The sequence below is a fragment of the Aquarana catesbeiana genome, linkage group LG07 (genome assembly GCF_042186555.1).
Source record: "Aquarana catesbeiana isolate 2022-GZ linkage group LG07, ASM4218655v1, whole genome shotgun sequence".
NCBI lineage: Eukaryota > Metazoa > Chordata > Amphibia > Anura > Ranidae > Aquarana > Aquarana catesbeiana.
In genome coordinates, this window is record NC_133330.1 from 71416539 (window position 1) to 71488627 (window position 72089).

General features: G+C 45.0%; 1 protein-coding gene and 1 long non-coding RNA gene across 2 annotated transcripts in view; one reads left to right on the forward strand and one right to left on the reverse strand.

Moving 5' to 3' along the window:
- Positions 1 to 4192: 4192 nt before the first annotated feature.
- Positions 4193 to 40909, reverse strand: LOC141103095 (uncharacterized). The gene is made up of 3 exons (XR_012235247.1): positions 40774 to 40909; positions 30566 to 30655; positions 4193 to 4714 (listed from the first exon to the last, which is right to left on the reverse strand). It is a non-coding gene; the product is annotated as an uncharacterized lncRNA (long non-coding RNA).
- Positions 40910 to 71809: 30900 nt separating this feature from the next.
- Positions 71810 to 72089, forward strand: part of CARD19 (caspase recruitment domain family member 19) — a 64436-nt gene continuing 64156 nt past the window's right edge. Inside the window, exon 1 of the mRNA XM_073592320.1 lies at positions 71810 to 71957. Within this exon, the coding sequence (XP_073448421.1) occupies positions 71936 to 71957 (22 nt within the window). The 5' untranslated portion in view covers positions 71810 to 71935. The remainder of the gene's footprint in view (positions 71958 to 72089) is intronic.

The window sequence follows — 72089 nt, forward strand, 5'->3', positions numbered from 1 at the left end:
GGAGCCTAGCCACATACAGGACCCCAAAAACCAAGCACAGCCTTCAGGCTTTCTAAAGGCGTAAAATTGGGATTTTACTCCTCACTACCTATCACAGTTACAGAGGCCCTGAAATGTCCAAATAGCACCCCCCCCCCCCCCAATTGACCCCATTTATGGCCTTTGAAACTGGGATAGGTAGTGAGGAGCAAAATCAAAAATTTACACCTTTAGAAATCCTGAAGGCAGTGATTGGATTTCGGGGTCCTGTACGGAAAAGTCTCACACATGTGGTATCCCCATACTCAGGAGAAGCAGCAGAATGTATTTTGGGGTGTAATTCCACATATAACCATGCCATGTGTGAGCAACATATCATTTAGTGACAACTTTGTGCAATTTTTTTTTGTCGTTTTTCAATCACTTGTGACAAAAAAACAAAATATTCAATGGGCTCAACATGCCTCTTAGCAATTTCCTTGGGGTGTCTACTTTCCAAAATGGGGTAATTTGGAGGGGGGTTTGTACTGTCCTGTCATTTTAGCACCTCAAGAAATGACATAGGAAGTCATAAACTAAAAGCTGCATAAATTCCAGAAAATGTACCCTAGTTTGTAGACGCAATAACTTTTGGGCAAACCAATAAATATACGTTTATTGACATTTTTTTTTACCAAAGACATGTGGCTGAATACATTTTGGCCTAAATGTATGACTAAAATTGAGTTTATTGAGTTTTTTTTTATAACAAAAAGTAGAAAATATAATTTTTTTTTTCAAAATTTTTGGTCTTTTCCCCTTTATATCACAAAAAATAAAAATCGCAGAGGCAAATACCATCAAAAGAAAGCTCTATTTGTGGGAAAAAAAGGATGCAAATTTTGTTTGGGTATAACATTGCATGACCGCGCAATTACCAGTTAAAGCAGCGCAGTGCCAAATTGTAAAAAGTGCTCTGGTCATTAACCACTTGACCACTGGGCACTTAAATCCCCTTAATAACCAGACCAATTTTCAGCTTTTGGTGCTCTCACATTTTGAATGACAATTACTCAGTCATGCAACATTGTATCTATATGAAATTTTTGTCCTTTTTTTTCACACAAATAGAGCTTTCTTTTGGTGGTTTTTAATCACCGCTGGGTTCTTTATTTTTTACGCTATAAAAGAAAAAAGACAGAAAAATCTGTAAAAAAAATGCATTTTCTTTGTTTCTGTTATAAAATTTGGCAAATTAGTAATTTTTTTCATATATTTTGGGCAAAATTTATACTGCTACATATCTTTGGTAAAAATAACCCAAATCGGTGGATATTATTTGGTCTTTGTGAAAGTTATAGAGTCCAAAAGCTATGGTGCCAATCTCTGAAAATTGATCACACCTGAAGTACTGACGGCCTATCTAATTTCTTGAGACCCTAACATGCCAGAAAAGTACAAATACCCCCCAAATTACCCTTTTTGGAAAGAAGACATTCCAAGAAATTTAGAAAGATGTATGGTGAGTTTTTTGAAGTTGTCATTTTTTCCCACAATTCTTTGCAAAATCAAGTTTTTTTTTTTTCGTTTTTTTTTCACAAAATTGTCATATTAGCAGGTTATTTCTCACACACAGCATATGCATACCACAAATTACACCCCAAAACACATTCTGCTATTACTCCCAAGTATGGCGATACCACATGTGTGAGACTTTTACACAGCGTGGCCACATACAGAGACCCAACATGCAGGGGAGCACCTTCAGGCGTTCTGGAGCACCCAGGCCAATTCTGACATTTCTCTCCTACATGTAAAAATCATCATTTATTTGCTAGAAAATTACATAGAACCCCAAAACATTATATATGTTTTTTTAGCAAAGACCCTAGAGAATACAATAGCGGTAATTGCAACTTTTTATCTTGCACGGTATTTGCGCAGCAATTTTTTTAACGCTTTTTTTTGGAAAAAAAAACTGTTTTGTGCTTAAAAAAAAAAACAAAACAGTAAAGTTAGCCCAATGTTTTTGCATAATGTGAAAGATCAAGTTACACCGAGTAAATAGATACCCAACATGTCACCTTTCAAAATTGCACACGCTTGTGGAATGGCGCCAAACTTCGCTACTTAAAAATCCCCATAGGCGACGCTTTAAAATTTTTTACTAGTTACATGTTTTGAGTTATAGAGGAGGTCTATTTCTCTTGCTCTACCGATCACAGTGCTATCTCACGTGTGGTTTGAACACCGTTTTCATATGTAGGCGGGACTTACGTATGCGTTCGCTTCTGCATGCGACCTCACGGGGACAGGGGCGCTTTAAAATTATTTTTTTTTATTGTTCATTTTACTTTATTTATTTTAGTTTGATGCTTTTTTCCAAAAAAAAAAATTTTTTTGACCACTTTTATTCCTATTACAAGGAATGTAAACATCCTTGTAATAGGAATGTGGCATGACAGGTCCTCTTTACAGTGAGATATGGGGTCAATAAGACCCACATCTCACCTCTAGGCTGGGAAGCCTGAAATAAAAAAAAAGATCCTAGCTTCGATCATAGCGGTGAGTCGGTAGAAGCACCAGAGGGCGGCAGGAGGGGGGGACGTCCCCTCTCGCCTCCCGTAAGAATGATCAAGCAGTGGAACAGCCGCTATAATCATTCTTATGGTGTAGGGAATCACCGGCTGAAAAAGCTGATATCTGAATGATGCCTGTAGCTGAACCCATCATTTTGATATCCCCGCACAAAGTCAAGGACGTCGTATGACAGCCGGCGGGCAGGAAGTGTTTTTTTTTAATACAAAGTTGTCCATTTATACAATATTTTTAACACATAGCATGTACACATACCAAAAATGATACCCCAAAATAGATTCTCCTACTCCTGAGTATGGCGATACCACATGTGTGAGACTTCCACATCCTGGCCACATACAGAGACCGAGTATGGCTGAGCATGGCAGAGTATGGCCGAGCATGGCTGGGTATGGCTGAGTATGGCAGAGTATGGCTGGGTATCACCGAGTATTGCAGAGTATGGCTGGGTATGGCAGGGTATGGCGGGGTATTGCAGAGCATGGCGGGGTGTTGCAGAGTATGGCAGGGTATCGCCGAGTATGGCTGAGCATGGCTGGGTATGGCTGAGTATTGCAGAGTATGGCTGGGTATGGCAGAGTATTGCAGAGTATTGCAGGGTATTGCAGAGTATTGTGGGGTATTGCAGAGTATTGCACAGTATTGTGGCGTATTGCAGAGTATTGCACAGTGTTGTGGGGTATTGCAGAGTATTGCACAGTGTTGTGGGGTATTGCAGAGTATTTCATGGTATTGCAGAGTAGTGCACAGTATTGGGGGGCATTGCAGAGTATTGCAGGGCATTGCAGAGGATTAGGGATGGCTGAGCATGGATGGCTGGATGTCACTGAGCAGCGCTGTGGGCACTACACATCCAGCCCACAGCGCTGCTGCCATCCATCCCTCCCCCTCTCTGCTCACAGTGTACCAATTGGTACACAGAGGGGAGGAGAGGAATCGGCGTCATGAGATGACGCCGGTTTGTTTACATGTGATCGCTCCGTCATTTGACGGAGCGATCACATGGTAACTGACTGTGATCGGCGGCCATTTACCGGGGTCCGTGATGCGCCGGGTCATTTGGACCCGGCGGTCACGGATGTGTTCAGTTGCGCGCCCCAGGGGGTGCGCGAGAGGGGAATTCTGGGAGGGCGTCGTAGTACGCCCTCCCAGAGTTAAGAAACCGCCCTGTAGCCGTCATTCGGCTATGGGCCGGTTGTTAAGTGGTTAAGCTGCCAAATCCTCCAGGGCTGAAGTGGTTAATGCTCTTCTTGCCTGGCCTGTTAGTTTAGGTGGACGGCCATTTCTTGGTAGATTTGCAGTTGTGCCATACTCATTCTATTTTCAGAGGATAGATTGAACAGTGCTCTGTGAGATGTTCAAAGTTTGGGAAATTTTTTTATAACCTAACCCTGCTTTAAACATCTCCACAACTTTATCCCTGACCTGTCTGGTGTGTTCCTTGGCCTTCATGATGCTGTTTGTTCACTAAGGTTCTCTAACAAACCTCTGAGGGCCTCATAGAACAGTTGTATTTATACTGAGATTAAATTACACACAGGTGGACTCTATTTACTAATTAGGTGAATTCTGAAGGCAATTGGTTCCACTAGATTTTAGTTAGGGGTATCACAGTAAAGGGGGCTGAATACAAATGCACGCCACACTTTTCACATATTTATTTGTAAAAATATTTTGAAAACCATTTATCATTTTTCTTTCACTTTACAATTATGTGCTACTTTGTGTTGGTTTATCACACAAAATTCCAACAAAATACATATATGTTTTTGGTTGTACTATGACAAAATGTGGAAAATGTCAAGGGGTATAAATACATTTTCAAGACACTGTATGTAATGAACAAATATGATTGCTACTGGGTACTGAATTAAAACTAGCCTATATTTAAGCCTGATGTGCATCCAGATTAACCATTGCAAAATATTTTTCAAAAAATACTTGCATTGACATTTTCACTCCTATCAGGCATTCATGTACAGTATGTCTGAGCACTGAGGCGAAACCCTAATGCCAGCTTATCTTCTGATTATTTTTGGGCAAAAAAATCATGAAAACAGAATTCGACAATCAATTTTTCCCCCAAGCACCAGTTGTTGGAGCATCTTTTCTAGATTGAGAGTGGTCACAGACTTGGCAGTCATCATAAGGACTATATCTGGGAAGAGAACCAAACAGTGAATTTAATACAGAGCTATATCGTACAATAAATAATATACTGTATAATGTAATTGTAACTTATTGTACGTTAACAGCTATACTAAACACATATAAATCAATATAAACAATAATTAAATAAATATATACAAATTGTGCATAGTGATAATAAAGTGCAAAATCAGTGTTATCCAATAATGTAATAATGATCTTACAAACACCACAATTTGCACTCCACGATCAGGTAAAATCCAAATTAACCGAATCAGATCAGACCTCTATTGCTGGATAGTCAAAGTGCACTTTATGTCTCCCTCTACATATGATGTTTGTAGCCAGCTTGAGAAAACTTCCCTCCATTTCTACATACAGAAGATGAAAAGTATCCTTGATAAAAACAAAAGCTATACAAAGTGTCACAGTGTCAATAGTTAATTGTTAAAACTTCTAAAAACACTACCAGCAGGAAACTCACATAGATCGGTGCTTATAGTCAGCGTGATGACGTGACTTGATCTGTTTTAACTACCAAGGACTCTCTCTGTCAAGAGCTCTTGACGAACTTCTTGGTAGTATGGTATAAATGTATTATATACTATAAGATAGAACACTATTATTTTGCAAGGTATTTTGATTTTTTCATTTGTCATTAAAGCTGCTGGAGGGAAATAGGCAGTTTAGCACATGGAAGATGTTACTATTACATGAGAAGAGAACCAGATGAGAATAATAGAAGTATGTATAGAAATAAAATTCTGCACCAGCCCATAACACAACAAAGCTGCATGTACCAATAAACGGTGCCCCTGATGTTGACATTCATGATGAAACGCATTACAGTGATCCTGGAAAAAACACATGCCGGTGAGCTGGAGGGACCTGAGCTATACTACTGCAGCTTCTGGCTTTCTGCTCCTGGACAGCATTATTTACAAATGCAGACTTTTATTGAGTGGAGCGCTTTTGTTTGCCATATTCATGTGAGTGCCATTTAGCTTTTCAAATAAAAAAGTTTTTATCACAGTGAGCACTATGGTCAGCTTCTCTCTACTTCAAGTCTGAAAGGTACACCCTTCACCTTGACATGTTATGATCTGATACAAGAAAGTGGCTGGGCTTTGTGCTTCCACAAGGTTTCCACTCTGAGCTATATACAGACTGATTTGGTGAAGACTCCTACTATCGCTGTTCTTTTGGTCATAGTTCCTCCTGGTGGAGATCAATATGTGGGTTTGAGCTTTGCAGTAGGGGGTCAAACAGTGGAGGTAAGTGCTTACCCTTTGAGGGTCGGTGGAGGCTTTTCTTCTGGCAAAGCACTTCACATCACAGAAAAAAAAATCTGCACAATTAAGTGTTCACTTATTGCAGGGGTCAGCAGCCTTTTTCCACTTAAAGGGGAAGTATGTTTTTTTTTCTTTTTTTTAAAAGTTTCATACTTACCTAGGTGGATGCAGCATCAGACCGATGCTGCATCTGTCCCCTGGCATCTCTGCACTGAGAACCAAGCCACAGAAAACGCCCAATGGCGCGGTTCTCACAGATCCCCGAGCAGAGGGATGCTGCCTGTCAGTCAGCATCTCTCCTGCTCTGCTCCTTCACTCTCATTGTAGCGCTGAGCTGTGGAGGGGTGGGGAGCGGCCGTCTCAGCGAGCTGAGACTGCCATCAATCAAGGCAGCTGGCGGATCCAGACTTGGGAAGTCGGGAATGACGCGCTGCCTCGACTGATGGCATTGATGTCAGCGGAGAGCAGACTTCAGGCCGCTCTCCGCTGAAAACGGGTCACAGGAGTGCAAAACAAATTGCACTCCTGTGACCCTTAGGAGAAGCCCAGCCTAAAAAGCTCAGGCTGGACTTCTCCTTTATGGGCCGGATTCAATGTATGTGAATGCATGGAGGGCCACATTCACCTGCTAATAAATGAAGATAATAATCCTAACATAGTAATAACTGTAGAGATTTACCTGACTTTAAAGCGGGGTTCCACCCAAATTTTGAACAATATCTGTATGTATTCTCTTCCTTGCCTAGATGCTGACATGCCGTTTAAAAAAATGTAAATTGCAGTAATTACCTTTTATTTTTCTATTCTTTGCACTTCCTGGTTCTCCTCCCGTGGGAGTAGGTGTGTTTCTAGCCTCTCCCAGACTCCGCACAGTCTCCTGGGAGCTAGTCTCAGGCTTCCCAGGATGCCACTGAGCATGTGCGGGAACGAGCGGTGAATGCTGGGAGCACAGCATTCACTGCATCCAGGAAATAAATGCTTGTGGGCTTCAAATGCCCACATTGAAGATGGAAACCGCCTGCAGTGAATAATATAAGTTATTCTTTCCGACGAAATCTGACACAGGCGGACATATTACACACAATATGTGAGTATGTAATGCTGAGAAGAAAAGTTTGTGAATGAACTCAAAAAAAAAAAAACGATAGATAGGTGGACCCCCGCTTTAAGGTGCTTCACTAATACAAAGCCAGTTCAGACTGAGGGAACATGCAGGCTTATTCCCGCTGGCATCGCTGTAGGGTCCCCCCCCCCACCCCGCAGCGTTTAGTTTGTTCAACTTACTGTATACTCACCCTCTCCATTGCTCTCATGTTATGATCTGATACAAGAAAGTGGCTGGGCTTTGTGCTTCCACAAGGTTTCCACTCTGAGCTATATACAGACTGATTTGGTGAAGACTCCTACTATCGCTGTTCTTTTGGTCATAGTTCCTCCTGGTGGAGATCAATATGTGGGTTTGAGCTTTGCAGTAGGGGGTCAAACAGTGGAGGTAAGTGCTTACCCTTTGAGGGTCGGTGGAGGCTTTTCTTCTGGCAAAGCACTTCACATCACAGAAAAAAAAATCTGCACAATTAAGTGTTCACTTATTGCAGGGGTCAGCAGCCTTTTTCCACTTAAAGGGGAAGTATGTTTTTTTTTCTTTTTTTTAAAGTTTCATACTTACCTAGGTGGATGCAGCATCAGACCGATGCTGCATCTGTCCCCTGGCATCTCTGCACTGAGAACCAAGCCACAGAAAACGCCCAATGGCGCGGTTCTCACAGATCCCCGAGTAGAGGGATGCTGCCTGTCAGTCAGCATCTCTCCTGCTCTGCTCCTTCACTCTCATTGTAGCGCTGAGCTGTGGAGGGGTGGGGAGCGGCCGTCTCAGCGAGCTGAGACTGCCATCAATCAAGGCAGCTGGCGGATCCAGACTTGGGAAGTCGGGAATGACGCGCTGCCTCGACTGATGGCATTGATGTCAGCGGAGAGCAGACTTCTGGCCGCTCTCCGCTGAAAACGGGTCACAGGAGTGCAAAACAAATTGCACTCCTGTGACCCTTAGGAGAAGCCCAGCCTAAAAAGCTCAGGCTGGACTTCTCCTTTATGGGCCGGATTCAATGTATGCGAATGCATGGAGGGCCACATTCACCTGCTAATAAATGAAGATAATAATCCTAACATAGTAATAACTGTAGAGATTTACCTGACTTTAAAGTGGGGTTCCACCCAAATTTTGAACAATATCTGTATGTATTCTCTTCCTTGCCTAGATGCTGACATGCCGTTTAAAAAAATGTAAATTGCAGTAATTACCTTTTATTTTTCTATTCTTTGCACTTCCTGGTTCTCCTCCCGTGGGAGTAGGTGTGTTTCTAGCCTCTCCCAGACTCCGCACAGTCTCCTGGGAGCTAGTCTCAGGCTTCCCAGGATGCCACTGAGCATGTGCGGGAACGAGCGGTGAATGCTGGGAGCACAGCATTCACTGTATCCAGGAAATAAATGCTTGTGGGCTTCAAATGCCCACATTGAAGATGGAAACTGCCTGCAGTGAATAATATAAGTTATTCTTTCCGACGAAATCTGACACAGGCGGACATATTACACACAATATGTGAGTATGTAATGCTGAGAAGAAAAGTTTGTGAATGAACTCAAAAAAAAAAAAACGATAGATAGGTGGACCCCCGCTTTAAGGTGCTTCACTAATACAAAGCCAGTTCAGCCTGAGGGAACATGCAGGCTTATTCCCGCTGGCATCGCTGTAGGGTCCCCCCCCCCCACCCCGCAGCGTTTAGTTTGTTCAACTTACTGTATACTCACCCTCTCCATTGCTCTCATGCAGCTCCAGCATGTCTCCGGACCCTTGTGACACCCGGCCACTGATGCTGGCATTATAAAGTGAAAAGTGCCTTGCTGCACATTAAGATGGTTTTCACTTTATAGCAGTGCCCTGATCCCTATCCCACTGTATGATAATAATAATCAAGAAAATACAAGAAACTTTGATTAACATTTACTTTTAAACTTTAATAACAGAACAGTAATTATAACAGTAATAATGAAAAAAAACCCACAGGCAACTTTGAAAACACGGTGACGCTGATGGCACTTAAGACACAGTGACATTGATGGCACTGTGGACACTAATGGCACTGTGGGCACTGATGACACTAAGGAAACTAATGAAACTGTGGGCACTAATGACACTGTGGGCACTAATTGCACTGATGACACTGAGGAAACTAATGACACTGTGGGCACTAATGACACTGTGGGCACTGTGGACACGGATGGTACTGTGGGCACTGTTTGGGAACTGTATTGGCACTTGAACTGGTTGTAGAATACTCACATATCGCTCTCCTTCCTCACAGCGGTCTCTGTGTGAGGAAGGAGAGCAGTCAATGAGAGATGATGTCATATGTTTACATTTGAGATCATCTCTCATTGGACACGCCGATCATGGAGCAAATGGCTGCTGTGATTGGCCACTTACCACCATCTTTGACTGTGTCCAGGGGACATGCCATCACAGATTTTCCCTGATGCGCGCCCGCACGTTTCCAGGAGGACGTACATGGCAATTAAAGCCCACTTCTTTCAGCTATAGTGCGGGTGCGAGGTGGTTAAAATGTATGCGGGCCAGGTGCACATGAATTCATTGCGTGCACTGACAGGCCGGACATTTAGTGGTTGTGGGCCAGGTGCGGCCCGCAGGTTGCTGACCCCTGACTTATTGGGACTTTTTCACAATTTATTATCACATGATATTGCTTGCACATCTGATGGCTTTGTTTTGAATGCAATATGTTTGATTATACCTTCGTTTTATTGACTTTATTCCCATTTTTGACACAATTTTATATTATATTGTTTTTATTTTAAAGTTTTAGTTACTGCAGCATGTTTTCTATATACAATAATAGGCTGGATTCACATTTATGAGCATGTGTTGCGTTTTTTTCTAATGAGCTTTATAATGCAATGACATGCATTGCCATTTCTATCCAAAGCCTTTATAACATGGATCAACAGGCGATAACACGGAGATGACGTTTACTTAACCAAAGCATGTAAACATCCTGCATAAATAATCATTACTAAAAATAATGGCAAACCTCTGCACATGCGTGTTAAGCGCATGCATTAAAATGCATAGATATAAATGACCCCTCAAGGTCTAATTAAAAACACAATTCTGCCTGAACTGATATTTTTATTAAAATGTGGCCATCATGGGTTGAACCACATCCTAGAAGTTGAATCAACACATTAGTGTAATGTTGTGTCTTGTGCCACAGGGATACATCATTATTTAATATAATCATTGATAGGTTGCCTTTCCGTAAATTTTTGTTGAGCTGTCAAGTGGTTTGCCGATAGCTCCAGTAGATGACTATTATACTTGGAAGTTCTACTGTAAGAGCAGTCATTGGAATACTTAACGCTTATTTAGTTCAATCCACATAGCCAATGAAAGAATAAGGATGGAAAGTATAGGTTATGGAACTTTGCACATTGCTCACAGATTCAGTCTAATGAAGCAATGTTGTTAATATCCTTTACTATTAGTTTTGAAACAGCTCTAATTGCAGACAGTTTTAAGTAGTTGTGCAGCATTAGAACTGGATGTTCTGTTCTGCCACCCAAACATCTAATTTGTTTCTAGGGAATGTGTCCTAAATTCAATGATAATAAAGCATGATTGCGGACCAGTGATACATGCCCAATTATCTCTTTTCTTGAGTGTTCATGGAGCATTGTATTTATAAAAAAATCATTAACATAATTATTTGGGTAATTATGTTAATACAGAACAGATAGAACGGCACCTGTTGTTATGTCATATGATGAAATGACCATAATTAGGAAGATGTGTGATCAGCTTGTAAATAGAATTTCGCAAAACGAAGCATATGTTGTATATAGAAGAATGATGCAAAAATTAGATTTAAAAAAAATAAATAAATAAAAATGACAATAAATGTTCCATAGACCATGGGTGCCATCTAGTGTTGGAAATGATATAAAGCATTTTTAGCAATTATTGCAGTCTGGACTACATTGGGCTGTATCTGTGTTATAAACCAGCTGTTCTGGGTCTACATTTGGCCACAAGGGTATCCTAAAATGAGGAATAAACCCCTTTATTTATGGATCTGTTATGGAAGCGAGACATGGAAATATCTTCTGTTTTAAGAAGGTGCCACTGTGTTTCTAATCAAGTAGAGGGGCTTTTTGGTTCTTTTTAGCCTACCTTACTATAACAAGTCTGGTTGTGCCTTGTCGGTTATCTCAAATTCTATGTTCCTCTCTTTCAGTATGGAAGATTACATTGTGTTTTTAATTGTATAGCTAGAAAGATTTTTTTAAGACTCTAACCATTTTAATACTGGACACTTTCACCTCCTTCCTGCCCAGGCCAATTTTCAGCTTTCAGTGATCTCACACTTTGAATGACAATTGCTCAGTCATGCAATACTGTACCCAAATGAAATTATTATTTTTTAGACAAATAGAGGTTTCTTTTGGTGGTATTTATTAGGGTTGTCCCGGCACCGATACCAAGCATTTGCCCAAGTACTTGTACTCGGGCAAATGTTCCCAATACTTCCGCCGATACCTGTACAGTCAGCGGTGATCGCGCGTGGGGAGTTACAAGGTTCTCCCCCAGCGGCTTTCAGCTGCTTAGTGACATACAGCAGTGATCGGTGCTTGTAACTCTTCGTTCCGCTGTCCCCCTCCGTTCCTCTGTCCCTCTTCGTTCCGCTGTCCCCCTCCGTTCCTCTTCGTTCCGCTGTCCCCCTCCGTTCCTCTGTCCCTCTTCGTTCCGCTGTCCCTCTTCGTTCCGCTGTCCCCCTTCATTCCGCTGTCCCTCTTCGTTCCGCTGTCCCCCTCCGTTCTGCTGTCCCTCTCTCTTCCTCTGTCCCTCTCCAATGTGCTGTCCTCCTTTGTGAATGGACAGAGTCAGCTGACTCTGTCCATTCACATAACTGAAACATTGTAATCTCCTGTGATTACGGTGATTACGATGTGTCAGTTTATGAATGGAGAGGAGCCGCTGTCTTCTCTCCATTTATTCTCAGTGCAGCTGAGGCTGCAGAGAAAGGGACTGGGGAATCTCTATCCTCGGTCTCTTTCTCTGTCTCAAGGAGGAGATATCAGGGGTCTGTTAAGACCTCTGATATCTCACCAAAGCCCCCCAACAGGGCTGATTAAAAAAAAAACACATATTGCAATAAATAATAAAAAAAAAATATTATTTGAAAAAATAATAAAAATGTAAATAAAAAAAACACACAGACACCGTTCAACCCCCCCCCCCCCCCCCCCAAAAAAAGAAAGCATTGTTAAAAAAAAAACAAAAAAAAAAAACACTGTCACGTGACATTAAAGCAAAAGTATCGGTAATCAGTATCGGCAAGTACTTGAAAAAAGTATCGGTACTTGTACTCGGTCCTAAAAAAGTGGCATCGGGACAACCCTAGTATTTATTTACCACTGGGTTTTTTTTTTTATTTTTTGCTAACTAAAAAAAAACCCAGAACACTATGATTTAAAAAATGCGTGTTTTTCTAGTTTCTGTTATAAAATTTTGCAAAAAAATAATCCTTCATACATTTAGGTTAAAATTTAATCTGCTACATCTCTTTAATAAAAGTAACCCAAATCATTGTATTTTATTGTGCTATAGCTGTGTGAGAGTTATCTGGAATGGTAAGTAACAAGGTCTGGATGCCGCCATGGGCGGCAGATAGCATGCCTTACATCCACAACTTGTTACTTAACATTACAGATATCGGTCCACGATCTTTGTTATATGAAATTTCTGACAAGACGTAAGCCATCCACATATATTACCAAAAGTATTGGGACACCTGCCTTTACAAGCACGTCAACTTTAAAGTGATTGTAAGGCTTTGTTTTTTTTTTTAATAATAAACATGTCATACTCCACTGTGCAGTTCGTTTTGCACAAAGTGGCCCCGATCTTCAACTTCTGGGGTTCCCCCGATGGCGCTGGTAGCTCCTCCTCGCATCGTATAACCCCCTAGGAGAAGCGTTCTCCCGGGGGGTTACCTTGCGGGCGTGCTCCCGAGTCCAGCATTTGCGTCCATAGTGTCAGGGCTGAGCTCAACCCTTCCTTCCCTGAGCTGGCCGCTCAGCTGTCGGCTAATTGCCAGCTCCTATCTCTCCACAGTGACTCACCTGTTGATGATATTCTGCTTGTCAGTCCTGCTTACTTAAGCTGTCCAGCCCAGCCTGTCAACATCACATAGACTTTCTCCTGCGCTCCTATTAAAGACTTGCTTGGCTGACATTCCTTCTGGCTCCAGATCTTGCCTGCTGTTCCACTATGCTGATTCCTGGCTTCCTGACTTTCTGGCTTGTCTGACTATCCGTTCTGGTTACCGAACTTTGGCTATGTTTTGACTACGTTTGTTCTATTTACTTTTATTATTAAACAAGTGTGATTTAACTGTACTTCTGTCTCGGTCTGATTCATGGTTTCTGAAAGTAGGTGAAGGCCAAGAATTCAGAAGCTGCAGTCAATCCACTTGTTGGTAATATTTTTTCTAGATTGGATGAGCAGGATCACCACATGGATCAGTTTGCAATGGCGTTACAAACACTCCTGAGTCATACAGCTCACCTGGAATCTCCCACTGTGTCTGCTCCGGTACAACCTGTGTTGCAGGCCATCCCTGCTGCTGCTCCAGTCTCTGTGCAGGCACCCTCCTGATCGTATTCTGGCTATGGTTCGCACCAGTCTCACTTCTCCTTTGGGTGACAAAATTCTTGCCACTCAGGTCCATGCTCCTCCTGAGAAGCCTTGTGACCGCTGCTTTGTCGCAGAGCGTCTCCATACTGCCGTGCTCCAGACTTACCATTCTCCCAAGGCTTCTGGGAAGAATCAACTCTTTTGGGCCATTTCCCAACAATTCTGGTGGCCTAGTCTAGGTGCTGATGTAACTGCCTTCGTAGCTGCCTGTTCCGTGTGTGCTCAGAGTAAGACTCCACAACAGCTTCCAGTGGGCCTCCTACAACCCATAACCAATGGAGAGAGGCCCTGGGCCCACCTGTCTATTGATTTCATTGTGGAGTTACCCAACTCCCAGGGCAACACAGTTATCTTTATGGTGGTTGACCAGCCTCCATTTTTACTCAGGAGATCTTTTGATTACATGGGCTACCCAAGGTGATCGTCTCGGACAGGGGTAGTCAGTTTGTGTCCTGGATCTGGCGAGCCTTTTGTGCACAGTTGGGAATTCAGCTTGCTTTCTTCTCTGCTTATCACCCGCAGTCTAATGGGACCACAGAACGAGCCAATCAGACCTTGGAGCAGTTCCTACGTTGCTATATTTCTGACCATCATAACAACTGGTCAGACCTCTTACCGTGGGCGGAGTTTGCCCACAATAGTGCCTTGAATTCTGCTTCTCGATTATCCCCGTTTATGGCGAACTATGGTTTACAACCTTCCATGTTGCCTGACTCATTTGTTCCGCAGAGTATTCCTGCATTAGAGGAGCATCTCCGTGGTCTTTGGTCCACATGGGTACAAGTCCAGGAGGCTTTGCGACATGCTAATGATAGACACAGACTCCATGCTCACCGCAGACGCCTGCCTGCGCCTTCCTACCAGGCTGGGGACAGGGTCTGGCTGTCATCTCGCAACCTCCGACTTCGTGTTCCCTCTCTGAAGTTTGCGCCTCGGTTTATTGGGCCTTTCTGTATTCTCCGAAGGATTAACCCAGTTGCTTACGCGTAAGACCTTCCTTCTATTATGCGTATCTCAAATGTATTTCATGTCTCCTTATTAAAACCTTTGGTCTGCAACCGCTTTACCACCTCAGTGCCACGTCCTCACCCCGTACAGGTTGAGAACCATGAGGAGTATGAAGTACAGTCCATTGTTGACTCCCAAAGGTTCCGTGGGTGCATACACTACCTGGTGCATTGGAAAGGGTATGGTCCACAGGAACGCTCTTGGGTCTCATCCTCAGACATACATGCCCCTGTCCTCATCCTGATTTCCATAGACGTTTCACCCTCAAGCCTGGTGGTCCTCAGAGGGGGAGGGGTCGTTGAGGAGGGGGTACTGTCCTTCTCTGAGTTGGCCGCTCAGCTGTCGGCTAATTGCCGTGCAGCCCAGATGATCTCTGCCTTCGCCTTGGTCAGCATCACAGAAACTTTCTCCTGCGCTCCTGTTAGACTTGCTTGGCTGACATTCCTTCTGGCTCCAAATCCTGCTTGCTGTTCCACTACGCTGATTCCTGGCTTCCTGACTTTCTGGCTTGTCTGACTATGCGTTCCGGTTACTGAACTTTGGCTATGTTTTGACTACGTTTGTTCTATTTACTTTTATTATTAAACAAGTATGATTTAACTGTACTTCTGTTGCGGTCTGATTCATGGTTTCTGACACATAGATGCAGCATGCCGGACTCGGTCCCGCCCCCCCGCGTCATTGGATTTGATTGACAGCAGTGGGAGCCAATGGCTGCGCTGCTATCAATCTATCCAATCAAGAGCCGAGGCAACGGGCAGAGGGGAAGAGCGCGTCTCCGGCGGGGGGAATACAGGACTAAGGTGAGTAAAACTGGGGGCTGGGGGGCCGGTCAGTGACAGAAGTTTTTTCACCTTAATGCATAGGATGCATGTAATGAAACGTCCCACACTCCGCTTGAGTGCTTTCGTCATATACCACTTCCTCCCAGTCTGAATATAGATATCAGATATTCCAACTGCTGCTAACACCAAACAAGGCAAACTCGTTTGATTGCTGAACATGAACTGTTTATTAGAACAAGAATACAGTCTTATATACAGTTGAAGAGGAGGTCCCCCCCTCCTGCTCATATTACTCTAAAAATACACCTGTAACCAGAAACATAAATTAACATGAGCTAGTTATCTAATCATTTACCCAGACTTGGTGACTCAGAGATATGATCTTATAGGGTAGACTTGCCGTCTCCTTACTCACAGCTTATACACATAAGTTTATACATTCCCCAATAGTTTGCTAGGAGACAAAGGTGTGTTAATGAGCACAATAAACTATTGGGTGAAAGACCCGGGCTTTCCAGATCTCATTAATCAGCATTCCTTTCACATACATCTGTCCACTGAGTCCCAAGCTGGCAGAGACCATCATGGCCTCCTTAATAATGTCCTTTTGCATTACATAACAGAATATCTTCCTAAATGCTTGTAGCTCCCTCAAATGCCAGTTCCCATAGTCGGTAGGCAAGAGGCTAGGGTTCAGTCTCCTCCAAAAGCCTCTGTCCCAGGTGAGTCTGTCACAATGCATTAAGGTGAAAAAACATGAGGGATTACAACCCCTTTAATGGCATCCCAGTCTTAGTCCGTAGGTTTCGGCCCACCCTTTGCAGCTATAACAGCTTTAACCCTTCTGAGAAGGCTGTCCACAAGGTTTAGTAGTGTGTCTATGGGAATGTTTGACCATTCTTCCAGAAGCGCATTTGTGAGGTCAGGCACTGATGTGGACGAGAAGGCCTGGCTTGCAGTCTCCGCTCTAATTAATCCCAAAGGTGTTCTATCTGGTTGAGGTCAGGACTCTGTGCAGGCCAGTCAAATTCCCCCACCCCAAACCCGCTTATCCATGTCTTTATGGACCTTGCTTTGTGCACTGGTTAAAATCATTTGGTGGAGGGAGGATTATGGTGTGGGGTTGTTATTCAGGGGTTAGGCTTGGCTCCTTAGTTCCAGTGAAGGGAACTCTTAAGGCGTCAGCATACCAAGACCTTTTGGACAATTTCATGCTCCCAACCTTGTGGGAACAGTTTGGGGATGGCCCCTTCCTGTTCCAACATGACTGCGCACCAGTGCACAAAGCAAGGTCCATAAAGACATGAATGAGCAAGTTTGGGGTGGAGGAACCTGACTGACCTGCACAGAGTCCTGACCTCAACTCAATAGGACACCTTTGGGATGAATTAGTGCAGAGACTGTGAGCCAGGCCTTCTCATCCACATCAGTGCCTGACCTAACAAAATGCGCTTCTGGATGAATGGTCAAACATTCCATAGACACACTCCTAAACCTTGTGGACAGGCTTCCCAGAAGAGTTGAAGCTGTTATAGCTGCAAAGGGCGCGCCAACCGAATATTGAATCTTATGGACTAAGACTAGGATGCCATTAAAGTTCACGTGCGTGTAAAGGCAGGCGTCCCAATACTTTTGGTAATATAGTGTATGTGTTTCAAATGGCTGACATCCAGGGGCCCCAGTGGTTGACATGCTCCCCTTGATGGGATCAAGGATCTGGGCAGCCCTTGGGCTGGTGGGCTCGATAGTGACAATGACAATCACACGTTTTCAACCATTATAGCTTTCTCTTCATGATCATTATTGTTTACTTAATTAGATGTGATATCCTTTACACCTCTAAAGAAGTTATATAGCTCTGAAATGCGTTGGATGAATGGGAATACATCATACAATTTTGCATCATCTATGATATTTTTGGATTTTGTGATGCCTTTTTCCACAAGCTGTATTACATTTTTAATATATTTGGTTTTGTATTAGAATATTAGAAAATTGACAATATGTCTTTTAACTAATCTGTGTGACATAGTGCCTTTAAAGTCCCATCTGGGCGATTCCCTTCAACTAACAACCTTGCTGGTATCTTCTCCCAGGCTTCTTACTGGTGCAGCGACTTAATTTTTTACTTTAGTTACGCTTTGCCTTTCCCTAAAATCGATTGTGTTTGGTTAAGGGCTACTCCAAATGTTTTAGAAAATGTAGCCATTACAGTCATAATACATCTTAGATCAAATTATCTTTTCAAAAGTTTGGGTCGCTCCAGTTCCTGGAGAACAACCATCTGTATTCCTCATACAGAAAATGTCACAAATCCCTACAATAGTCAGCTTACCTACTTTACAAAATGCTTGTAAAACACGTTTTTCAAAATATGATTTGAAGTTCCTTATGCAAATATATTTAAAGTGAAACTCCAGACTAAACTTTCTTTTGTTGTTTTTAAGAGTGGGGTTAGATCCTCTGTCTGTTTCTCTTGCTTTCTGTGTCCCTAGAAGGAAATTTTGCATTCGCTCTGTATGAGGACACAATGAAAGCAGTGTAAGGCTCCATGCACACTAGCCTTTTTTTATAAGCTTGAAAAAAAAAAACACTGGATGAAAAATGCTGATAATAGTGTTTTTGTGATAGCCTGTAATAGTCAGGGGTGGATCCAGAGTCTAGTCTCGAGAGGGGCACTACCCGAAAATAAGGTGTTGCTTACAGAACTGAATTTAATGTATCATAGAGTGAGTGTACAGAGGTCAGTAGTATGTAGAGCAGTGTACAGAGGTCAGTAGTATGTAGAGCAGTGTACAGAGGTCAGTGGGATGGTGTACAGAGGTCAGTAGGATGTAGGTCAGTGTACAGTGGTCAGTAGGATGGTGTACAAAGGTCAGAGGATAGGGGGTAAGTAGGGCGGAGGACAGGGAGCAACAGGACAATGTACAGGGGTCAGTGGAATGAAGAGCAGTGTGCAGAGATTGTTAGAATGTAGGACCAGGTTCTACATTCTAATATCTAGTATCTACCAGGATCAGTAGAGCAAAGGACTAGGTTTCACCAGGGGGGTCAGGACAGCACACACTGGGGGGGTCAGAAGAGCACAAACCAGGGGGCTGGGAATGCACACACCAGGGGGTCAAAGGGACACACTCCAGGGGGTCCGGAGGGCACACACCGGGGGGGATCAGAAGGACACACTTCAGGGGGTCAGGAGGGCACACACCAGGGGGCTGGGAGGGCACACACCAGGGGGCTGGGAGGGCACACACTGGGGGGGGATCAGAAGGATACACACCAGGGGGCTGGGAGGGCACACACCAGGGGGCTGGGAGGGCAAACACCGGGGGGTCAAAAGGACACACTTCAGGGGGTCAGGAGGGCACACACCAGGGGGGATCAGAAGGACACACTTCAGGGGGTCAGGAGGGTACACACCAGGGGGCTGGGAGGGCACACACCGGGGGGGATCAGAAGGATACACTTCAGGGGGTCAGGAGGGTACACACCAGGGGGCTGGGAGGGCACACACCAGGGGGCTGGGAGGGCACACACCGGGGGGGGGGATCAGAAGGATACACTTCAGGGGGTCAGGAGAGTACACACCAGGGGGCTGGGAGGGCACACACCAGGGGTCTGGGAGGGCACACACCAGGGGGCTGGGAGGGACACACACCAGGGGGCTGGGAGGGACACACGTCAGGAGGGCATATACTGGGGGGATCGGGATGGCACACACCAGGGGGGCAGTCACAATGCTTTAATGAGCCCAATTTCTCACTGCACTATATTAAGAGGAGATGCGATCGCATTTGTCAGCTAGCACCTCTATGCTAAGCTGCAGTATCTTAGACTTGGCATAGAGGTGCCTGTAAATGAATCCACAATATACTACTAGATGATTTTTACCTCCAGGCATGCAGATTCGCTCGATCCCTCTGCTTAGCTGCTCACACCTCCCTCTTCCAGGCGGGCACGATCTCAGGTCAGGCACATCCCAATCCCGCCCACTCAAGCAGCAGCCTGCAGGAGAGAGGCTGGAAAACTGCTGGGGGAGGTACAGGGGGCGGAGAGTCCAGTGCAGATTTGCGATTTGTAATGGCTGTGAGTTGTCCTGACCAAAGCTCTGTCATTTCCTGGGGCGTTGGTAATGTTTTCCCGGTGGGAGCTTTTGCCCCGTTGCCCCCCCCCCGATCCGCCCCTGGTAGTAGTGTTTAGGAACATTAGTATTTTATTAGCATTTTTACAGTACATGAAGAAAATAAAGGCTCAACAAAAGCAGTTTAACATGTTAGTAGCATTTAAAAGCGTTTAGCTGTTTGTTTGTTTTTCCGGGAGGATAACGCTCCCAAAAACTCTACAAAAAAAAATTTTTCTGCTCCTTAAGCTTGAAAAATGCTTCTAGCATAATAAAGTAGTGTGCATGGACACATAGGAGAACACTATTGGCTTCTAAGAGCAGGGGAAAAAATGCTCATAATAGCTTCTAGGAGCTTAAAAATATGCTAGTGTGCGTGGAGCCTTAAAGCCAAAACCAAAAATGTAATATTTTGAAGCTTACCAATTATTAGATGTGGTGGCTGCACTACTTTTTTGTAAGGCCTTTTTCCCCTCTGTTTTCACCTGGTGATCTGGCCAGTAACACACCTCCTGTATTAGACTGCCTCTACTCTGGATGAAGGAGCAACTGAGACACCTTTGTACAGCAGCATTGGTAATCTAGGGGAGGGGTGTTAGCTGTACTAGCAGATTTAAATTCACTAAAACAATTGAAGCCAAACTCCAGCTAACACTTTTTAAGCAGTTACTGCAGTTACTTTTAGGCTAAGGCCCTTTAGCCGCCCCGGAGCCGCAATGGAGATATGTGAACTTACTCTATAGAGAGCCGGTCACAGTCTCCTGCCATGCGAATTGCATGCAGAGAAATCCACATCCAATTCACATAAGTGTATACCCAGCCTCAAGTATACATATTTAGTAGCATATGGAAGGGAAAGACTTCGAAAAATGGTTTTTATCGCTGTCTGTGCCTTCCCTTGTTGGTGACATGAGGGAAACCCTCCTCTGTAGGGTTACAAACAAATTTAAATGGAATAGTAAAGAAACATAAACATAAAGAATTAATAACGCTTTCTCATTCTATCCAAAATGAAAAACAATAAATAAAACTGTCTGGAGTTAGGCTTTAAATCTTATTACATCGCTTCATGCACTCAAGAGACAAGATAGCATACTGAAGAAGAAACGTGTCAGTTATTGGAAGTGTCCCCAATGATGGGATTGGCGCAGTGGACCAGAGTGTGAGGGTCACTGTGGAGATTGATGAGCTTGATATCATGTGCTGTTTGTGAGAAAACATCTGTTTTATTCCTTCAATAAAAAGATTGTTTAAGGTAATACACAAGGCTGGTGCGCCCTCTGTTTTTTTTTTTTTTTTTTTTTGTTCAGTGTTCTCTTTATGCTTCTCCAGTCCTTAGGGGTCTGCAAAGTCTTGACTAGCTTTAAGAAAGCCTTTCTCAAACTTTTCAACACAGAGGAACCCTTGAAATAATTTTCTAGTCTCAGGGAACCCCTTCTAAAAATGATGAAATCAACTCATGATACATTAGTGTGATAGTCAGTGGGAAGAATGCTCCTTACACTTGTGGTCATTGGGAAGAATTACCCCCTTAGAGATAGCTAAAAAGTTCAATGGTGTCAGTGGGAACCTATCTGAGAGACAGAAATTGCTCATGGAACCCAATAGAGGCAGCAACGTTTGCATTAAAAAAAATGTAAGAATATTACAATACACTGACTTTTAACTACTTGCCGCCCGCCATATAGCAAAATGACGGCGGCAAAGTGGTTTCATTATCCTGACGGGACGTCATATGATGTGATCAGGCACAGACAAAAAAGGGGGGGGAGAATCTATGATCCAAAGGACTTTGCTTAATTCAGTATTGAAAATAACAGATGAGGGAAGTACCCTAGCAGCATCTGTTTGTAGATGAAGCTAATTGCAAAACACCCGAAGGGTCTAATTAAAGTGGCCGGGTGTGTTCCTCTGAATTGAGGGCATATCACAAAAAAGGGGAACCCAAGGGGAGGGAACGGGATAGGTACCAGTTCCACCCAGGGAAAAAGAATTCGTCAACAAGGAACCAGCAAATTAGCAAAAATATGAATAATTTAATATAGAAATTGAAAAATTCCACATATACACCAAACACAAAATCAAGAAATATGACATTAAGTGAACCAAAGACCACCACTAAGAAAATAAAATAGACAACGTTGTCTAAGAACAGAACAACACACAGAGGGCCACCACTAAGCACACACAGAGACACCCAGCTTGATTAATAAATGGAGCATAGCATAACAAAAAAGTCTCATGAGTGTCTCAACAGAATTATTGGTCAAGGCTGGGAGGTAGATGTGTGCAGCCGTATGGTTGAGAGGAGTCCGCCTTGCAGGATGCCAGTGACAGGCCTTGGATGAGCCTTGTGGTATGTTACGTGAGGATAGCTGGTTAGGGCACTGGCAGCTGAGTATGGTACAATGACTAGTAATGTGGGTAAGTGGTAATGTAGAGACTGTGCATATATGAAGCTATAAATGTGCCTGCATCGGTAGTGGTCACAGCATATAAACTGAACAGTAGGTGGGAGACATCTGTATAGCTATGGTGACAGCAGTCACGATTGAACATGAACAGATACAGTCTCACCAATCCGGGGTACCGAGGTTCGGCAGGCATGCAGATCATTCCAGTCCTACTTAGACCATCTCAGGTGGTGCGGAACAGCTGCATCCAGATCAGGCCAACTGAATAGGGCTTCATGGATCTGTGTACTCAGTTTCCAGCAGGAATAGTAAGGAGCGGAGGCGTGTAAGGACGTGCCGCCTGAATGCGGCGTGGATCAGCATCCGATTCCTGGTTCCGTGCAACAAGGCTTCACACAAAGGCGGACGGGATACCCAGGGCTGATGGGTGGGTCTGTGTGTACGCTAGATGGAGCGTGATGGCGTCATGCGATCAGGATGAGCCGCTGCGCGCCCCCAGGGGCACGCATTGCAGCGATCGTTGTTGGGGTGTGTCAGTCTGACACACCGCAACTCCGATCTAGGTAAAGAGTCTCTGATGGAGACTCTTTACCACGTGATCAGCCGTGTCCAATCACGGCTGATCACGATGTCAATAGGAAGAGCCGTTGATCGGCTTTTCCTCATTCGCGTCTGACAGACGATCGGCTACTCTCCTGACAGGGGGGGGTCTGTGCTGATTGTTTATCAGCACAGCCCCCACTCGAATCCCGCCCAGGACCACAAGAGAAGCTGCCCAGGACCACCAGGATGGCTACCACACTGGACCACCAGGTATGCCCCCTAGAGCACCAGGAAAATACCAATATGTGCCCAGGCAGCTGCCAATCTGTGTCCAGGCATCTGCCAATCAGTGCCCACTCCAATGCCTACCGCTGCCAGTGCCACCAGGGATGCCTATCAGTGCCTCATATCAGTGCCTTGTATCAGTGCCCATCAGTGCCGCCTATCAGTGCCCATCAGTGCCGCCTTTCAGTGCCCATCAGTGTCGCCTATCAGTTCCAACCAGTGCCACCCATGAGTGCCCATCAGCGCCGCCTATCAATGCCCATCAGTGCCGCATATCAGTGCCACCCATCAGTGCCCATCCGTGCTGCATATCAGTGCCCATCTTCAGTGCCCCCTCATTGATGCCACCTCATCAGTGCCTGTCAGTGCCTCCTTATCAGTGCCTATCAGTGAAAGAGAAAACTTACCTATTTACAAATTTTTTTTAACAGAAACAAAAGCAAAACTTTTATTTTTTTCAAAATTTTCAGTCTTTTTTTATATGTTTAGCAAAAAATAAAAACCGCAGAGGTGATCAAATACCAGCAAAAGAAAGCTCTATGTGTGGGAACAAAATTATAAAAATTTAGTTTGGGTACAGGGTAGCATGACCGCGCAATTGTCATTCAAACTACGACAGAGCTGAAAGCTGAAAATTGGTCTGGGCAGGAAGGTGTATAAGTGCCCTGTATTGAAGTGGTTAAAAACAAAGTAACAATCCATATGACTGTAAGGCTTCATTTAATGCAAATTACAAATATATTAGTATTGGGGAAGGAGGGTGCACCTGATGACGTCTGTGAATGGGGAAATGCTTTGGGTGGGGTCTGGCCTGACATCAATTCTGCATTTAGGCTGAAAACCCCCCCTCAGCTTATATTCGAGTGAGGGTGCAGCCTCACTGTGCCCAACTGCAGCTGTACCTTTGATAACTAAACTGTGTCATGCAGTCTGTTCGGCGGCCGACCACTGTAACAAAGCCCCGCCTCCTCCTCGTCCATGATAGACGGAACACTGATACAGTTTCCGAGCATTGTATCAGTGTTCCATCTATCACGGGCGAGGAGGAGGCGGGGCTTTGTTACAATGCACGGTGCCGAACAGACTGCATGACACCCGCTGTTTTAGTTATCAAAGGTACAGCTGCAGGTGGGCACAGCGAGGCTGCAAATGGGCACAGTGAGGCTGCAGATGGGCACAGTGAGGCTGCAGATGGGCACTGATGATATAGGTGGGCACAGTGAGGCTGCAAATGGGCACAGTGAGGCTGCAGATGGGCATTGTTTACCCAGTAGCTGCTGCATTTCCCACCCTAGGCTTACACTCGAGTCAATAAGTTTTCCCAGATTTTTGTGGTAAAATTAGGTGCCTCGGCTTATATTCGGGTTGGCCTATACTCAGGTATATACGGTACCTTAATTTTTAATATATGATAGTTTTATTCAATGATTCCCATTGTCTTCCTTGCTTTATATGGATCCACTCAAACCTGGTGTGGAGATGATGTGATAGAGGGAGACCCCTGGTGGACTAAGAGTATAAGCGCTGGTGACCCACTTATTAAGTTAAAGTGGAGTTCCACCCAAAAATGGAACTTCCACTTTTCGGATTCCCCCCCCCCCTCCGGTGTCACATTTGGCACTTTTCAGGGGTTTGCTCCCACTTCAGGCGATCTACGCAATGTCCGGCCCCTCCTTCGCACCCCCCTCCCCCGCTGTCTTCTGGGAGACACACGCATTCGCAGTAGGGAACCAGGCTGTGAAGCCACTTCCTGATTCCCCTACTGAAGATGTCGGCGACTACACCCAGGAGCCAAGGGACAGGTCAGCTTTGGGTGAGGACATTGCAGATGCCCTGGACAGGTAAGTGTCCTTATTTTAAAAGTCAGCAGCTGCAGTATTTGTAGCTTGTGACTTATAATTTTTTTTTTCCTCCGCTTTCTCCGAACTCCGCTTTAAGTGGTCAATGCATTTTGGCGAGTAAATTCACTTGAAGGAAAAGGAGTGCATCACCACTTGGATACACAGCAACCCAGTCTATAGCCTCGTACACACGATCCGATTTTCCGCAGACAAGCGTCAGACTTTTGTCCGAAGGGCGTGTACCATGAACTTGTCTTGCATACAAACGGTACACAATTGTCGGCCAACAAACACGTATTGACGTACTACGTGGAATTTCAGCTCTTGAGCGCCACCCTTTGGGCACCTTCTGCTAATGTCGTGTTTTGTGAGCATTGATTCCGAGCATGCGTTTTTGTACTTTGGACTTTTGTGTGATGGACTTGTGTACACACGTTAGGAAAATCTGACAACAGACCGATGTCCGCCGAAAATTTACTAGCCTGCCATCCAACATTTGTTGGCGGAAAATTGGCCAATAATTGTCTGATGGAGTGTACTGACGGTCGGATTTTAGGCAGTCTGTCATCACACAATTCCATGCCGAAAATCTGATCGTGTGTACAAGGCTCATTAGTTGATAAATGATGGACAATTTTTGTTCTCACTAAGAAGCGATTCAGAATTTTGGAGGGGTTTAGGACTTTATTTGTGGTTGCGTTTTTTGCACTTTGTATAGTTATTTGAACTTTGCTTCTTTAGAGGGCTTGCATAAAAACTACAATAGAGTACTTTATGATTTACTATGTACTTTGAAGGATATTGTGATTGTCACCAATTTTGATATAATATCACCAATATTTTATTGTAGGCACTTATATAGCGCCGTCAATTTACGCAGCGCTTTATATATACATTGTACATTCACATCAGTCCCTACCCTCAAGGAGCTTACAATCTAAGGGTCCCTAACTCACATTCATACATACTAGGGACAAGGATCCAATTAACCTACCAGCATGTCTTTGGAGTGTGGGAGAAAACCGGAGTCCCCGATGGAAACCCACGCAGGTACAGGGAGAACATGCAAACTCCAGGCAGGTAGTGTCGTGGTTGGGATTCGAACCAGCTACCCTTCTTACTGCTAGGCGAGAGTGCTATCCACTACACCAGTGTTTCTCAACTCCAGTCCTCAAGGCGCACCAACAGGTCATGTTTTCAGGATTTCCACTATTTTGCACAGGTGATTTGATCAGTTTTCACTGCCTTAGTAATTACCACAGCCGTTTCATCTGAGGGAAATCCTGAAAACATGACCTGTTGGTGCGCCTTGAGGACTGGAGTTGAGAAACACTGCACTACACCACTGTGTCGCCCAATATTGTTTTTTATGCACTTTTAAATGCAAGCAATTCTTAAAGTTTAAAATAGAAATGAAAGGTTAAACATTTGTGTATAGATATATAAAAATAAAAAAATAAAAACATTAAAAAGTGATTACATTACCTCTCAGCTGCAAAGGAGCTGGGGGAGGAGAAACAGCAGTGCACTGAATTTCCCATTGAATGACTTACAGGGGGGGAAGCGTCAGGACAAGTCTGATCCTTCGAGGATTGCAGGCCGAGTTCCCAGCACAGTTATGCCCCGTACACACGGTCGGACATTGATCGGACATTCCGACAACAAAATCCTAGGATTTTTTTCTGACGGATGTTGGCTCAAACTTGTCTTGCATATACACGGTCACACAAAGTTGTCGGAAAATCCGATCGTTCTGAACGTGGTGACGTAAAACACGTATGTCGGGACTATAAACGGGGCAGTGGGCAATAGCTTTCATCTCTTTATTTATTCTGAGCATGCGTGGCACTTTGTGCGTCGGATTTGTGTACACATGATCGGAAATTCCAACAACGGATTTTGTTGTCGGAAAATTTTATAGCCTGCTCTCAAACTTTGTGTGTCGGAAAATCCGATGGAATATGTGTGATGGAGCCCACACACGGTCGGAATTTCCGACAACAAGGTCCTATCACACATTTTCCGCCGGAAAATCCGACCGTGTGTACAGGGCATTAGTGTGGTCAGTTTTTGATAAGAAAGCAGAGGGACTGGCAGGGTCACCAGGGATTTCACACAAAGGAAGCAACACAAAGAGAACAGGATACTTTTTCACACAAATACATGGTACAGCAGGCGCATATCAGGAATATGAAGTGTTGGGTTTACATATTCTTTAATGCTGCTACATTTATTGATTTATAATAATGCTAGCCATACACGCACAGCTTTCACTCGACCAGCCCACAGGCTGAATAAAATAAAACTAATTGATTCCTCCATCCAGTTGAAGTTGGCAGTGCCTACTACAGTGATTTCCAACTTCCACAAGGATCAGCCAAGTATGGCACAAGCACACTTACATTGGTCAATGTAACTATGCAAAAAAGCCATACCTAAACTTCATCTTTAAAAACTACAGATATTAGATAAATGCCCAAAAATTAAGATCAAGAAGATGTATTTATTGGTGAAAATCAGTGGAACTCCAGTTAAAAATAGAGCATTTTGTTGAATGGTATTAGCATTTTTCCCTGAATGCATATGGTCCTACCCATTCCGATGTATTGCCCAACAAGCAAACAGATGGCATCTGCTCAGGACTGTTTCGAATCGGGATCGGAGGACAGCACAAGTTTACTGCAATTTGCTTCTTCAACCACCACTGGAGAAGACCGGGCTCAGGACATGCTGTTGGCCATTCAACATCTCCAGGAGGGAAGGACTGAGATGAACGAGGCGCTAATGCCGCGTACACACGGTCAGACTTTTCGTCTACAAAAGTCCGTCGGATGCCGACGGACAAAATACGGCTGACAATCCGATCGTGTGTGGGCTTCCCCGGACTTTCAGCGGACTTTTCCAGCCGCAAATCTGACGGACTTTAGATTTGAAACATGCTTCAAATCTTTACGTCGTAACTACGCCGGACCCAGAAATCCGCTCGTCTGTATGCTAGTCCGACGGACAAAAATCCACGCTAGGGCAGCTATTGGCTACTGGCTATCAACTTCCTTATTTTAGTCCGGTCGTACGTCATCACGTACGAATCCGTCGGACTTTTGTGTGATCGTATGTAGGCAAGTCCGTTCGTTAGAAAGTCTGCCGCAAGTCCGCCAAAAGTCCGTCGAAAGTCTGTCGGACGGGCTGTCGGACTTTTGTAGCCGAAAAGTCCGACCGTGTGTACACGGCATAAGAGTTTACTGACATTATGTCAACTCTGTCCATGGTGCCTATTTATTACTACTGCATAGAGTTCCCAAAAGCATCCAGGAAAAATAGGGCCGGAGACAAACTAGTCCTGAATGCTAAAAGAAGGAACATTCCCAGACCCCCATACATTAAAGAATACACCAGCAGCAACCTCAGAAAATCTTCCAGAGCCAATAAAGGAGCCCTCTACAAGAAAAGAGTGTCTGATGGCTTGTTGGAGTCACAGAACCTCAAGAAGCTTTCTATCCCCTCATTGGGATAATACCAACACCCCTCCCACCCCCTTCTAATTGACCGCTGGCTTAAAAATCCCATCTCAATGTCCTTTTTACATACCTAAAGCAGCGGTCACATGACACTCCTGTCCCAAGAGTTCTCTCTTCTTCAGTTTACATCCCGAGGTCCATGCAGGATGGGTTAGGTCTGTTGCACGAGTGTCTAGCTGCTGTCCTGACATTATTGTACGCCTGGAAGGCACAGGTGCTGCGTCCGACCCCACTGCCTGCAGCCTGTCAATATCTATAATAGGCTGAAATATCTTGTGATTGGAAAGGGCTGAACGCAGCACACCTTCGTATCTGATTTTTCTTGTACAAAAAAATCGTACGAAAATGGAACACATTAAGCACAATAACCATAATAGCTTTATGGCGTCTCGCGCAGACGCTGTTGCAAGCAACTGCACGCTGCCTACGGGTCGGGTGGACTCGTTCTCCGCCAGCGACCCGCGATTGCCTTGTACACAGGCAGAACGGGGAACTGCTTATGTAAACAAGGCAGATCCCCATTCTGACAGGAGACATGACAGAGATCTACTGATCCCAGTGATTGGGAACAGTGATCTCTGTCATGTCACTGGTAGCCCATCCCCCTACAGTTAGAACACACTGAGGGAACACAGTTAACCCCTTGATCACCCCTAGTGTTAACCCCTTCCCTGCCAGTGACATTTATACAGTAATCAGTGGCTATTTATAGCACTGATAGCTGTATAAATGTCACTGGCCCCAAAAAAAAGAGTCAAAAGTATCCGATCTGTCCACAGCAATGTCGCAGTCCCGCTAAAAATCGCAGCACTGTTTACTCTATGTAGCTGAGGCTACATGCAGCCCATACAGTATTGAAAGACGCTGCATGTCGTAGTGAAGTAAATACAGCAGTTCCTTTCACACAAACTATTTAAACTTCGCCAAAAGCTGGAGATCAACTTTAAAGTAGTTCTAAAGGCAGAACATTTTTTACCTTAATGCATTAAGGTAAAATCTGTTCCATTAGTAATATCACCCCCTCACCCCCTATATACTTACCTGGGTCTCACCTTGATTCAGCGCTGTGCCCATCTGCAGCTCCGTCTCCTCAGAGGACACAGAGGCAGCAGTGGGAGCCGCTGCCTCCTGCTGCTGTCAATCAATTCCTGTGAGGAAGGAGCGTGGGGATGGGGTAGAGCCACACTGGCTCGGGAGTGATCCCGAATGTCTGCCCCATAGTAAGCAGTTTGCAGTTTGCTATTGAAGCAGACACAGAAGAGGAAGAGTGGACAGAGCCCAGAAGTGGAGGGTTCAGGGACGCTCTGTGCAATACCATTGCACAGAGCAGGTATGTATAACATTTGTTTAAAAAAAATAAAATAAATCAAGCCTTTACAATAACTTTATTAAACCAAGTGATGGAATCCTCCCTAACTGCTAACTGATGCATTCCACCTCATAGTGAGCCTCAATGGGATAATTATGTCATCTATAGTTAAACCTCAGTTGGGGTCGAAATGCATCAGCCGATGTTAGCAAAGGGGTGTCTTCAACATTTACCTCTAGATGTCAAGAACAAAATGGATTGCCTACTGGCTTGGTATATGTTATTTTGTATAGCAATTCCAGTGATGAGATTTTCCTACTGGTTATTCAGGCTATGCCACTCTTCTATCCATCACAAGAGGAACCTACAGGTCTCAGCAGGACAGTGAAGACTGGGGGGGGGCACAAGGCCTGAAGTTGGCTTGAACCCATGGTTGGCAGTAAGAATGGACTTGGGCGTGATCGGATCGAACCTGCCAGGAAGCTGGCACTGCACACAGCCAATCATAGGCAGCGTGAGTATGTGCAGCTGCCAGTTGGGAAATGCCTCGCTGCCTATGATTGGCAATGTGCGGTGACGGCTTCCTGGGTTCGATCAGAACACACCCGAGCCCATCACTAGTTGGCAGTAAATGACAACAGAGCCGAGTCAGGAGACTGCAACGTGCATTAGTGCAGATGTCTTTTTGTGTGCTCTAATCCATTTCTCATGGGCTCTAAACACACATTCACACAACATTGCATCAGAGCACAAGTGTTTATATATTGCTGTGGTGCTTTAGTGTCATGCATTTTTGATACATGGATGTGTACTGTGGGCCCACTGGAAAAGAATGAGTACCCAAAACGCGTGCACACGTGAGCAAAGCAAGATGTTAATGTGCTTTTAAAAAGGAAAAGAGGGAAATAGGGAAGGGTTACCAAGGGACATAGAAGAAGAAGTCTAGAAGCAAGTCAAATGTGTCCTTTAGCCACATACCGGAAGGAACGAATAAGCTCTGGCAACCTCCAGAAAATGTGGACAGAGAATTGCATTTTGTGCTTCCAATGGTCATTTCTGCTGAATACCCTGTAATATAATCAAACAAATCATGTTTACATCAATACATAAAGAAAAAGAAGCAACAACTGCATAAGGAAGCAAAAATAAATCAGGACCTTGACGACCACAGCAGTCTCAATAATCAAAAAGAAAAAGTAGAAATATAGTACAGTACAAGAAAAGGGTCTACTACATTTTACGGGCCTTTCACACTGATCTGTTTTTTGGGGGGGGGGGTTTGCAAACTTTGAGTCACATGTCAAAGTTTCACAAGCATATGGATTGGAGTCAGGAGTCCAGAAAATCTGGCAAAAACATGACAAAAATGCATATGCATTTTAATAATGGAATGCCTATTTACAAATTACCCTGGTGTTTTTAACCACTCATTTTTGCTATATTTTGACAGTTTAAAAGACTTTTCTACCATTTTCCCAATACTTTGTTACAACATATTTGGCTACCTGACTTGCTAAATTTATTGGACGCAAATGTGGCAGCACAAAGGTGTGCATAGATACCGTGCTGCCACATATATGCATACAGTGCATCCAGAAAGTATTCACAACGCTTCACTTTTTCCACATTTTGTTATGTTACAGCCTTATTCCAAAATGGATTAAATTCATTATTTTCCTCAAAATTTTACAAACAATCCCCCATAATGACAACATGAAAGAAGTTTGTTTGAAATCTTTGCAAATTTATTAAAAATAAAAAAAAACGAAAAAAAATCCCATGTACATAAGTATTCACAGCCTTTGCCATGACACTCAAAATTGAGCTCAGGTGCATTCTACTTCCACTGATCATCCTTGGATGTTTCTTTAACTTGATTGGAGTCCACCTGTGGTAAATTCATGGGGTTGGACATTGTTTTGGAAAGGCACACACCTGTCTATAAAAGGTCTCACAGTTAGTGCATATCAGAGCACAAACCAAGCCATGAAGTCAAAGGAATTGTCTGTAAACCTCCGAGACAGGATTGTATTGAGGCATAGATCTAGGGAAGGGTACAGAAAAATTTCCCGATGAGCACAGTGGCCTCCATCATCCGTAAATGGAAGAAGTTTGGAACCACCAGAACTCTTCGTAAAGCGGGCTGCCTGGCCAAACTGAGCGATCGGGGGAGAAGGGCCTTAGTCAGGGAGGTGACCAAGAACCCGATGGTCACTCTCAAACTTCCAGAAGAACAACCAGACGGAAGCCACTCCTCAGTAAAAGGCTGAAACAGAACAAAAGACGCACATAGAGAGCCGGTCACAATCTCCTGACATGCAAATTGGATGCGGAGAAATCCTCATCCAATTCGCACTAGCGTGAACCCAGCCTTAATTGGCAATTACTCGGTCATGCAATACTTTACCCAAGTGTCCGGGGTCCCAAATTTGGTACAGAGATAGGGGAGGTCTACCTCCGGGGGCCTCTAGTATCCCTGTACCAAGTTTGGTGCCCCTAGCCCTTCTGGGTTTTTGGTCAGCTTGGTGCAGTATGGGAAGCTTTAGAGTGGGCACAGCTTGGGCCCTGAACATGTCCAGGGGTCCAAATTTGGCCTAGCGTTAGGGAGGTCCTCCTTTACCACCCCTAACATTTTGGGGTCGCTAGCCTGAATTTTTCTGGTCAACTTTTTCAGGGGCCACTTGGGAGTATGTGGCACTCGGACAGTATCACGGTGCAGGGAGTGCTGAGTACTCCAGGAATCTCTGGGGTCTTAACTATTTAACAGTACCTGCAGCGTGGGGCTCCTCAATGCCTATGTCCCGCAGTGGTCGGGCAAATTCTACCCCCATACAGGTCCCCATGAAAATGAAGCATTGGCCCCAAAAAATGGGTGTGGTCCCTGGGGGTCCTCTAGTATCCCTGTACCAATTTTGGTGTCCCTGGGCACCATGGTTCAGCTACCACAGGGCCCTAAATTCAGGCTAGCTTGGCCCGCTATGTTAATCTATGGCGCAGTAACGGTTGGAAACTTTAAGCGGCCACAGCTCGGGCCCCCACAGCTCAAGCCCCTGGACATGTTTGGGGCCCAAGCTGTGGCCCCTCAAAGTTCCAGACTGCGCCATAAATTAACATAGCGGGCCAAGCTAGCCTAAATTTAGGGCCCCCTTGGTAGCCAAACCACGTTGCCCAGGGGCACCAAACTTGGTACAGGGAAACTGGAGGACCCCCAGGGGCCACACACATTTTTTGGGGCCAATGCTTCATTTTAAGGGGGACCTGCATTGGGGTAGAATTTGCCCGACCCTTGTGGGACACAGGAATTGTATTCATATATTCGGTCCATATATGTATATATTCTCAATGCACAACTTTTTCATCCTCTTTGGTTGCAGGGGATCTGTCACTGGTTGCGACTGACCCTTGAACATTATCTCCCTATGCAATTAAGCATCAAAAAAAGGGGGTACCATCCAATTATGTCACAAGAGTTGCCGCCATCCCTGACGTAAGGAGAAAAAGAGATAACCCCTCAAAAAAGGTGGGACTTTGAAGGCAACGGAGTAAAAAATAAAAAGCAATTTTATTGGTACAAATATACAGGATTATATGATTGTATTAAATTTTTCTTGATATGTATAATCCTGTATATTTGTACCAATAAAATTGCTTTTTATTTTTTACTCCGTTGCCTTCAAAGTCCCACCTTTTTTGAGGGGTTATCTCTTTTTCTCCTATGCAATTAAGCTTACCCTGTGTCCTTGGAGACCATTGCTTCTGGTTCTTGGCCTCTGATCCCCCGAGTGTTCCACGTTCACGTATGTGAATAATTAGGTGGGTTTGGTTATCTGATGAGTGGACAGATGTATGTCTTTTTCCTATATGCGTATTTATATATTTACCTTGTGGTTCTTTCTTTTTCTTCATCCCCACTTATCCTTTTCTGTTCATCTCTTCTTCACTCCTTCCCTCCTCCTTTCCTCCCCTCTCTTTCCTTCCCCCCTGGTGTCCCCTCCCCCGCCCCATCATCCACCCCCCCCCCCCTTTCTCCCCACCTTTACCACCCCTTTTTCTCCATTTATTTCCCCTTTTTCACCTTTCCTCCCTCTCCCCCCCCCCCCCCCCACTTCTTCCCTTTTTTGCCCCCCCTCCCTCTTTTGATGTTTGTTCTTGTCCACAGACCACCAGTTATACCCACTGCTAGAACATTGTATTTTTTTTTATTTTAGTTACTGCACCATCAAGTGCCTCCCTTGGGGGGGGGGATTTACCTGCATTGGGTGCCTCTCTTTAGTGTTGTCCATTGAGCCTTCATTTGTAAGCCATGCAGGACTATATAAATCTCTAACATTATTAAGTTTATTGCATAAAATCTGTTTTTCTAATGTTCAAACACATTTTTGACCATGTAACTATGAGTTTGTATTTTGTAGATGTTTATGATTGACTCCTCCTGAAAAAGGGGCCAAAGCCGCAAAACATGCAGAGGACTACGTCAGGACATACATCTCAATTCCTCACAATACCTGTGAGGTTCACCTATTCTTTGTGAACCGTATTAATTTTGCAACTGTTTATGTACTGCTGTACAAAATGTTTTTAACCACCTAAGCCCCATTTGGCTGGCAAAAGACCAGAGCACTTTTTGCGATTCGGCACTGCGTCGCTTTAACTGACAATTGCGCGGTTGTGCGACGTGGCTCCCAAACAAAATTGACGTCCTTTTTTTCCCACAAATAGAACTCTCTTTTGGTGGTATTTGATCACCTCTGCGGTTTTTATTTTTTGCGCTATAAACAAAAAAAAAAAAAAAAGCAATATTTTTTACTATAATAAATATCCCCAAAAAATATATAAAAAAAAAATTATTTTTCCTCAGTTTAGGCCGATATGTATTCTACATATTTTTGGAAAAAAAAAAAAAATTCACACTAAGCGTTTATTGATTGGTTTGCGCAAATGTTATAGCATCTACAAAATAGGGGATAGCTTTATGGCATTTTTATTAATCTTTTTTTTTTTTTTTACTAGTAATGGCAGCGATCTGCGATTTTTATCATGACTGCGACATTATGGCGGATGCATCGGACAATTTTGACACATTTTCGGGACCATTGTCATTTTTACAGCGATCAGTGTGATTAAATTGCACTGATTACTGTAAAAACGACACTGACAGTGAAGGGGTTAACCGCTAGGGGGCTAGGGAGGGGTTAAGCGTGTCCTAGGGATGTGTTCTAACTGTGCGGGGGAGGGGCTGTGTGTGACACGTCACTGATCACCACTCCCGATCACAAGGAGCAGAGATCAGTGACAGTGTCAATGGGAAGAACGGGGAGAAGCTTGTTTACATCAGCACTTCCCTGTTCTTCCTCTCCGTGAGACGATCATGGGAATCCCCACGGACGAGCCGCGATCCGACTCACGGCGCTCGCACGCCGCTGGCGCACGCACGCGATGGCACGGCGGCAAATTCAAACAGAACGTACAGGTACACCCATTTGCCTGTCCGTGCCATTCTGCTGACGTACATCGGCATGCACCGGTCGCTATGTGGTTAATTATGTTTACCTTCTTAATAAATTGATATTTTATACTTACTTTGGCCTAATCTTTGGGTACCGAGATAGTCCTCAACTTTCACAGTGCCGCGGAGCAAGTTTGGAGCAGCCCCTGGCACACCCCCTTTCCAATATCCTAATACAAAGGATGATGGTACCCGCCCCTATCCCTAGACGTAACTAACTGAGGCAATATTCTATATTGTACATTGATGTACGCTGAATAAAGGGTCCATGTAGTACTGTACACAACAATGAAAGGGAAATGATCACTAACACAGAGATAAACAAATAACACACACACAAACTGTTTTTAAAAAAATAGTTTAATTGGAATATTATAAGTACACTGAGGAGTGAGGAAACCTACTTACTCCAAACCAAAAAATAATTAGGAATTTCCCCCCACTGCTGGCTACACACATGGATAGATCACCCCCCCCAGACTGACAACCCACAAAACAAAATACTGACCCCCGTCCAACTGAAACACCAGACTGAGCCCCCGCCACTAATACACGTCGCCCCCAAAATAAAGACAATGATAACTGCTTGCTAGCGGCTTGCTTTTCCACCTCTATGGCAGTTGGTGGGTTAAAATTGTGTCCTCCCACAATAGTAATAATTACACCCTCTGCAGTCCTCCAGACCTAGGTGTAGATATTTATTTATTTTATTTATTTCAGGTACTTATATAGCGCCGTCAATTTACGCAGCGCTTTACATATACATTATACATTCACATCAGTCCCTACCCTCAAGGAGATTACACTCTAAGGTCCCTAACTCACATTCAACTCACATTCATACATACTAGGGACAATTTAGACAGGATCCAATTATCCTACCAGCATGTCTTTGGAATGTGGGAGGAAACCAGAGTACCCGGAGGAAACCCACACAGGCACAGGGAGAACATGCAAACTCCAGGCAGGTAGTGTCGTGGTTGGGTTATGTGAGGGAATTAGTTAAAGTGCCAAAAGAATATGTAGGTAGTGGATTTTCAGCAGAAAGGATCAGTGTCAATGTGTATATACCCTCTGCAGGATGTGATACCTTGTGAAATAATATTCAGATGTGTTACCCTCTAATGGCTACGTCCAAGATTTATAAAAGGAGTATATATAGAACTAGTCTCTGAATCTAGGTAGAGAATACAAAAAATGACTGAAGGAAACACCAATGATGGCTTTCATGTGGTTGTGCTACACCCTCTGCATAAATCCGGTGCTTATACTATGGGTGAAAGCTAATGTGCATATGAGACACGGTTTAGAAAATATAGGAATAAGAAAAAATGTGTATGTCTGAAGGCTGACTGTGTGCTAATGTGAAAAAGTGCATCTGGGTTGTGTTACACCCTCTGGCAACCGCTGCACAAACTTAATATTGGCAAACCGATATGGTTAGAAAAGAAGGGAAAAACCAGTGAAAATATTGATGCCTTTGAAAAATAAAAAAAATGTGTGCTAAAAGCTGGCCATGTCCTGGTGTGAAAAAGTGTATCCAGGATGTGTTACACCCTCCGGCAGCTACTGCACTAGATTGATATTGGCAACCCAATAGAAAAGGGTATACAGTACTTAGTGAGATAGTGATCCCTGTGAACTTAGATGTGTTCTGGTACCAGTAGTGTAATTGGAGTTTCGAAATGTGTTACACCTTCTGGTGGGTGTTAGACAAAATTATTATACACCATATATAATATTTCTAGTAAAAAAGTCATAGAAAATACACTTTCCAGTAGAAATGGCTTGGTGGAAGTGCATGTACACAAAAAAGTGACTGGTGCTCAGAAAGTGTCCAGTGCTTTCTAATAAGCTATACACAATAACAAAGTGACTTGTGCTCAAGAAACAAGTCCAGTGCTTGCTGATGAATGATGTTTTTTGGAAAAACTTATTTACATGACAGCTGGTGATGGTGATCCTTATTCGTGCTCCTAATGTGAATGCACTCACCAAATAGCCACCCCCCCCCCAGGGGTACTGCGTGGTCACAGTATCTGCCACTGTGTAGCTATCCTTGACACCCCTGGTCTGTACTTTTAATGTTGTTGGCAACGTTTTATTTGCTCATCATATGTGGAAGAGAAGGAAGGGATGCCCATAGTGTGAATCTGTATTTAAAAATATATTTATTTATTAAATGAAAGGTGTACTCACATTTTGTACAAATAATTGAAGCATGAAAACATGAGTGAATGGATGCCGTCAGAATCCTATTTTCGGCTGCTCAGAAGTGACGCAAGACGTTCGTAACCCCGTCCTATGTGTTTCGTCAGACGTCAACAGAAGCGCTCCTGTTGACGTCTGATGACGAAATGTGTAGGGCAAGGTTACGAACGTCTTACGTCACCTCCGACCAGCCGAAAATAGGATTCTGACGGCATCCATTCACTCATGTATTCATGCTTGAATTATAACAACATTAAGCCCGGGTTCACACCTATGCAAATTAGATGCGGCTTACACTACATCCAATTCGCAGGACATTTTAAAACACATTCATTTGAATGTATCTGGTTCACATATGTGTGTTGCATTCACACTGCGAATTGCACAAAAAACAGGTGCGTTTTTTGGGCACTGCGGTGCAAATTACAAGCCCATTACCTCCTATGGGAACGCATCTGATTCGCAGATGCATTGCGTTCTGAACAAGGATTTTCTCCTTCTCCTCACTACACCTCCCCCCCCCCCCCCCTCTCACTGATCCGCAGCTAGAACGCAGAGAAGCTTTTGAACAACAGATTTTTATCTTTCCAGTGAAACCTGAGCTTCAATTCGCACCGCACATGTGTGAAACCGGACTAAAACAAAGTACAGACCAGGGGTGTCAAGGATTGCTACACAGTGGCAGATATTGTGACCACGCAGTACCCCTGGGGGGGGGGTGAGGCTATTTGGTGAGTGAATTCACATTAGGAGCACGAATAAGGATCACCATCACCAGCTGTTACATAAATAAGAAGTTTTTTTAAAAAAACATCATTCATCAGCAAGCACTGATGAAGTCACTTTGTTATTGTGTATAGCTTATTAGAAAGCACTGGACACTTTCTGAGCACCAGTCACTTGTTTGTGTACATGCACTTCCACCAAGCCATTTCTACTGGAAAGTGTATTTTCTATTATATATGGTGTATATTACTTTTGTCTAATACTCACCAGAGGGTGTAACACATTTCGAAACTCCAATTACACTACTGGTACCAGAACACATCTAAGTTCACAGGGATCACTATCTCACTAGTAAGGATGAGCTCCGGCGTGTTCGCATGGCGCACGTGCAGAGCCCGCCAGGAAGTCGGCACGGCGCAGAGCTAATCACAAGCAGTGAGACATTTCCCGATGTGCGGCTGCAGAGATCAGGAAATGGCTCACTGCCTGTAATTAGCGCTGCGTCGTGCCGACTTCCTGGCGGGTTCTGCACGTGCGCCATGCGAACACGCCGGAGCTCATCCTTACTAAGTATACCCTTTTCTATTGGGTTGCCAATATCAATCTAATGCAGTAGCTGCCGGAGGGTGTAACACATCCTGGATACACTTTTTCACACCAGGACATGGCCAGCTTTTAGCACACATTTTTTTTATTTTTCAAAGCCATCAATATTTTCACTGGTTTTTCTCTTCTTTTCTAACCATATCGGTTTGCCAATATTAAGTTTGTGCAGCGGTTGCCAGAGGGTGTAACACAACCCAGATACACTTTTTCACATTAGCACACAGTCAGCCTTCAGACATACACATTTTTTCTTATTCTTATATTTTCTAAACAGTGTCTCATATGCACATTAGCTTTCACCCATAGCATAAGCACCGGATTTATGCAGAGGGTGTAGCACAACCACATGAAAGCCATCATTGGTGTTTCTTCAGTCATTTTTTGTATTCTCTACCTAGATTCAGAGACTAGTTCTATATATACTCCTTTTATAAATCTTGGACGTAGCCATTAGAGGGTAACACATCTGAATATTATTTCCCAAGGTATCACATCCTGCAGAGGGTATATACACATTGATACTGATCCTTTCTGCTGAAAATCCACTACCTACATATTCTTTTGGCACTTTGTTTACTAATTCCCTCACATATCTACACCTGGGTCCGGAGGACTGCAGAGGGTGTAACACACAGTGGGTTTACTACAATAAGTGTTTTTTCTTAAACCAGAACAGCATCACACCTACATCTCCTCTCATATTCACTTCAGTACACGTCACCTAGGTGGTGGTGTATCTGTAGGGGCAGCAGGTCATTTTTAGTTCACTTTTTGTACTTGTATCCTGTCCACGGATTTACCCATACACCTCCCCCCCCCTCCCCCCGTGACATCCAGACCGCCCCCCCTCCCCCCGTGACATCCAGACCGCCCCCCCTCCCCCCGTGACATCCAGACCGCCCCCCCCTCCCCCCGTGACATCCAGACCGCCCCCCCTCCCCCCGTGACATCCAGTCCGCTCCCCCCCCCCCCCTGTGACATCCAGCCCGCCCCCCCCCTCCCCCCCTGACATCCAGCCCGCCCCCCCCTCCCCCCATGACATCCAGCCCGCCCCCCCCCCCTGTGACATCCAGGACCGCCCCCCCCCCTGTGACATCCAGACCGCCCCCCCCCTCCCCCTGTGACATCCAGACCGCCCCCCCTCCCCCCTGACATCCAGCCCGCCCCCCCCCTGTGACATCCAGACCGCCCCCCCCCCCCCTGTTGACATCCAGACCGCCCCCCCCCCTGTGACATCCAGACCGCCCCCCCCCCGTGACATCCAGACCGCCCCCCCCTCCCCCTGTGACATCCAGACCGCCCCCCCCCCCTCCCCCTGACATCCAGCCCGCCCCCCCTCCCCCTGTGACATCCAGCCCGCCCCCCCCCTCCCCCTGTGACATCCAGACCGCCCCCCCCCTGTGACATCCAGACCGCCCCCCCTCCCCCCCTGTGACATCCAGCCCGCCCCCCCCCCTCCCCCTGTGACATCCAGCCCGCCCCCCCCCCTCCCCTGTGACATCCAGCCCGCCCCCCCCTCCCCCTGTGACATCCAGCCCGCCCCCCCCCCTGTGACATCCAGACCGCCCCCCCTCCCCCCCTGTGACATCCAGACCGCCCCCCCCCTCCCCCTGTGACATCCAGACCGCCCCCCCCCGTGACATCCAGACCGCCCCCCCTCCCCCTGTGACATCCAGACCGCCCCCCCCCCGTGACATCCAGACCGCCCCCCCCCCTGTGACATCCAGACCGCCCCCCCTCCCCCCCTGTGACATCCAGCCCGCCCCCCCCTCCCCCTGTGACATCCAGACCGCCCCCCCCCGTGACATCCAGACCGCCCCCCCCCTCCCCCTGTGACATCCAGACCGCCCCCCCCGTGACATCCAGACCGCCCCCCCCCTCCCCCTGACATCCAGCCCGCCCCCCCTCCCCCTGTGACATCCAGACCGCCCCCCTTCCCCTGTGACATCCTGACTGCCCCCCCTCCCTGTGACATCCAGACCGCCCCCCCTCCCCCCCTGACATCCAGCCCAACCCCCCTCCCCCCTGACATCCGGCCTGCCCCCCCTCCCCCTGTGACATCCAGACCGCCCCCCCCGTGACATCCAGACTGCTCCCCCCTCCCCCCTGTGACATCCAGACCGCCCCCCCCACTCACCTCCTCGCCGTGTCTTGTGTCTTCATGATGCAGCCGAACCATCGGCGTGTGAGGAGTTAATATAACTCTGCTGTGTTCATCGGCAGGAGCTCTGCGCTCGGTTTCTTTTATCTGAAACCGGCGCATGCGCAGTAGCGGCAAGTGATCCCGAATTTCATGAGATACTGTAGTTACTGCTACTCCGGCAGCCAATAGATATCCAGGAAAATGTCTCCCCCCCCCCACGTCTTGCAAGGAACAGCTCTGAGCGCAGACAGGAGCCAGCAGGGCGGGCTCTACCAGGAAGGCATTAGGAATCGATCAAAGCACAATCGCTCCGTGCTGACTGCGCTCACCTAGGTCAGTCGCTCGGTCGTCATAGCAACTAACGGTCGCGGCTAACATTGCCTTCTAACGCCTCTGCTGGGAAATTGCAGCCGCGTGACTGGTTGAGGGCGGGGCATTGTGACGTCACAGAAAGAAGTAGTAGTTCGAATGTGCAATAAGGAGCTGCGCTGTGTGTGTAGCCGTCATAACGTATCTGTACTTTGTAGAGAGAAGGTGTTTATTACATTGGCTCTTCATAGTATCGCAGATAAGTTATTATTCGTTTATTCTAACGAGGAAAAACTTAACGTAAGACTAAGAGAAGATATTCTCAGTGAAGTTTTATTTTAAATTCTGAACATTTTGCTTACAATTGCAAAAATGACATTCAGAAGAATGGAGAACATAGAATGCATGCAGTGTCTGAGGGAGGAGAGAGCTGAGCAAAGCAGAAGGCAGCAATGGAGGGGTGAGGAGAATGCTGCCTTCATCAATTGTCAGCGGGGCCTGGCAGCAGAGAGGGAGAGGGACAGGCAAAGGAGGGAGCAACAGAGGAGAGAGGAGAATGCTGCCCACCTTAGACATTTAAAGGAGATGGCAGCAAAGGAGGAGAGGAAAAGAGAAAAAGACAGAAAGATGAAGGAGGAGAGGAGGAAGGAAGATAATGCTGCCTTCATAAATAAACTAAGGGAGCAGACAGCAAAGCGGGAGAGGGACAGACAGATTCAGGAGCAAAAAACAAGAGAGGAGAACGCAGCCTACCTCAAACATTTGAAGGAGATGGCAGCAGAGGAGGAGAGGAAAAGAGAAAAAGACAGAAAGATGAAGGAGGAGAGGAGGAAAGAAGATAATGCTGCCTTCATAAATAAATTAAGGGAGCAGACAGCAAAGCGGGAGAGGGACAGACAGATTCAGGAGCAAATGAGAAGAGAGGAGAACACAGCATACCTCAAACATTTGAAGGATATGGCTGAGAAAGAGGAGAGGAAAAAAGATGAGGAGAGACAGATTCAGGAGCAAAGGAGAAGAGAGGAGAAAGCAGCATACCTCAAACATTTGAAGGATATGGCTGCGAAGGAGGAGAGTCAGATTCAGGAACAAAGGAGAAGAGAGGAGAAAGCAGCATACCTCAAACATTTGAAGGATATGGCTGAGAAGGAGGAGAGGAAAAAAGATGAGAGACAGATTCAGGAGCAAAGGAGAAGAGAGGAGAACGCAGCATACATCAGTCATCTGAAGGATATGGCTGCGAAGGAGGAGAGTCAGATTCAGGAACAAAGGAGAAGAGAGGAGAAAGCAGCATATCTCAAACATTTGAAGGATATGGCTGAGAAGGAGGAGAGGAAAAAAGATGAGGAGAGACAGATTCAGGAGCAAAGGAGAAGAGAGGAGAAAGCAGCATACCTCAAACATTTGAAGGATATGGCTGCGAAGGAGGAGAGTCAGATTCAGGAACAAAGGAGAAGAGAGGAGAAAGCAGCATACCTCAAACATTTGAAGGATATGGCTGAGAAGGAGGAGAGGAAAAAAGATGAGAGACAGATTCAGGAGCAAAGGAGAAGAGAGGAGAACGCAGCATACATCAGTCATCTGAAGGATATGGCTGCGAAGGAGGAGAGTCAGATTCAGGAACAAAGGAGAAGAGAGGAGAAAGCAGCATATCTCAAACATTTGAAGGATATGGCTGAGAAGGAGGAGAGGAAAAAAGATGAGGAGAGACAGATTCAGGAGCAAAGGAGAAGAGAGGAGAACGCAGCATACCTCAGTCATCTGAAGGATATGGCTGCAAAGGAGGAGAGGAGAAAAGATGAGGAGAGACAGGAAAGGGAGCCTGAGGATTGGAAGGAAAAGGAGAGAGGAGAAATTACAACAAGGGAAGCAGATTTGGAGAGAAGTGTGGAGAAAGGGAAAAAAAGGGAGCAGGGGCAGAGGGAAGGTAAAAAGAAGATAGGATGTCTGGCCAAATTATGTGCAATGACAGCAGATTGCATGAGGAGAAGAAAGCAGAAAGGGAAGAAAGGAGAGGGAAAGAAAGGATTTCTAGCCAAATTACAGGCGATAAGAGCAGATTGGAAGAGGAGAAGAGAGGATAAAATGATTGAGAAGGATCGGAGGAAGAGAGAGGACCAGCTAAACGCTTTGATAAGTAAAGTAAGAGTGCTGAAAGAAGAGAGGGAGAAGGAAAGTGAGGACAATAAGATAGCAGATGAGAGAAAAATGGCGGCGAGGATTGCGTTTCAAATCAAATTAGATGCAATGAGAGCAGAGTGGGAGAGAAATATGGAAGAAGATAGAAGGATAGAAGTGGAGAGATTGACAGACCAGGAGAAAAACAGAGAGGAGAGGAGAGCAATGATAACCAAATTCCAGTCAATTGTGGAGCGCAGAAGAGAGGAGGAGAGGGATAGATTGAGGGTAGCAGAGGAAGAGGCAAGCAAAAATTGGAGAAGGCTTAAAGAGAATGCAGGCATCAAGGTACTGGAAGAAGAGAGGGAAAATGAAGACAGTAGGATAGAAGATGAGAGAAAAATGGCAGAGAGGAGTGCATTTCAACTCAAATTAGAGGCAATGAGAGCAGAGTGGGAGAAAAATATGGAAGAAGATAGAAGGATAGAAGAGGAGAGACGGAGAGACCAGGAGAAAAACGGAGAGGAGAGGAGAGCAATGATGACCAAACTCCTGTCAGACGTGGAAAGCAGAAGACAAGAGGAGAGGGATAAATTGAGGGCAGCAGAGGAAGTTGCACGCAAGAATTGGAGAAGGGTTAAAGAGAATGCAGGCATGATCAAGGCACCGAAGGAAGAGATGGTAGCAGAGAAGAAAAGCAAGTGAGTGCAACATAAGTGCATTGATAAGCAAAGTAAATGCACTCAAAGAAGAGAGGGAGAGGGAAAACGAGGATAGGAGGATAGAAGATGAGAGAAAAATGTCAGAGAGGAGTACGTTTCAACTCAAATTAGAGGCAATGAGAGCAGAGTGGGTAAAAAATATGGAAGAAGATGGAAGGATAGAAGATGAGAGATGGAGAGACCAGGAGAAAAACAGAGAGGAGAGGAGAGCAATGATAACCAAATTCCAGTCTGACGTGGAGAGCAGAAGATAAGAGGAGAGGGATAGATTGAGGGTAGCAGAGGAAGAGGCAAGGGGGTTAAGAGAAGGCAGGATGGGGGGGAGTAGGGGTGTGAGGACAGTGTAGGGGGGGGTAAGTGAGGGCAGGGGGGAGTAGAGGGCTAAGTCAGGGCGGGGTAGTTGAGGGTGCAGTGGGATAGGGGTTGAGGGCTGGGGTGGTTGGGATGCAGCATCTCATGCAGGTGGATCCTCTGGAGCTGGGAGCCTGGGACCAGCTAAGCACTACTGATACATTTGGTCCTGCTCCTTCCTCAGATATGTGCTGGGGGGGCGCTTTGTGAGGGGAGAGGGCCAGTGCAGGTGGCGCTTGCGGGTTGGATATGTGCTAGGGGGTTGGATATGTGCTAAGGGGGGGTAGGGGGGTCGGATATGTGCTGGAGGGGGCGCTTTGTGAGTGCAGGAAGAGGTCATCACAGCTGGTGCTATGGCCCACCTTCCCAACGCAAATGCAGGGAGCCGGCTGCTAAGCACTACTGATACATTTGGTCCTGCTCCTTCCTCAAATATGTGCTGGGGGGTGCTTTTTTGAGGGGAGAGGGCCAGTGCAGGTGGCGCTTGGGGGGGTGGATCCTCTGGAGCTGGGAGCCTGGGACCAGCTAAGCACTACTGATACATTTGGTCCTGCTCCTTCCTCAGATAAGTGCTGGGGGGTGCTTTGTGAGGGGAGTGGGCCAGTGCAGGTGGCGCTTGGGGGGTGGATATGTGCTAAGGGGGGGTCAGATATGTGCTGGGGGGCGCGCTTTGTGAGGAGATGGCTAGTGCAGGGGGGGTAGGGGTGTCGGATATGTGCTTGGGGGGTGCTTTGAGAGGGCAGAGGGCTAGCGCAAGGGGGGGTAGGGGGGTTAGAATTGTGTTGGGGGTGCTTTGAGAGGACTAGTGCAAGGGGAGGGTACGGGGGTTAGATATGTGCTGGGGGTGCTTTGGGAGAGGAGAGGGCTCGTGCTAGAAGGGATTAAGTCAGGGCAAGAAGAGATCGTCAGAGCTGGTGCTATGGCCCACCTTCCCAACGCAAATGCAGTGAGCCGGCTGCATGAGAGGCATTTTCCGTATGTCCTCCCTGGTACCCCTACCCAAAGAACACCCCAAAGAAGATGTTGCGTCTGCAGAAAACGCGGATTTAGGTGTGACACCCGCTTTTATTGTCCCTCCTGTCCTGACCAACCTGGTCTCTGCATCGGTGACTGTTTCAAACGCTACCACACACTAGTGAAGTATTAAGGTACAGCACTAAACAGTCCTAGGGCACACTAACGCAGGGTCTCGAAAGTTGTAGTTAGCGGATCTCACCATCTCCTCCGTCTGCTACGTAGACTCATTCCCTTTTTCCCAAAAAAGGACAAAGCAGCAGTAGTTGGAGCAATCATCAATTCCCGTCTTGACTACGCAAACTCACTCTACATAGGCTTACCCCAATATCAGCTTGCGCGCCTACAGGCCATTCAAAACGCGGCGGCAAGACTGCTAATAGGAAAAAAACCCTGGGAGTCCATCTCCCCATCCCTGAGGAGCCTACATTGGCTAACGGTAAAGAATCGAATCACATTCAAGACCCTCTAACTCACCCACAAATGCATACAAGGAAACACCCCTCAATACCTCAGAGAAAAAATAAAACACCACACACCCAATCCAATCTGCGATCATCCAACCAAAACCTCCTCCTCGTTCCAAAATACCGCTACAAAGCAAGGGGAGAACGCAGATTCGCAGTCCAGGGACCTCGGCTATGGAATACTCTTCCGACTCACATCCGCATGGAAGAAAACCATCTGGCCTTCAGGAAAAAACTAAAAACCTTCCTCTTCTAAGAAGCTGCTCAGACACAAAAGGCATTAGCGCCTTGAGGCGATTCAGTTCTCATTTGCAGCGCTTTACAAATCATTCATTCATGTGATGGCCATCACATTTTGAGAGACCCTAATCTGCAACATTCAGTTTACAGTTTTTTACAGTTTTTATAAAAGCAAAAAAAATGAAAAAAAAACACACAAAAACACAAAAAAATATATAATAAAAAAGAAAGTGACTCCAGCGCTGTCGGAGGTGATTTCACCACCACAGTTAAAAAAAAGAGCATATATGCCAAAGCATGGGGGCAGGGGTGGAGGAGCGTTTTGGTCCTAACATTAGGGGCAGATTGCCCCCAAGCTTCGGCATATATTTTTTAGGCACAGATTGCGTTAAAAAATGTTTTATTTTTACTGTTTTATTGTGTTTGCTTTGCAGGTATGGTATGTTTTACTGTTATACTGTAATGTTACTTTGTGTTATTGTTAACCATCATTTGCTTAGCAGGAACTCCATTCAGCTGCAGCACTGATTTATTTATCTTGACAGCAACAGCGTTTGCTCCCACGACATCTAAATCAGCGACTCCAGCGCTGTAGGAGGTGATTTCACCACCACAGTTAAAAAAAATATGGTGCGTGTATGCCCATCATTAGAAGTGGGTGGATGAAGGGCGGTATTCTAATGGTGGGCATACCCACAGATCAATCTCTTTTTTTCGTTCAGCCCACAGGCTGCATGAAAAAAAGAACATTACAATGTATGCCAGACAAGGAAAAATGTCAGAGAGGAGTGCGTTTCAACTCAAATTAGAGACAATGAGAGCAGAGTGGGAGAAAAATATGAAAGAAGACAGAAGGATAGAAGAGGAGAGATGGAATGACCAGGAGAAAAACAGAGATGAGTGGAGAGCAATGATAACCAAATTCCAAAGGCATTTTCCGTATGTCCTCCCTGGTATCCCTACCCAAACAACACCCTAAAGAAGATGTTGTGTCACCCGCTTTTATTGTCCCTCCTGCCCTGACCAACCTGGTCTCTGCATCGGTGACTGTTTCAAATGCTACCACACACTAGTGAAGTATTAGGGTACAGCACTACACAGTCCTAGGGCACACTAAAGTGGGTGGATGAAGGGCGGTATTCTAATGGTGGGCATACCCACCAAGCAATCTCTTTTTTTCGTTGAGCCCACAGGCTGCATGTAAAAAAGAACATTACAATGTATGCCCAACAAGGACCAGCGACGTACTGGTATATTGCTGGATTTTAAATGGTTATACCAGAATGATGCCTGCAGGTTTAGGTATCATCTTGGTATCATTCTTTTCAGCCAGCGTCGGCTTTCATGTAAAAGCAATCCTAGCAGCTAATTAGCCTCTAGACTGCTTTTACAAACTGTGGGAGGAAACGCCCCCCACCGTCATCCATGGTTTTCTTGGGCTCTCCTGTCCCAACAGAGAACCCGAGAATGCAGCCTGTGCTTCCGCCAGAGACCAGAACGGCTCCAATCATCTCTATGGCCTAAGAAACCAGAAGCTATGAGCATTTCATGACTTAGGTTCGCTGGATATAAACAGCGCCATTGGGAAAGCATTTTATCACACCAATCTTGTTGTGATCAGATGCTTTGAGGGCAGAGGAGAGATCTAGGGTCTAGGGTCTAATAGACCCAAGTTTTTGCAAAAAAAAGTATAAATAGGAAAATAATGATGAATCCGCGCAATAGCGGTAGGTAAAAAGAGTGGTTCAGAACTGCTGCCTCCACAAATGCAATCACCACCGAAGTGGAAAAAGCTGAACTGAGAAGAAATTAGGTGTGGGTGCGGTGCTGTTCTGGTTTTATTGCAAAGTGTTATGACACTGTGATAACATATTAAAGTCACCTCTGATAGGTGAGTGAAAGTATGAAAATGCTGGTTGATAAAAATTCTTGAAAAACTTTATCCCAAAAAAGGAGTAACAATCAAAAGTGATTTTGCATAAAAATAGAAAATGATGTGCATGTAATTTGCATCCTCCTCCATGCCCCCTCTGTTCCACTGTCCCCCTCTCCTTCTCTGCCCCCCTCCGTTCTGCTGTCCCTCTCCGCTGTCCCCTCCGTTCTGCTGTCCCTTTCCGCTGTCCCCTCCGTTCTGCTGTCCCTCTCCGCTGTCCCCCTCCGTTGTGCTGTCCTCCTCCTCCTTCCTTTGTGAATGGACAGAGTCAGCTGACTCTGTCTATTCACATAACTGAAACATTGTAATCTCCTGTGATTACGATGTCTCAGTTTATGAATGGAGAGGAGCCGCTGTCTCTCCATTCATTCTCAGTGCAGCTGAGGCTGCTGAGAAAGGGACTGGGGAATCTCTATCCTCAGTCTCTTTCTCTGTCTCAAGGGGGAGATATCAGAGGTCTGTTAAACCCCCTGATATCTCACCAAAACCCCCCAACAGGGCTGATTAAAAAAAAAAAACACACATATTGCAATAAAGAATAAAAAAAATATTATTGTAAAAAATAAAAATTGTAAATAAAAAAAAAAAAAACACACATACACCATTCACCCCCTTCCCCCCCCCTGAAAAAAAAGAAAGCATTGTTAAAAAAAAAAAAAAAAAAAAACACTGTCTCCCAACAAATACAGGATTATTTGACGGTTTAAACTCAGATCTTTTATGCTTGAATTGAACTTTTACAATGTGAGTACCATTCTGTTACTTTTGGAATAAAGGTTTTAAATGTTTTTACGCTATGGGCACCCCTTCTCTTTTATGCTAATATAACACGATCCGGGATTGCCAGGAACTGCTGCACAGTGGCATAGACCCCTGCAGGGGTGCAATACCCCTGCAATACCCCTGCGGGGGTGAAAGTATCCAGTGAGTGTTTGCACAGTGAGAGCACGAATATCAAGCACTGTCACTAATGAACACTGGAATAAGAAGATTGCATTGAATAATATTGTTTACCAAGAGGAATAAGCTTTCAAGCAGAACTATAACCTGCACACTATAATTAAGACTATTCAAAGCAACATTGTTTTTTCTGATTAACACTTGTTATTTTGAGCACAAGTCACTTTACCATTGACTGGATTCCCCCCCCCCCCCCTTTCCCTTCCATCCCCCCCCCTTCCTTTTTCCTTCCCACTCACCTTAGCACTTCAAATCAATGCACGGTATGAATACATGGGCATATTTTGATATAACAGCACCACATGGTAAACAGTGAGTTGCATAGGATCAGCCACTGTCTGAAGCAAATTACATACACATCATTTTCTATTTTTATGCAAAATCACTTTTGATTGTTACTCCTTTTTTGGGATAAAGTTTTTCAAGGATTTTTATCAACCAACATTTTCATACTTTCACTCACCTATCAGAGGTGACTTTAATATGTTATCACAGTGTCATAACACTTTGCCTCTTTTCAAAAGAGAGTACCTGTCACTAACTATTGCTATCATAGTGGACATTTACATTCCCTGAGATAACAATAAAAATTATTTAAAAAACAAATAAAAAAGCAAAATAAATAATTAAAAAAAAAAATGCTCAGGTCTGGTGTCATATGTAAACAGCAATTGCACCATGTATGTGAGGTATCACCGTGAAGGTCAGATTGAGGGCAGTAATTTTAGCAGTAGACCTCCTTTGTAAATCTAAAGTGGTAACCTGTAAGGCTTTTAAAAATGTTTGTAGTTTGTCACCGCTGCACGTTTGTGTGCAATTTTAAAGCATGTCGTGTTTGGTATCCATGTGCTCGGCATAAGATCATCTTTTTTATTTCATTAAACATTCGGGAAATATAGTGTGTTTTAGTGCATTCAATTTTTTTAAAAAGTGTGTGTTTTTTCTAAAAAAATTGCGTTTGAAAAATCTCTGCGCAAATACTGTGTGAAAAAAAATTGCACCCACCCACCATTTTAATCTGTAGGGCCTTTGCTTTAAAAAAAATATATAATGTTTGGGGGTTCAAAGTAATTTTCTTGCAAAAAAAAAATAAAATTTTTATGTAAACAAAAAGTGTCAGAAAGGGCTTTGTCTTCAAGTGGTTAGAAGAGTGGGTGATATGTGACATAAGCTTCTAAATGTTGTGCATAAAATGCCAGGACAGTTCAACCCCCCCCCCCCCCCCCAATGAACAAATGACCCCTTTTTGGAAAGTAGACACCCCAAGCTATTTGCTGAGAGGTGTGTTGAGTCCATGAAATATTTTATATTTTGCCATAGGTTGCGGGAAAATGACAAGTTTTTGCACAAAGTCGTCACGAAATGATATATTGCTCAAACATGCCATGGGCATATGTGGAATTACACCCCAAAATTCATTCTGCTGCTTCTCCTGAGTATGGGGATACCACATTTGTGAGACTTTTTGGGAGCCTATCCGCGTACGGGACCCTGAAAACCAATCACTGCCTTCAGGATTTCTAAGGGCGTAAAACGGTGATTTCACTCCTCACTACCCATCACAGTTTCGGAGGCCATGAAATGACAAGATAGCACAAGCCGCCCCCCAAATGACTCCATTTTGGAAAGAAGACACTTCAAGCTATTTGCCGATAGGCATGTTGAGTCCATGGAATATTTTATATTTTGCCACAAGTTTCGGGAAAATAATTTTATTTTTTTGTTTTTTTTTTTGTTTTTTTACAGAAAATTGACACTAAATGATATATTGCTCAAACATTTGCTGATAGACATGTTGAGTATTTTGCAGATCTTCATTTTAAAAAACAAATGAGAGCTGCAAAATACTCACCATGCCTCTTAGCAAATACCTTGGGGTGTCTACTTTCCAAAATGGGGTCATTTGGGGGGGGGGGGTTTGCTATCTGGGCATTTTAAGGGGTCCTGTACACGGCCAGGCTCCCAAAAAGTCTCACACATGTGGTATCTCCATACTAAGGAGAAGCAGCAGAATGTATTTTGGGGTGTAATTCCACATATAACCATGGCATGTGTGAGCAATATATCATTTAGTGACAAATTTGTGTATTTTTTTTGTAATTTTTCAATTACTTGTGACAAAAAAATAAAATATTCAAAAAAATGTCTACTTTCCAAAATGGGGTCATTGGGGGGGGGGGGGGGGTGTTGTACTGCCTGCCATTTTAGCACCTCAAGAAATGAGATAGGCAGTCATAAACTAAAAGTTGCGTAAATTCCGGAAAATGTACCATAGTAGATGCTATAACTTTTACGCAAACCAATAAATATACGCTTATTGACATTTTTTTTTACAAAAGATATGTGGGTGAATGCATTTTGTCCTACATGTACGACTAAAATTGAGTTTATTGCATTTTTCTTATAACAAAAAGTAGAAAAAAAAATGTTCGATCTTTTTCCGTTTAAACCACAAAAAATAGAAATCGCAGAGGCAATCACATACCATCAAAAGAAAGCTCTATTTGTGGGAAAAAAAGGACGCAAATTTTGTTTGGGTACAACATTGCATGACCGCGCAATTACCAGTTAAAGCAGCGCAGTGCCAAATTGTAAAAAGTGCTCTGGTTATTGAGCAGCCTAATCTTCCGGGGCTGAAGCGGTTAAGCAGTTAATCAATTAATTTTATTATCGGGAAATAAAGTGACGAGTGCTCTTTTTTTGTGCGTGTCACAAATTCATGCTTGTGCTGGTGCTCCACTTTGTGCTTCCCATATGCTATTGCACTCACGAGAGAGCTATCCTCTCAAGGGGGGTATCTTGCAATCACAGTTACACTGCTGTATTGGCAGGACCCACATCCACGCTTGTATGTATTTTTTCCTCTCCATTCTTCTTTAGAAAGTTAGCTCATAGCACAATACCGTTTTAACTATTTTATTCAGTTCAAACAGTCAGAATTGCACTTACAATTTGTCAGCATTCAATAGGCACCGGAATCAGGAAGTCCGGGATGCTGTGCGCTCCACTGACCCGACAGGAAGTGACACAATGATCCTGGAAGCTCTGTCCTACACATTTCGTCAGCACAACATCATCAGTAGTGGCACCATCTAGCTACACTTCTAACTGAGTATGCCGAGTATGTGACATCAGGTAACCTAGCAACTTGTACTCTGCACACACGAGGTGTCTCTGCATCGTCAGCTAGGCTTACCTGGGGATCACGAACTGGTTATAGTTTGCTGAAAGTTCATCCCCATCATCAGGGGCACTGGTGAAGAAGCAGGCTGGGGCTTAGACTCCATGCCCTGGACAACCCCGGGTTAGCTAACTACAAGGGCTCACTGCCAAGGAAACCTGACAATATTAGGTCAATGATGTTACAAACAACCCCACCCCCTTTGTGTATATTGAGCTGCCGGGTCTAATATGGCATATGACCATATTATGTTAGTGTCATTGACCTAATATGGCCACACGGCCATATTAGATCAATTTTCCAAATTGGCCATCTAACCATATTAGCCAATTAAGTCATAAGCATCCCTGCCCCTTTGTGTTCATGTAGCTGCAGGGTGGGGAATGCCCGAGCCACAGTTTGGATGCCAGTGGGTGGGAGTTGACCACTTCCTTCCGCCTTCACTTAATAGTAATCATAAACTGTCAAAAAAAGTTAATCTCCTTGTGTTCATGTATCCAGCTTCAGTTAGCATATAGGAGCAAAGCATATGTAGAATACATGCTGCATACATTTAGCTTTGAACAGGGGTTAATTACCAGCAATAGAAGCAAGCATGGTTATATAAGAAGCCAGCCAGCCTGCACTGACATACAAATTAATAGAGTCTTTGAGCATAAAATAGTTGTGCATGGAATGAGCGGGCATACACTATCCAGCATCCCGTATTAGCAATGTTCACCAGGAACATGTACAAAGTCACTATCAGCATAAATCATCAATGAATATCCAACAATCCATGTTGGCAAAGCTAGCCAAGACGGCTAAGGGAACCACTGTAGTACAAATACGATAGTTTCTCCCGAGGGCTTTATTGCAATGAAAGAATCAAAGTAATACTGTACAGCGAAAAATTAAGTACATTTTTAACGATACAAAATATTAGAATTCCATTTTTATTGATACAAATATACAAAGCGCCATGTGTGTGACCCCCTGTGGGCCGCAAGTGGGTTGCTCTGCCGCCTCTGTGATGATCACAGCCAGGAAACAGTTTTGAATTTTAAAGTGGAGCTCCCCCCAAAAGGGAAAGTTCCAGGTTAAGGCCTCCTCCCTGGCTTCTGTTTGTGGAATGGGGAGGGGGGGGGGTACCCGATTTTGACAGATACCTGCTCCCACTTCCATTTTGGTCACCTTAGGCGATCGGAAAGGGAAGTTTGCCTTCCCCACTCTCTCCTGAAGTCTTCTGAGACACATGACAGGTTCCAGAAGACTTCGGGACCAGTCACAGAGTGCAGTGCTGCTCGCGCATGTGCAGTGTGAAGCCACAAATTGTCACAGCCGGGTGCCCATAGTGAAGATGCCAGTGCTGCCGAGTGAGAGCACAGGGAGGAAACAGATGGGGTGTGTACAATACTGGATCACTGGACAGGTGAGTGGCTGTTTATTAAAAGTCAGCAGCTACAGTTTTTGTAGCTGCTGACTTTTAATTTTCACTGAAGAGACTCCGCTTTAATTTTAATCCGCTCTGGGTGATGTTTGAGGCCCTCTAGTTTTAAAGATGTCCCTATCCCACTGAGGAAGATTGTGATTATTGCAATCGAAACATGTTGGGGTCTTTTTGGGCAAGAATATTAATTTGTAAATTCTTACATAAGAGTTTGTTATCTGCCATTTAATGGCATCACCTATTGTAGTTGGGGGTTATATTTACCAGAGCTCATATTTTAAACAGTATATGTTTTTGAATTCTAATATTTTGTATTGTTAAAAATGTACTTAATTTTTTGAGGCATTAGTTTGACTCTTTCGCTGCAATAAAGCTTTTGGGAGAAACTATTGTATTTGTAGTACATTTGATAGGGTGAGCAGCACCTCTTACCTAGGCTTTTGGGCTTCCTTTATTACTTAAAATGTTACTAAACCCAGGACCCTGCAGTCACTATATCTGGTCTCTCACAGTACACAGAACATGGAAATGCAATTATTTTAGTAAATATAAACTGCTTAATACCTTTTCTCATCAGCAGTTAGAGCAGTCTTGTGACTGCTATCAGTGTTCAGCCAAGCACTGGTTAAAGCTTATAGGAGGAGTTTTCTGACTATCCTCTGCCTGGACAGTGCTAATTGGCCCTGTGCTGATCACATGCACTCTCCCAAGAAAAAAAAATCCTCTCTAGCAATACACACCAAACTGAGCATGTGCAGCCTGACTCCATAGAGTCTGTGTTATCAGGTAATTATCAGGGAACAGTGGAAGAGGAAGTAGAGAATCAAAGAAGACAGGCTCAAATAGCCTTTATACACAACGCAGAGGATTAACCCCTCATGCTCTGCAGGGACTATAATGGGCGGCACAGTGGTGTAGTGGGTAGCACTTTCGCCTAGCAGTAAGAAGGGTCGCTGGTTTGAATCCCAGCCACACTACCTGCCTGGAATTTGGATGTTCTCCCTGTGCCTGCATGGGTTTCCTCCGGGTACTCCGGTTTCCTCCCACACTCCAAAGACATGCTGGTAGGTAGAGTTGTCCCGATACCGAGCATTTGCCCGAGTACTTGTACTCGGGCAAATGCTCCTGATGCTTCCCCCAATACCTGGACAGTCAGCAGTGATCGGTGCGTGGGGGAGTTACAAGCTTCTCTCCCAGCGGCTTTCAGCTGCTTTAGTGAAATTTATACAGCGGTGATCGGTGCTTGTAACTCTCCAACACACGATCACCGCTGACTGTCACCGCATCCTCCTCCATGCTGCTCTGCTGTCCCCCTCCATTCTTCCTCCTTGCCCCCTCTGTTCTGCTGTCCCCCTCCATTCTGCTTCTGTCCCCCTCCGTTCTTTCTCCATGCCCCTTCCGTTCTGCTGTCCCCCTTCGTTCTGCTTCTGTCCCCCTCCGTTCTGCTGTCCCTCTCCATGTACTCTTCTTTTTCTGTATGGACAGAGGCAGCTGACTCTGTCCATTCACATAACTGAAACATTGTAACCTCCTGTGATTACTATGTCTCAGTTTATGAATGGAGAGGAGCCGCTGTCTTCTCTCCATTCATTTTCAGTGCAGCTGAGGCTGCAGAGAAATGGACTAGGAAATCTCTATCCTCAGTCTCTTTCTCTCTCTCAAGGGGGAGATATCAGGGGTCTGTTAAGATAAGACCCCTGATATCTCACCAAAGCCCCCCAAGAGGGCCGATTAAAAAAAAAAAAAAAACACAAAGTATTGCAATAAATAATAAAAAAAATATTGTAAAAAATAATAAAAATGTAAATAAAAAAACACACAGACACAATCCACCCCCACCCCCCCTAAAAAAAAAAGAAAGAAAGCATTTAAAAAACAAAAAACAAAAAAAAAAGTGACATAAAAAAAAAAAGTATCGGTAATCGGTATCGGCGAGTACTTGAAAAAAAGTATCAGTACTTGTACTCGGTCCTAAAAAAGTGGTATCGGGACAACCCTACTGGTAGGTTAATTGAATCCTGTCTAAATTGTCCCTAGTATGTATGAATGTGAGTTAGGGGCCTTAGATTATAAGCTCCTTGAGGGTAGGGACTGATGTGAATGTACAATGTATATGTAAAGCGCTGCGTAAATTGACAACGCTATATAAGTACCTGAAATAGATAAAAGTAAATAAACAAGCATGCTTTACTGTATATACAGACTTTACTGTTGTGGGTTTAGTAACACTTTAAGGGAACAGCTGTATCCATATGTAGTACCCTCTAGTGTGCTATAAGGATAGTACATGTTTGTGAGAACAGGTGAATGTCCTGTGTTTTTGATCTGAGAAGGGAGTTACTCAGGGTAGAGCTGGGTGACTCACAGGTAGTGTCACCAGGACCTCCCACTTCTTTCCAGAATGTTTTGGTGTTTTCTGGAAAGAGAGGTGGAGAGGGGAGGTGGGGCTATCTGGGGTGTTCTGAGGAGCCCTGACCAGTCCCTGATCTGGATTGGCAGGGGGCAGGTCTCCTTAAATACCCAGAGCCAGCCCAGCTGGAGAGGAGTTGATCGGGCCTTGGAGGGAGCTCCCCAGTCTGAGGGGGGTCTTGGCTCAGGTGTGGACGGGATCCTCTTACAACCCACAGAGATGTCCTGACCAGGACAAGAGAGGACAGCGGGAGAACACTGCCGGGCAAGTCTCAGGACTTCCACAGAGGCAGCCAGGAGGGCTGGTGAGTGTTCACACAGTCAGGAAAGGACTGGGGGGCATGCCTGAAAGGACTGAGATGGAACAGTCTGGGGTGAGTGCGAGACAGTCTGGAGGATTGTGGTGGCACAGGCAGTGGAAAGGAGCAGCTGCAGACGGGAGGACTTGCATTGCCTGAAGAGGTGGTACTGGGAGCAGTAGCCACAGGGACAGCTAGCACTGGGACTTTCTATATTTTTTGCTACACCATAGGGGCCGCAGCCGGGTAAAAATGTGGTTCTTACGACCCCTTGGTAAAGATAGGCAACAGGTTGGTGTGTGTTACAAGGCTGGAAAGAGGCCTACATGCTGCCTAACTAATACGTATCCTTGATGCGTTTCACCGCATTAAGCAGCTTTTGCTAGTTTTCTATTTTGTAGCGTAGGCAATGGCCAGAGAGGGATTACTTTGACGCAGTTGGCCAGCTTAAACGTGTATTGCAATGTATGTGAACCAAAAATCCCTGTTTTTATGTAAAATTTGATAAAAATGTGTAAGGGTGAATAAGTGTGGATTCTGATTTTTTGGTATTCACACCCCACATGTGGTCACACCCCTTTAGCACCCGGTTATATTTATGTGTAAAGCTATTTGGATTTGAGCACAGACATATCTTATTTCTATTGCAGTGCAGGTTTGTGACCAGACCTGAACCTGTGGCTCACCAACTTGTGTCTATTTGCCCCATATTGGCACTATAGTGGCTGAAGCAGTGGTGGCTGGTGCTCCATCGGTCAGGGGGGAGGCAGACGGTCCCGACCACGGACCACCCCTTCCGTCGCTCCATCCCACCACCGCGCACCATATACCCCCCCCCCCGGTCGCCGGCTCTCTTACCCTGTGCTGCTATCTGGACCAGCAGGAGATAATGGGGGGCTCTGTGCGGGCTCCAGTCTTGCAGGATGATGGAGGCGAACAGGAGATTGCCAAGCAGGCTGAGGCAGGTGATCATGCTCAGGGATGCCAGTTTGATGAGGTCGGCGGGGAGAAGGGATGCAGTGCTTTTCTCCAGCTCCTGGCCAGCCATGGGGACAACAGATGCTGCTGAAGCAGGATTCCCTGTGGTGGCTGGTGGGTCAGTCGGTCCTTGGCATCACGGCAGTCGTGCGTCTCCTCCCTTCTCCCCCTAGGCCAATAGGATCACTTCTCCTTTCGGCCAATTGAGAAACAGGTCTCAGGACCCGCTTCCTGATTGGGAGGGAGGAGAATCAGTGTGACAATAGCGAATATTCATTGGCTATTGTCACACAACTGGGTGGGCTCCGGGCGCAGTGATCTGCACCCGGAGCCCACCCTTTTTTGAAGCTTATTAGAGCCTCTGGCGCTAATCATGTGTGCTTCAAAAAAAAACAAACAATTGGAAATCCATGCGTCCGGCATTACGGGCCGCCACTGGGCTGAAGTATGCTATAATTAAGTCAGTCATTTGCATTTTGCATAGTAGAGTAGGAACTGGCCAGAGAGGGATTACTTTGACGCAGTTGGTCAGCTTGAATATATATTGCAATATACGTGAACCAAAAATCCCTGTTTTTATACAGAGTTTCTTAGATATGTGTAATGGTGTCTAGGGTAAGGGTGTCTAGCAGGGTGCAGAGAGGTGATTCAGATTTTGGGACTGAAAAGAGGACCGTATTCTGCCTAAGATGCAAATCCTTGACACATTTCACCTCATAAAGTGGATTTCTCATTAGGACATGTACTATTCTAACAATAAACTATAACACAGCAAATGCCTATGACAGTGATTTCCAACTTCTACAGAGATGAGCCAGGTATGGCACATCCGTACTTACACTGGTCCAAGCTGGACCGACATACAGTGCCTTTAAAAAGTATTCATACCTCTTGAAATTTTCCACATTTTGTCATGTTACAACCAAAAACTTTAATGTATTTTATTGGGGTTTTATGTGATAGACCAACACAAAGTGGCACATAATTGTGAAGTTGATAGAAAATGATAGAGTATTACTTTTTTTTCCAAATAAATATCTGAAAACCGCATTTGTATTCAGCTCCCTTTACTCTGATATCCCTAACTAAAATCTAGTGGATCCAATTGCTTTCAGAAGTCACCTAATTAGTAAATAAGTCCACCTGTGTGTAATTTAATCTCAGTATAAATACAGCTGTTCTGTGGAGCCCTCAGAGGTGTGTTAGAGAGCCTTAGTGAGCAAACAGCATCATGAAGGCCAAGGAACACACCAGACAGGTTAGTGATAAAGTTGTGGAAAACTTTAAAACAGGGTTAGGTGATGAAAAAATATTCCAAGCTTTGAACATCTCACAGAGCACTGTTCAGTCCATCATCCGAAAATGGAAGGAGTATGGCACAACTGCAAATTTACCAAGATATGGCCATCCACCTAAACTGACAGGCCGGGCAAAGAGAGCATTAATCAGAGAGTCAGCCAAGAGGCCCATGGTAACTCTGGAGGAGCTGCAGAGATCCACAGCTCAGATAGGAGAATCTGTCCACAGGACAACTATAAGTCGTGAACTCAACAAATCTGGCCTTTATGAAAGAGTGGCAGGAAGAAAGCCATAAAAAGTTCTGTTTGCAGTTTGCGAGAAGCCATGTGATGACACAGCAAACATGTGGAAGAAGGTGTTCTGGTCAGATGAGACCAAAATTAAACTTTTGGCCTAAAAGCAAAACGCTATGTGTGGCAAAAAACTTATACTGCACAGTACCTTAAACACACCATCCCCACTTTAAACATGGTGGTGGCAGCATCATGTTGTGGGGATGCTTTTCTTCAGCAGGGACAGGGAAGCTGGTTAGAGTTGATGTAAAGATGGATGGAGCCAAATACAGGACAATCTTAGAAGAAAACCTGTAAGTCTGCAAAAGACTTGAGACTGGAGTGGAGGTTCACCTTCCAGCATGACAAGGAGCTTAAACATACAGCCAGAGCTACAATGGAATGCTTTAGATCAGGGGTAGGCAACCCACGGCACTGGTTCCGCAAGCGGAACACAAAGCCTTTTTTCCGGCTCTCGACTCCCTCCTTATCAGCAGAGCAGCGCAGGGAAGTGTCAGTGAGACACTAATTCCGCGTACACACGGGCTGACTTTTCAACCGGACTGGTCCGACCGACTTTCCGACTGACTTTCCGACAGACTTTTGGCGGACTTCCGACTGACTTTTGAACGAACGGACTTGCCTACACACGATCACACCAAAGTCCGACGGATTTGTACGTGATGATGTACGACCGGACTAAAATAAGGAAGATGATAGCCAGTAGCCAATAGCTGCCCTAGCTTCGGTTTTTGACTGTCGGATTAGCATACAGACGAGCAGATTTTTCGACCGGACTCGAGTCCGTCAGAAAGATTTGAAACATGTTTTATTTCTAGGTCCGTCGGACTTTTGGGAAAAAAAAGTCCGCTGGAGCCCACACACGATCGAATTGTCCGCCGGAGTCCGGTCCGCCGGACCAAGTCTGCCCGAAAGTCCGCTCGTGTGTACGTGGCATGATGCATTCCAATTTCACAGTTCACTGTGCCCCCACACATTGTAAAGATGGGAAACATTGTTTGGCGGATGAGATCAGCAAAGCTCAGTGCGCCCAGCCCGGGGGAGACACTATCTCTGGGAAGATTATCCGCAAAGAGATTCCAGCCAAAGTCTTCTATGAGGATGAGCAATGTATCGCCTTCCATTTCTCCGCAAGCTCCAGTACATTTTCAGTGGTGCCTAAGAAGGCTATTAGCCGTTTATCTGAAGCAGATCCTGCTGACGAAGCTGAACTGCTCACAAATTCTGGTCACTATTCCTATGGTGGATATCCACTGATGTCACAATTGTCACGGATCCATACCTGATTCGGTCTATATTGGAAGTCGTGGTTGCTGTACCTCCTTGGGTGTGTTACACCAAAAGCTTGGTTGACTCATCAGGCATACGCCTTGTTGGGTTCAACCTATCTGGTAAGCCCCTTTCCTTACAGTGGTGGATTATCTACAGACAACCAGTTCACACCCATTTTGATGTCATACACGAACTATATGCATTTTATATGCACTATCACTGTTGATTTATGCTTCTTCAACAATATTGTGGTTTAATTACATTATTGTATTTGCACTTATATATATACCCTATTTTTCCATTGGGATATCTTTACTGTTTTTTCATTAGTGCTGCACTATACTATTTTATTTGGGTTACTTTTTCACAGACTATCTGATGTACTGGCAGCTACTATTTTTTGTTTAAGACAGCGCGGTTTCTTTCACATTTTTTATAAACATTGTTTGGTTCTCTAACTTTGCTGTAGCTGCGATCGTCAGCTTTTGTGATAGGGAAGAGATTGGGTGCAGTTCTGCTAGGGTGGGGCGGTCCCTGTTTCCAGGAGGAGGAGGACTGTCATTGGCCACTGCTAAAGCCAGTCACAGTCCTGCTAGCCCCGCCCACCATCTGGAGGAAGATGACTCGCTTTGTTGCCACTACTAATCTCATAAAGAAGAAAACCACAATCAGGTGACAGTTTGTGGAATTACTGTTAAGCTTCTGCAAACTTTGTTGAAATTATTCCTGAATCTTTGTGTCACTTACTACTGAACCCCTGCACTCTGTGTCCCTTTAAGCCAGAGCCAGTATTCAGTGCAATGAAAATCACACCGCCACTGCACTTGTTCTCAGCTGCGGGGGCCCAACTTATGATCCTGCACACAGGTGAGGCAGAGGAGCCGGGGAGTACAGAGGTGGGGCAGATATGCAGAGGAGAAAGGGGGTACATCGGTGGAACACATGAGCAGGGGGTTACAGTAGTGGGGCAGAAGAGCAGGGGGCACAGCGGTGAGACAAATGTGTAGGAGGTACAGTGGTGGGGCAGATGAGAAAGAGGATTACAGTGGTGGGGCAGATGAGCAGATAAGTTCAGTGTTAGGACAGATGAGAAGATGGTTCAGACAGAAGAGCATGGGGGCACAGCGGTGGAGCAGATGTGCAGGGAGGTACAGTGGTGAGGCAGATGAGAAAGGGGGAACATTGGTGGGGCAGATGAGCAGGGGGTTACAGTGTTGGGACAGAAGAGCAGGGTGGTACAGTGGTGGGGCAGATGAGCAGGGGGTTACAGTGGTGGGACAGATGAGCAGGGGGTTACAGTGGTGGGACAGATGAGCGGGGGGGACAGTGATCTGAAGGGTGGAGTTGCAGGAATTGGGGCTGATCAGAGGCGTGAGAGTGCAGGATATTAATTTCTCAGTACGAAAGTATTTTACAGCATTTACTTTATAAAAAATCCTTTTTGTGATTGAGAGTGTGAAGTTGACATTTTTTTGTTATAAAATGGGGCACGCTCAATTTCTTTGAAAACATTTTTCGGCACACTGTGCTCAAAAAATCAAAAGGTTGCCTACCCGTGGTTTAGATCAATGCATATTAATGTGTTAGAATGGCCCAGTCAAAGTCCAGACCTAAATCCAATTGAGAATCTGTGGCAAGACTTGAAAATTGTTGTTCACAGACACTCTCCATCCAATCTGACAGAGCTTGAGCTTTTTTGCAAGGAAAAATAGGCAGAATTTTCACTCTCTAGGTGTGCAAAGCTGGTAGAGAAACACCAAAAAGCTGTAATTGCAGTAATTGATTTGGTCTAGCAAATAAAATCCCAATAAAATACATTTACGTTTTTGGTTGTAACATGACAAAATGTGGAAATTTCAAGGGGTATGAATACTTTTTTCAAGGAACTATAACTATGCAAAAAAAAAGCCTTGAACTTTAGCTTTAAAACTACAGAAATAAGATAAATGAGCAAAAATGAAGATTAATAAGATGTATTATGCCCTGTACACACGGTTGGATTTTCCGACGGAAAATGTGTGATAGGACCTTCCGACCGTGTGTGGGCTCCATCACACATTTTCCATCAGAAATTTCCTACACACAAAGTTTGAGAGCTTCCTATAAAATTTTCCGACAACAAAATCCGTTGTCGGAAATTTCCGATCGTGTGTACACAAATCCGATGTACAAAGTGCCACGCATGCTCAGAATAAATTAAGAGATGAAAGCTATTGGCTACTGCCCCGTTTATAGTCCCGACGTATGTGTTTTACGTCACCGCGTTTGGAACGATCGGATTTTCCGACAACTTTGTGTGACCGTGTGTATGCAAGACAAGTTTGAGCCAACATCCGTCGGAAAAAATCCATGGATTTTGTTGTCGGAATGTCCGATCAATGTCCAACCATGTGTACAGGGCATTAGTGTGAATCAGTGGAACTCAAACAACCATTTCTTACAAGCACAATCCAAATGATGAAAAATCGAATTAAGAGTGTTGGGGGGGGGGGGTTAGATAAGATAAGAAACAGGTGGGAAAATGGGGGAAATGGCTCGGATAGGTGCAGACTCACATGTACCTGCTCTGGGACCTCCGACAGCATACAGTACTTAGAGGGGAAAACTGATTATTTTCCTGCTATCCTAACGATACAGAATTTTCATGAAAAGTCACATGGTACTATAAAGGTTATATATCGCAGAGAGCTAACAGGAACAGAAAAATGTATGAAGAACCCTGGAAATGCTTTCAAGCTAGCCCGAAAAAATAAATAAATAAAGATGGTGTCAAGCGTGTGTGGTGGCAACCAGGTGAGGAGTACAAAGACAAGTGTGTCTTGCTTACAGTCAAGCATGGTGGTGGGAGTGTCATGGTCTGGGGCTGCATGAGGGCTGCCAGCACTGGGGAGCTACAGTTCATTGAGGGAACCATGAATGTACTGTGGCATAGTGAAGCAAAGCCTGATACCCCCCTTTCAGAGACTGGGCCACAGGACAGTATTCCAACATGATAACAACCCCAAACACACCTCCAAGACGACCACTGCCTTGCTAAAGAAGCTGAAGGTAAAGGTGATGGACTGGCCAAGCATGTCTCCAGACCTAAACCCTATTAAGCATCTGTGTGGCATCCTGAAATGGAATGTGGAGAAGCACAAGGACTCTAACATCCACCAGCTTAGTTATGTCGTCATGGAGGAGTGGAAGAGGACACCAGTGTCAACCTGTGAAGCCCTGGTGAACGCCATGCCCAAGAGGGTTAAGGCAGTGCTGGAAAATAATGGTGGCCACACAAAATATTGACACTTTGGGCCCAATTTGGCCATTTTCACTTAGGGTGTACTCACTTTTGTTGCCAGCCGTTTAGACATTAATGGATGCGTGTTAAGTTATTTTGAGGGGGCAGCAAATTCACACTGTTATACAAGCTGTACACTCACTACTTTACATTGTAGCAAAGTGTCATTTCTTCAGTGTTGTCACATGGAAAGATATAATAAAATATTTACAAAAATGTGAGGGGTGTACTCACTTTTGTGAGATACTGTATGTGTGTATATATATATATATATATATATATATATATATATATATATATAAAATTGGCTGACGGGAATGTTTTCAGCTAAAGAAAGCAACCAGCCAGCTTTCAACTGTCACTACTGCAAGTCAGAGCTGAAGCTGTTACAAGGCCTCTGATTGGCTGTTGTAAGCATGACACCAAGACACCAAGGCTGCAGGTGGACCTCACACCGAAACGGCAGTTGGCCTGTGGCAGTGAGAGGATCACAGTGTCATTTGCTCTGGGATTACAGCTATTTTATGGATCAAAAACCAAAAATATGGCATCGGTTCAGGACTGTTTCGACTGGGGATCAGCAGACAGCATTCGGCTTCTGCAATATGCCTCTTCAACCACCACTGGAGAGGAGCGGGCTCAGGAGATCCTGTCTGCTGTTCAACGTCTCCAAGGAGGAAGGACTGAGGTGAATGAGGCGCTAAAGCAATTTATTGACATTACATCAACCTTGTCTATGGCGCCCATTTACCACTACCCAAGAGAGTTCCCAAAAGCCTCTGGGAAGAAGAGGGCCAGACATGGACTAGTCAAGGATGCTACAAGAAGGGACATTCACAGGCCCCCACAAACTGAAGAACCCACCAGTAGCAACTGCAGGCGATTATCCAGACCCAATACGGGTGCCCTGTACAAGGAAAGGGTGTCTGACGGCTTACTGGAATCGCTGAAGTTCAAGGACCTCAAAAGAAGACCTAAGGATACAGGTAAGTGAGCCTCTTTATCCCCTCCCTGGGATAATATTAACACCCCTCCCACTCAATTCTAACTGATCACTGGCTCACATCTATAACATCTAGATGCCCCTTTTTACTTATCTAAAGCCAAAGTCACATGACACTCCTGCACGAGAGTTCTATCCTCTTTTATTTACATCCAGGGGGGTCATTGTGTGTGTGTGTGTGTGTGATATAGATAGATAAAATACAGATATTGATAAGATATAGAAAAAACAAAACAAAAACAAAACCAAATCATGTATGTGTATGATTTAGATAAGATACAGATAAGATATAAAAAATGTGTGTGTGTGTGTGTGTGTGATATGATATAGATATTGATACGAATAAGATATATATAGATATAGATAGATACATAAGATAGGTAGAATGATCTGTGTTTTTTTTTTTTTTACATCTGGCAAAAAAGGAGTGTGATTGGCTATAAGGGGTGAAGGAGGCTAGATTTTTTTTTAACAGCTTTAAAAAACAAGCATAATTAGTGGGCTATTAGGTGAAGCAAGGGCCAGATTCTTTTATGTTTGTTATTTATTTATAATATAACTGAATTTTAATATCTTTAGATAAAGCTGATCCAGGAAATATCTAATTGCCTCTTGTGGGATCAGGAAGGATTTCTTTCCCCTGCTGGAGGAAATTGCATTATGCTTTGCTGTTTTTTTTGCCTTTCTCTTGATCAACTGTGGGTATAGGATTGTGTATATGGGATTGTAATTTATTTTCCACTTTTATTGGTTCAACTAGATGGACTTGTGTCTTTTTTTTCAACCAGACTAAAGCTGGCCATACACCTATAGATTATCTGCAGATTTTCTATGGTTAGATGGAAAAAGTGCAACAGATTTCTCCATGTATGCTAAATTATGTGGATGGAGGAATCTCCAACTGGGCCAAGCTTCAGTATCTTGCTAGTCTACCCCGCTGGCTCTCAACCTAAACAATGCCTGCACCCAATCAGAATGTTCAGGTACTGTGAGAGCCAGTGGGGCCGACTAGCAAGATATGGAAGCTTGGGCCAGTGGGAGATTCTTCCATCCACACAGTTCAGCGTAGATGGAGGAATCTGTTCCACTTTTTCCATCTGACCATAGAAAATCTGTAGATAATCTATAGGTGTATGGCCAGTCTAACTAATGTAATTTAGCATAAGGTTCTTGCACATGGAAGGAATTTTTTTCCCTGCTGGAGCAAATTGATTCATGCTTTGCTGGGTTTTTTGCCTTCCTCTGCATCAACTGTGGGTACAGGATTGTAAAAAAATGTTTTTTCCCTTTTATTGGTTGAACTAGATGGACTCAACTTCAACTGGACTAAATATGTAACTGTGTAATTTAGTATAAGGCTCTTGCAGATGGGTCGGGTGAGCCTGTTCAGAAAATTCGGAGTGTATTTCCTCCACCTGGGCAGCCCAGAAGCAGTGTACAGTCTGTCATTGACATGAATAGCTTTGTGCTGCTGTACTCATGTATGTGATGGCACTATTATAAACTATTATACACACAAGTATGGCATATGCCAAGAATAGAAAATGTTCAATTTTTTCATATACCGTCCTTATGTTTATGATCACATTGTCATATACAGGAGTACAGTACAGTAAGATAAAGATAAGCTATAGGTATTGATCAAAGATATAGATAGATATATAAGATAGATAAAATGTTGTTCTGCAATTTTTTTTTTTTTAAACATCTGGCAAAAGTAGTGTGATTGGCTGGGAGGGAGGGCAGAGGAAGCCGTTTTTTTTTTTTTAGATCTTGCAAAAAAAGGAGTGTGATCGGCCAGCTATACGGGGTGGAGGAGGCCAGATTTCATTTTTTCTTCTTACATCTTACAAAAACAAGCTTAACTGGCGGGCTATTAAAGCAGAGTTCCACCCAAAAATGGAACTTCCGTTTTTCGGAATCCTCCCCCCCTGGAGTGTCACATTTGGCACCTCTCAGGGGAGAGGGGGGAGCAGATACCTGTCTAATACAGGTATTTTGCTCCCACTTCCGGGCATAGATAGCCAAGCCACCCGTGGGTATCTACGCCACTTCCGGCGCTTTCTCTGTCCCCCCCCTCCCGCTGTCTTCTGGGAGACACACAGGTGTCGCGCATGCGCAGTAGGGAACCAGGAAGTGAAGCCGCAAGGCTTCACTTCTTAACACCCTTACTGAAGATGGTGGCACTTCCACCTGAGAGGCGAGGGACGGGTCGGCTTCAGGTGTCGACATCGCGGGCGGCCTGGACAGGTAAGTGTCCTTATTTTAAAAGTCAGTAGCTGCAGTATTTGTAGCTGCTGACTTTTAAAACATAAAAAAAAATTAGGTGGAACTCCACTTTAAGGGAATAAAAAGCTGTATTTTTTATGTTTTATGTCATTTATTTAGTATTAGGGCTCTTGCACATGGGTCAGGTGAGCCTGATGAGCACAGCTATTCATGTCAATGACATGCTGTACACTGCATCTGGGATGCCCAGGCAATTACCCGGCGAATTATGCTGAATGGGTTTAGCCGACCCCTGTTCAAGAGCCCTTTTTTGCACTGGATGACACTCAGACCTTGTGCAAGACCGTGCAATGTATTGTCCGCCAACTGGTACCACTGAAAGGAGTATATTGAAATTTTTATGGGAGGGAGATGTTTAATTAAAATAAATAGTGCTTTAATCATGATTTCTTATAATAGGACTTGGATGCTATTAGGCTGCGAGCTATGTTTTATTATTTTTTTCATTTTAGGAAATAAATAAGATTTGTTGTTGTGTGCCCTATTACAAAAATAACATTTTTAAGCTTGGTGTAAAAAAACACCACAGCACCCGCACCACTGTTCTTTTTAAGAAATGGTTGCCAAGACAATGATCTTAGGTGATGGGAGCAACTATATACTAATATGAGAAACCTACAGACCCAAACCACAGCAATACATCACAGCAAATAAGTGTAATAGCAATAGATTAAATTTGCTATACACTGTATATTACGATGCCTTATATTTTAAAGGGGTTGTAAAGGTAAAAATTTTTTCACCTTAATGCATTCTATGCATTAAGGTGAAAAAACTTTTGACAGTACCGCCGCCCCCAGCCCCCCCGTTTTACTTACCTGACGCCTCGAATCTTCGCTGCTCGTCCTCGTCATCTTCATTGCAGCTCAGCCTGGTCGCTGATTGGCTGCAGTGGATGGATTGAAAGCAGCGCAGCCATTGGCTCGCGCTGCTGTCAATCACATCCGATGACGCGGCGCGCTGGGGGGCGGGGCCGAGTGATACAGCGAGCGGCTATAGCCGCCGGCTGTATCACGGGAGCGCGCCCGCAAGCACTCACCACCATGCGAGGGAGCTCGCATTAAGGTGGTAAATGCTTGCGGGGAGGAGCTGAAACAGCCGCCGAGGGACCCCAGAAGACCAGGTTCGGGGCCACTCTGTGCAGAACGAGCTGCACAGTGAAGGTAAGTATAACATGTTTGTTATTTAAAAAAAAAAAAAAAAATACCTTTACAACCCCTTTAATGAAAGCAGCAAGTCAGATTCTTTATTTCATACACAATTTACAATTTACACAATTTACTGGAGAACAAAAAAAAAATTATGTGACTGGCAACTCAGGCAGTTTTTGTTTCAGATTCTTTGAGATGTTATAAAAGCTGATACAAAATTAGCAATGAGCACGGCTGTAAGGGGAGAGGGACAAATTAAAGCGGAGCGCCGCCGAAATTTTTTTTTTTAAAAGTCAGCAGCTACAAATACTGCAGCTGCTGACTTTTAAAACATGGACACTTACCTGTCCAGGGCGCCCGCGATGTCGGCACCCGAGGCCGAACCGTCTCTCCGTCCTCGGGTGCTGCCGCCTCCATCTTCGGTAAGGGAATCAGGAAGTGAAGCCGCGCGGCTTCACTTCCCGGTTCCCTACTGCGCATGCGCGAGTCGCGCAGCGCAATACGGATGGTCCCTGCTGCCTCTGGGACCCGTGTGTTTCCCAGCAGGCAGCGGGGAGGGAGCAGGAAGTGGCGTAAATAACCGCAGATTCTGCGGCTATCTATGCCGGAAGTGGGTACAGATACCTGTAATATACAGGTATCTGTACCCCCCTCCCCCCTGAAAGGTGCCAACTGTGTCACCGGAGGGGGGGAGGAATCTGATGAGTGGAAGTTCCACTTTTGGGTGGAACTCCACTTTAAAGTGGTTCTAAAGGCTCAAGGTTTTTTTACTGCATGAAGGTAAAAAACCTTCTGTGTGCAGCATCCCATCCTAATACTTACCTGAGCAAGGGACTGCACTGTAGTTTCACTTTAACCACTTGCTTACAGGGCACTTAAACCCCCCTCCTGCCCAGACCAATTTTCCATCGGAAAATCCGACCGTGTGTACGGGGCATTAGAATGACAATTGCGCGGCCATACCACACTGATTCTTTCGTGATGCTCTTTTGAAGCTTTGTTGAAGCTTGACAGATGCCCTATGTGTGTGTGGATATCTCATACCTGCAATTTCTCTAAAACAATGCGAAATTAAAGCTCTCAAAAGATGCTGGTGCTTCAAGCGAGCTTTGTCATAAAGTTCTATGGAGGCTTTGAAGACTCTTTGAAGCACCAATAAAGCGAAATGAGGTATAATTTTTTTTGAAGTACAGCCAAAGCAAAGCAAACGCAAGGTGTAAAAAGGACTGTAAGCTAACAATTTTATTTAGTGACAGGAGCTTTGACTGGCATTCAGAGAGCTTTAACAAAGCCTGTCCTAAGAGCCCTTGCACACTGGGGCGGGGGGCGGCGTCGGCGGTAAAACGCCGATATTATTAGCGGCGTTTTACCGTCAGTATGCGGCCGCTAGCGGGGCGGTTTTACCCCCCGCTAGCGGCCGAGAAAGGGTTAAATACCACCGCAAAGCGCCTCTGCAGAGGCGCATTGCCGGCGGTATAGCCGCGCCGTCCCATTGATTTCAATGGGCAGGAGCGGTAAAGGAGCGGTATACACACCGCTCCTTCACCGCTCTGAAGATGCTGCTGGCAGGACTTTTTTTACCGTCCTGCCAGCGCATCGCTCCAGTGTGCAAGCCCTCGGGGCTTGCACACTGGGATGACAGCAGCGGCACTTTCGGGGCGGTTTGCAGGCGCTATTATTAGCGCAATAGCGCCTGCAAACCACCCCAGTGTGCAAGGGCTCTAAGCCTTGTTTTGAAGCAAGTGTAAACTAGCCCTAAGAGAAAAAACTGGGAGGAATGAAAGAGATAACCCCACCCCGAGCCCCGCCCACCACCTCAGCTGCCAGAGGAGAAGCTGCAGAGCGCCCCCTGGCCTCCAGCTCCAGGAATGTGTGCACACGATACACAGGAGAACCGGAAGCTCAGGAAGAAGACCACACTACTGTCCTGGCCTGATGGGCACTGCTGGGCTGGCTTGATCCTTCTGTCCACAGACACCCACAGATTCATATACCCTTTTCCCCTGAAATTAAGCCCTACCTCGAAAATAAGCCCTAGTTAAAGTCCTTGTAAAATCATGTAATCTGTTCTGTAAAAAGATTATATAATGTGCAGTGTGTCTACTTGTGTAACGTTATTGTGGAAAATACCTTATTTACAGCGCCGCTGGGCGCTCATGTGACCCACTGGAGGTTTTCTCCTTTCCTGCCGGCTGACGTCAGGGGCCCCTCCCTCTGCATCGCTGGGAGCGGGGAAGAAGAGCTCTGGCGGGTCACATGAGCGCCCAGCGGCGCTGTAAATAAGGTATTTTCCACAATAAAGTTACACAAGGAAACACACTGCACATTATAGAATTTTTTTACAGAACGGATTACATGATTTTACAAGGTCTTTAACCTGTTCATGATGGCTACAGCGCGGACCTGCTTTGCCGGGAGTACGTCTATTGACGTCCTCCCGTGCTCGAGTGACCTGCACGGCTCTTGTTGGGCGCGCGGGGCGTGCTCTGTGATCAGCGAGTCTATGAGATTAGCTGGATCACAGATCGGAGTAAGGGGTCGATCCCGACCCCTTACCATGTGATCAGCTGTCAGCCAATGACAGCTGATCATGTGATGTAAACAGAGCTGGTAATCGGCTATCTTTCTCCTCACGCTGACAGTGAGAGGGACATCGGTCCCGATCATGGAGAGCTGCCGCCAGCTCCTCAGTGCCCACCTGTGACACCTGCCAGTGCCACCAACAGTACACAACAGTGCTGCCTACCAGTGCCCACAGTGGTGCCACCTATCAGTGCCCACAGTGTCACCTATCAGAGCCCACAATCAGTGCCTCATCAACAGCGCTGCACATCAGTGCCACCTATCAGTGTCTATCAGTGTCACCTATGAGTACCCATCAGTGCCACCTATCAGTGCCCATCAGTGCCATCTATCAGTGGTACCTATCAGTGCCCATCAGTGCCACCCTTATCTGTCCCCATCAGTGCCATCTTATCTGTGCCTATCAGTGCTCATCAGTGCAGCCTATCAGTGCCCACCAGTGCCGCCTCATCAGAGCATATCAATGAAGGAGAAAAATAACCTAGTTGCAAAATTTTATAACAAACTATGAAACATGATTTTTTTTTTCAAAATTTTCAATTTTTTTTGTTTATTTAGCAAAAAATAAAAATCCCAGCTGTGATTAAATACCACCAAAACAAAGCTCTATTTGTGTGAAAAAAATTATAAAATTGTCATTTGGGTACAGTGTTGTATGACCACGCAATTGTCATTCAAAGTGCGTCAGCGCTGAAAGCTGAAAATTGGTCTGGGCAGGAGGGGGGTTTAAGTGCCCAGTAAGAAAGTGGTTAAGTAGGGTTTATTTTTGGGATTACAGAATTTCACAGTGCTGACTCCTGAGTTGACAGAGGAGGAACTTTTTGTACATACCGTAAATAAATAAGACATCCCCTGAAAATAAGCCCTAGTGTGTTTTTTGTAGCCAGAATTAATATAAGACCCGGTCCTATTTTCGGGGAAACACAGTACTTGTCCGTGACATCCCTCATGAATTCCCCGACAGTGTTTTGGGGTTCGGATGTCATTTTTCAGCGATAATAAAGAATGTAAAGCGCATAAAGTTACATTTTACAAATAAAACTCTGACTCTTGGTGTATAAAGCTCCGGGCTGCCCAGCACCACCACAATGTGAGGGGACAGAATACTAAGAACTCTCTGCGGTTGACATTGGGGTTTATTTACTAAAGCTGAAGAGTGCAAAATCAGACTCACTTCTAACCTCAGCTTGTTCAATTAAACTTTGGCACTAAAACCTGGAGACTGATTGGTTTCTGTGCAGAATTGAGCCTTGTTTTGCACTCCCCCAGCTTTAGTAAATAAACCTCATTGCCGCCTATGAAAAATGTTGCCATGACAACGTTTACACGATGCCAGTGAAAACACCGGGCCTATGGTGAGCAGCGCTCCGGTCACGTGGTGTGCTGTGGTACAGTGTGACAGGAAGCTCAGCATTCCAAGCATGCCAACAGCGATCCATCCTAAGCGCCCCCTGCTGGAAGCCGCTGTTCTTACACACCTAGTGGCCCCGGCAGGATCCAGTTTCACTTTCTTTCCTGGTTGGGATCGAACTTTCCCTCTGTGTACAGAATGAGCTCATAGTTCCAGCAATGAACCATGCTTCCCAGATACCGAGCGTGTGAGTATATGAGAATGTAGAGCAATGATATGAGTGGACGGGGAAGGAGGTCCATGCAATCTTCTGGGTGCAACAAGTGACACGTTGAAGGTTCTACATAGAGATGGCTGAGGACTGTCAGATGTCAGAGTG